Source organism: Equus asinus, chromosome 16, assembly GCF_041296235.1.
Source record: "Equus asinus isolate D_3611 breed Donkey chromosome 16, EquAss-T2T_v2, whole genome shotgun sequence".
Classification (NCBI taxonomy): Eukaryota; Metazoa; Chordata; class Mammalia; order Perissodactyla; family Equidae; genus Equus; species Equus asinus.
In genome coordinates, this window is record NC_091805.1 from 26,669,621 (window position 1) to 26,735,000 (window position 65,380).

Genomic DNA, 65,380 nt, shown 5'->3' on the forward strand with positions numbered 1-65,380 from the left:
CAATATTTACAAATGCATACCTCCTTTGACCTAGAAATTCTGCTTTGAAAGATTTATCCTAGGGGCTGGTCCCATGGCCGAGTGGTTAAGTTCACGTGCTCTGCTTCAGCAGCCCAGGGTTTCGCCAGTTCAAATCCTGGGCGCAGACATGGCACCGCTCATCAAGCCATGCTGAGGCAGCATCCCACATGCCACAACTAGAAGGACCCACAACTAAAAATACACAACTATGTACCAGGGGGCTTTGGGAGAAAAAGGAAAAATAAAATCTTTTAAAAAAAATTATCCTAAAGATCTATCAGCATATATGTGAAAATTATACAGATTTCAGCAACACTTGTAAAAGCAAAAGATTGGAAACAACCCACATATTGCATGTCCAATAACGGATGGGTTAAATAAACTATGGTACATTTATATAAAAGAATAGTAAGTAACTATAAAAAGGAATGAGGATGTATACAAATACTGCCATGGAAAAAAATAATATGTAGAACAGTATATAGAACAGCTATCTTTTATATAAAGAGAAAAATAAGAATATAATTTGCATTTGCTTTCATATGCATAAATAAATTCTGGAGGATGTATATCTGGTGGGGATATATATCCATTTACATACACATACAGATAGATAGATGATTGATAAATAGATGATAGATAGAATCTTTTACAGCTCATATCCTGTGGTTGTTTCTCTGATGCTACCTAGTCATAGCCAGACCTCCAGTCTTAAATTCAATCAGAATTAAAGTTGTATTATTCCAACATACAAGGTGTAAAAACTCCTATAGATCTGCAACAGTAAACTGGCTATTGCTAAACCCATAATAACCCAAATTCACCATATGCATACTTCTCATGCATTTTCTCCCTTTTCCTATTCTTCAAAGTATTGTAGCAGCCCAGCCTATACTTGATGGATACTAGTTACACATACTAAGTAGTTATATACTTGATGGAACAGGAGTGGAAAGGGACCTCTGACCATTACCTCCTTGTATGCTCAACAAATAGTCTCTAAACTAACATCTATGGAACTTTACAGTCAGAAAATGTTTTTAAGACACTGCAATTGTCTAAATTCACTTCAGAGAACGTGGCAACTTGAACTCTTGTGTTTATCTCTGCCCTCCCTTGCACCCTTCTAAAATGACAAAAGAGGAATAAAAAGCTATAAACTCACAAGGACAAAGAGAAGAGAAAAGGAGACAAAAACAGGAGCGAGATCTTTCTATCTCGCTTGAATATGAACAGGTGGTCACTCATTTCGCAAAGCAGGAAAACATGAAGCCTGAACCTGTAGAGGAAAAACTAACAAAATGCAACTTTGTTCATCCACCGGAATCCCAGGAAAGCAAAGAAGTTCAAGGGACCAGGAAAGTTGGATGGATAGTCTATATAAAGCTTTGTTATCCAAAGTCTGTGGACCAGCCACACAGGCATCTCTGAAAGCTCAGTAGAATTGAGAACTCCAGGCCCCACCTTAGACCCACTGAATCAGCGCCTGTACTTTAACGAGATTCCCAGGTGATTCACAAACACATTAAAGTTTGAGAGGCATTGATATAAACAGTGGTTTGATTCCCAGAACTCCTCCCACATCCCACAGAGCCAAGAAACTGGTCCCTCCTACCCCAGCAGATGACAAGAGGTTTTCTCCTTGGCAAGGTTGAACTTGAGAGCTCCCAAAATCAGGGACACTGGCATAGCTGAAGACAAGAGTGAGGTGATGAAGAACAGGGCTTCTACTGAAATCTACATAAGGAAAAGCAAAGCCCACAGTGCATGTATCCTGTTCAGCTCTCCAAGGTCTAGCAACAGGCTTCCATTCCCAGGAGAACATCAGGAATTTCCCCTTAAGAGAAAACAACTAGCCCAAGAGAGAGAACCTACACATACTGACTTTTGCAGATTCTCAACAAAGAGTCAGTCCATCCCTTTATCATCTCTGCAGTAAAAAGAGAGCAAGGCACACAAATCTGACCCAAATCAGAGAAGACGGGCAGTTATTTAAATACAATGTGAATTCTGTCTCTCATATTAATCTCTGGCCCAGCTCCTATAGTAAAAATGACAAATGCTCCAACCCCTTGGTAATGGCTGTCTATGACAATTGGGCAGGAAAGGAAGATGTAATTTATTTGCAATGTATTCCACAAGTGTGTGAGGGGATGTGGTCACACAAGTGATAATATTGTACTAACAGCCTACACTTGAGAAATCGAGATTTGTACTTTCCCTGTACCATCTCATTCAGTCCTCATAATTGAGTTAAGTACTATTATTAACTGTTTCCACAGATGAGGAATTTGAGAGTTAGAGGGATTAAACAGACTGCCAGATAAAAGAGCACATTGAACCTACACCTACCGCTTTTGCTCCCTCCAGAAACATCACTCATTTTGTTTAAGTGAGGTCAGGTAAACAAGAAAGGTGGCGATATTTTTGGAAACTGCTTAATCAATTGAGAGTGGTAAATGACTTAGCAGACCCAAGAACACTGAATCTTAAAGTGGAAGTGAGGAAAACAGCAAACCAACATAATTCATAAAGCAGAATCCTTGCAATGATCTGGAATTGGAATTCCAGGTGCTTCTGGAAGCGAGGGTGAAGGGGCGAGAGTGACAAAAAATAAGGAGGATTGTGGCTGAAACTTTTGTTTAAGATGTAATCAGATCCCCCCATGACCCCCTCCACTCGTGTCCTTCTCTCATCTAAGGATAAAGACAAGCTTCATCAGCAGGAAGGAGGATTGGTAAGAGGGCCATTGACCTGGGGTCACCAGGTACAAATGAAGGGCATGAGTGCTATACTGAAAGCAGACTTACCTCCTTGGCTCCAGAACATGGGCAGTCAAGCTCTTGCCCTTTAGGCAGGAGACTGTAGGAGTCTTTGCAACCCCTCTCAAGTCTGAATAATCCAAGAGGAAAGTCCTAAAGACGCTGACACGAGAGGTTCTCCAGTAAACAGACCTCTCCACAGGGAAGTCACAGCAACAAGCCGTGCTCCTGGGCTTAGAGCTGCCAATCCACTCTAAATGACAGGCAATTATTCCTTACAAGATTGGCAAAGCTCCGAATATATGGTAGTACTCAATTCTGGCTAGAATATAGGGAAACAGACTCCCTCATACACAACTGGTGAGAATGTAAATTGCTATAACTTCTTTGCAATGCAATTTGACCACACATTTCACAGCAAGTTAACTACCAGGAATTTACCCCTCAGCAATTTCACTAACAATTTACTTGCAAAAATAAGCCAAGCTATATGTGCAAAGATCTTCACTGAAGCATTGTTTATCATAAAAACTGGAGGAAAAAAACCCTTAAATAACCATCAATAAGAAAAATGGTTTAAAGAAATTAGGTCCATTCATGAAATGGAATACTATGCAACCATTAAAAAGAATGAAATGAAATGAAATAATGTGCAGAAGAAAAAAAATAATGTGCAGAGGAGTAAATATAATATCCTATAATATCCTATCATTTCTATTTAAAATATATATTTATACATGCTCACACCTATTTATATACACACACACACATCTATGCATGTGCTTGGAAAGAAAACATTGGGTGCGTTTCTGGAAGTTGTTAACAATAGCTACAACTGGAGACAGAAATTGTGGGTCTGGGATGGGAGGAAGACGTGTTTTATTGTATACATGTGATTGATTTTTTTACCATACACACGTATTTTTTCATTAAAAAAACAAACAAAATAGTGAAAAGATATTTGAAAAAGTTGTATATCTTTGGGGCTGGCCCCATGGCCAAGTGGTTAAGTTCGCGTGCTCCGCTGCAGGCAGCCCAGTGTTTCGTTGGTTCGAATCCTGGGCGCGGACATGGCACTGCTCATCAGACCACGCTGAGGCAGCGTCTCACATGCCACAACTAGAAGGACCCACAACGAAGAATATACAACTATGTACCGGGGTCTTTGGGGAGAAAAAGGAAAAAATAAAATCTTTAAAAAAAAAAAAGTTGTATATCTTTATTTGAAGCATTAGCTACTATTAGAAATAAAATATTCCCAAATCTATATCCTTGACCTAGAATTCTCTCTTGACCCTGGGACATATAAAATTAAAATTCAACAAGTGTAAAACAAAGCTCCTGATCTGGATATCTCACCCACGACTACTGCCGCCATCAAACATGTTTCTGTTCCTACATTTCTTAATTTGACCATTTGACCACCTTTCATCCAGTCTCTCAAATCAGAAACCTGAAAGTTATACAAGACTCATCTTTCCCCTCACCCCCTACATCCAATCACCAAATGCTATCAGTTCTATCTCCTAAATTGCTCACAAATCTATACCCAACCAACCATCCTCTCTGCCTTAACTAACATGGCTATCTACCTTCCCCAGATTATATTCACATCCTTCTTACTAACCCCGCATCCAGTTCCACACGTATTGAATCCACATTGCACACAATCGCCAAAGTGATCTCTCAAAGCCCCAATTTGATCAGCCATTCCCCTGCTTAAAATTGTTCAACAGTTCTTTGTCTTCTTACCACATAATTGTTATCTAGCCCCTGCCTGCCTCGTCTCCCACCTCTCCACTCTATCTTTCCCTTCCCTCTGAAGCACAAACCTGCCTCTCCAAACACTTGCAGGCTCCCGACTTCATCATGCACAGCCCATGTTGTTCCCTCTTCCAGAAGTGTTTTTCCCCACCTCTACCTACTCCCATTATTCCTCAGTGTTGGTTTACTTGGTTCCTCTACTCTGATTATGAACCTCTTTATATTACCTCTTTTATTTTCCTATCCTCAAATTCTAACACAGTCCCAGGTATATAATAGGCTCTCAGTAAATATTTGTTGAATAAATTACAAAGCTAGGTATCACTCTAATGCAGGTAATGATAATTTCTCCAGCTTAAATGTCTTCCTTGAAAACAGCGATTCTTGTCAATCCATCTTTCGATGCTTGTCAACGCGACTCTCCTAATTCACATCTTAAAGATACCTTTGGTGAATAATGTTCTTACGCTGTGCCTTAAAAATTAAAGCAGCCACACTACATCGAGAGGCACTACCAATGAGATGTGACAAAAGTAGTATAAATGCCTCAAGTCAGAAAGTAATGGCTTTCAACCAATTAAAGTTAATATAAATAAACTGTAAAATATTAAAGAATACATTACAATCCACCTGTCGTTAGTCCTTTAAAATTGCAGCAATGTCGATAAGGGAAAAACTCCAATTCTTTTAACCTAAGATAGATTAGAGATCATAGTAAATAATGTTTGCTAGAACAATGGAATCTGGAAAAGAAAATTCAAACTATAAAAAGCCCTTACGTTGAATGTAGAACATTCAAACCTCAACCATTTTCCTGTTGCCTAAATGTCCTGTACTTGCAGAAACATTCTCCATCACCTTGACAGTTTTCTTTTGTATACAAATTTTATTTACCTGAATTATTAATGCTGCCTTTGTTTGTGCCCATAACTTAATTTTCCTGTCTTCAGTCACCTGTCATAAATGTTTTGATTCACATTTCAGGGGGTGATGAACAAAATATTTCTTTGGGAAACTGAGCAGTGTCACCGATGTTTTTGTACTGCTAAGAGATTATTCTGTTTTCCCAGTTTTAAAAAAATGAGCATTTCTCCTTTGTTATAAACTGTCAGTCACTGAAATTATACTTTAAACTGAATTGAATGGATAAAAGATAGACTTTAAAGTATGGATTTTATGTCAGACAACAAAATATAGTACATAGGGACTCCAGTGAGCAAGGAATCTGTGATATGAAATATGTGCCTTCAGGAAAAATTCCTCGGGCCGATGATAACAAATAGCAATTAGTAATATTCATGAGAGTGTTATTTTAGTCGTACAGCTAAAATGTTCATGTTTTTACTAGCATCACCCTATACGGCACACAATGTTCACGCTCAAAACCTGTTTGATTTAGATTCAGAAGTTTTGTTGAAATGAAGTGGATAGAAATACTCAAGGACTGAGATTATAACAAGACAAACTATTCAACTTTCATTGAAAAGGGGGGCAGTGATTAACAGTCTTTCAGATCTTTTTTAAAATGTACCTGTAGTTTTCTCTGTTTCATTTTACAATAAGCTAAACTGTAGTTACTGAAAAGAAGGAGAAAGCCAGACTGTCTTTTTCAAAAGTTCCTTGCAACTCTTTAAGGAAGACGATGCCTCACCAACTCCCAGTGAAATCACAAAGATTCAGTTGAGATTAGAAGACTATATGTACAAACACCCTATGATTTCAAACAGACAAGCTCATTGGGAAGAAAAAAACTTTTCTGTCTTTGATTTCTTTTAGAATGATAAAATGAAAGGGACAGTAATACATATTTTAAGCCCCGTGAATTCACAATGGGGCTTTAGAATAAAGAGGTAAAAACCTTTGAACTAACAAAGGTCCATCACTGTGCACTTTTTTCTTCACAAGTGTCTTGTAAAGGAAATTATGCTAGATGGAGAGACCAGCTGACTTTTGCACTACATCCTTAGTAACAGAACCCATTTCCAGACTGTATCAATCCAGCCAGAATGGACCACATCATTGACTCCTCTTGGACCTCTCCTCTTATCACATAGAGCTGTTTTTAGTCCAATGCCCTGTGAAAGCCTTCACTCACTGGTTTACATCTGAGCGTCTCTTTGTACTAGCCCAAAGCCTGAAGTCTCAGACTGCATTAAATTGATTAAAGTAGTCCCAGAGACTACCTCGGCTTTTACTCTGCCCTTAGATTAAAGACAAAAACGCCTCCTTTTCCAGAGGGTGTTTTAGTTTGGGTTGGGAAGGTACTTTAGATGAGGTGTTGGGTTTTCTGGATTTTTCTTTTTTTGCTGGTTTCATTTTATTTTCTCTGTAATTTTCAAAGAGGTCAACAAAAATACAAAGGCTCTGAGAAAAAAGAGGAGGCTTTTATTACAAATGATTTCTAATAACTCCTTTGTTCCAAAAAGACAGCAGTTACAGCTGTGAAAGTTAGGAAGCCATCGCTATGTCCAGATGAAGCATTCGTCTGGGAAAAGAGCCTTATGGAAGTGTCGGTAAGTTCCCCAAATGTAAGTGAATGGAAAAGGCTTCTCAAATTCAAAATCTAAAGAAAAAACTGGAGGCCAGAATATCAAATAGTCTATATGTGAACTAATCATAAAACCCCTGAAAGAATCAAGGAAATCAAATGGGACACAACACAATTTGAGGGTCTATTTTCTACCATACTAAGAAAAAGTAAAGCATAGTGGTTAAGAATATGGGTACAGGAGCTGGCCCGGTGGCGCAGCGGATTTGTGCCCAAGTTACACTTCGGTGGCCTGGGGTTTACCGGTTCGGATCCCAGGTGCGGACATGGCACCACTTGGCAAGCCATGCTGTGGTAGGCATCCCACATATAAGGTAAAGGAAGATGGGCATGGATGTTAGCTCAGGGCCAGTCTTCCTCAGCAAAAAGAGGAGGATGGTGGCAGATGTTAGCTCAGGGCTAATCTTCCTCCAAAAAAAAAAGAATATGGGTACAGGAGTTGAACCCCTGGGTTATTTGATCAGCTTCACCAATTATGTGACCTTGTTAAAGTTAACAAAAGCTCAGTTTTCTTATCTGGAAAAATGAGGATAATAATAGTATCCAACTCATTGGGCTATTAAAAAAAGACCTTAAAAGTCATCTTAAGTATTTATCATAATACCTGGCTTATAGTACAATTTAAATACATATTAACAATTATAGTTATTCTATATGAAATATTTTCTGCAGTTCAACAAAGGAAATTTAGAAATAGCATATGGTATGATTTGAGACATTAGGCTTAGCTCCAAAAGATCCAAAAGATTTAGTTTTGGCTCTGCCATTTACTTGCGTGTGACTACAGGCAAGTTTGGAAGCTTCAATATCTTCATCTGTAAAATGAGGGAGTTACTCTAGATTAGAGATTTCTGTATCCAAACGCCTTCTCAGCACCACTACTCTACACGCTCAAAACTGGATTACTGCTATTTCCCCAAATCCTGGTCCACTTGGCCGAAAGAGAACTTTTAATTCTCTTTCCCAACTCCACATCTCAATAAACTTATCCTTTTCAGTAAATAGCAATGCCATTCATCTAGTCCCTCAAGACAAAAAAACTTGAAATCATCCTTGGTACCTCTCTGTTTTCCATTTCCCATACCAAATCCAACAGCAAGTCCAACTGGCATCTACCCACACTATAGATCCAGGGTTTGACTACTTCACACACAGCCACAGCTGTCTTTCTAGTCCAAATCACCATCATCTCTGGCTGGATTACTGCACTAGCCTCCTTCCCTTGGACTGTACCTTTTACAATTATGAAATATCCCTCTTATCTCTAATAATAGTTCTTACCTTAAAGGTCTACTTTGTCTCATAACAGCAAGGCTGTAACAGCTTTCATTTAGTTAGTGTTTTAAAGCTTATCTTTTCCTGCCCTTTTACTTTTAACCTTTTTATGTCCTCGAATATTTGCATCCTTTATTCTTTGTAAGCAGCATATAGTTGGGTTTTGTATTTTTACCCAGTCTTACAATCTCAGTCTTTTACATGGAGTATTTAGTCTGTTTACTTGTAATGTAATTACTGATATAGTAGATTTATCACTATGATTTTACCATTTGTTTTCTATTTTACTCTGTTTTATATTCTTTTTATTCTCCTTCCTTTTCTTTGTTGAATTAATCAATATATTTCTTCATCTTTTCCTCTGTTAGTTGTTACACTATTCTTTTCATTCTTCTCATACAGATTACATAGATTATATCACGCATACTTGAGTTATTACATTCTAGTATAAATGATTACTTTTCTCACTTCCCAATGCTGCTAGAACCTTAGAACAGCTTAATTCTATTTAATCCTCTCTTGCTTTTTGCATTATCTTTGTCGTGCATTTACTTATACATCAATTTAAGACTCCAAAAGACATTACTATTATTGTTCTATACAGTCTATATTCATTTATATTTGCCTACATATTTGCGCTTTCTGGCATTCTTCACTCCCTCTTGAATTTACATGCTTATATCTGAAGAACTCCCTTAACTACAGTCATGCATCACTTGATGGGGGTACGTTCTGAGAAATGTGATGTTAGGTAATTTCATTGTTCTGGGAACATCATAGATGTACTTACACAAACACAGATGGTATAGCCTACTACACACCTAGGCTATATGGAACTAATCTTATGGGGCCACCATTGTATATGTGGTCTGTTTTTGACTCAAACATTCTCATGTGGCACATGATTATATTTCATTTAGTACTGGCATGGTGGCAACAAATTCCCTCCATTTTTTTTGTCTGAAAATGTCTTTATTTCACCTTAATTTTTGAAATATATTTTCACTGGGTGTTGAATTCTAGCTTGGCAGTTTTCTTTCAGCATGCTAAAGATGCTATACCATTGCCTTCTGACTTCCATGGTCTCAACTGAGAAGTCAAATGTAAGTCTTATTGATGTTCCTTTGGAAGTAATGTCCTTCTCTGGCTGAACTTAAGACTTCCTCTACTTATTAGTTTTTCAGCAGTTTTATATATGAGATACCAAGTGTTGCTTTCATTGTGTTTATCCTACTTAAATCTGTGGATTGATTACTTTAATCATTTTGGAAAATTGATAGCCATTAACTCTTTGAACATTACTTATCCTCTATTCTCTCCTCCTCTCCTTCTGGAACTTCACTTACATGTCCTTTTCGGAATGTTCCACATTGCTCTGATCTGTTTTTGCATCATTTTTCTCTCTATGCTTCTTCTTGGGTATTTTTTATTGGCCTGTTTTCCAATTCCAAAAAAAAACACCATAGAGTCTCCAGATCACATTATCTTCTACCAGAAAGGCTTTCCTCTCTCTGATGATAGCGAGAACAGTTATTAGGGGAACTAATCTTCTCAAGCCAATCAGGGATTGAGCTGGGTTGGAGCTGTGATGAAATTTTGGTAAAATTAAATCTGGTTCTGCTTCACCCTGTTCCTAGGGAATGGCTTCCCAGGACTTTTAATTATAACCTTGGTAGGACTTTGATTTCATAAATCTGAAAGACTGAGGGAGATCCAGTTCTGCCCTTCAGAAGTTTACACCTTAGCTCTTTAGCTTCCTACTGCACACAGCTTCAGATGTGGCAAATGTTTTCAAAGGAAGATCAACTATCTGCCTGAGACTCAAGTCTGCAATTTTGTTATTCTAGCCCCAAAAAAAGTCAAAATTTCTGCTGGTTTCTCTGTTTCCCAGGAATAGTCTTCTGCCAAAGATCAGCCCTGGATTTTCATCCTCTAAATGCACCCACATTTAGTAAGCGTCCCAGATAAAAAGCTCCAGTAGATCAATTCACCACTCTTACAGCGATTTCTTCCCTTGCCTACTTTGTTTTTAGGCCTCCTCCCTTGGAGGAGTCGTTCTTTTCTAAGCATCACACAACTATAAGATATTTTCCTCTGGTTTTCAGAAGCTTCCAACCCAGTTCCTTAATCTCCATGAAGCCTCAAAATTTAGTAAATCTCTGACAGGGAAAACTAACCATGCATCTGAGATCCCTCCAGTCTTGAATTTTGTCACTCTGGCACCACACACCACTAGAACATTTATTTTCTCCAGGAATAGCTTTCAGCCTGGGCCAAATTCTGATCCCTAGGCCATGCTCAGAATTATCAAATGCCCTCAGGGGAAAAATGGCTCCTGATCATCATCTTCCCCTCCAAAATTATAATCCCTCTTGTCTTTATTGCTCCCATAGGTCTCTGGTGCTTTTAAAATTATGAGTTTTGAGAGGGTCAGCCCTGTGGAAAAGTAGTTAAGCTCATACACTCTGCTTCAGAGGCCCAGGGTTTTGCTGTTTCGGATCCTGGGTGCAGACGTGGCACTGCTCATCAAGCCACACTGAGGCAGCATCCCACATAGCACAACCAGAAGGACTTACACCTAGAATATACAACTATGTATTGGGGTGGGGGGTGGTTTGGGGAGAAGAAGAAGAAAAAAAAAAGAAGATTGGCAACAGGTGTTAGCTCAGGTGCCAATCTTTTTTTTAAAAAAAAGCTGTGGAAGTGGTGATAAGGGAACAAAAATCAATTTTAAAAAAGTTATAAGTTTTGAAATCTATCCAGCTTTTTCTAATTGTTTTCAGCAGAAGCATTGTCTTGCCACAATCTACTTCATCATGCCCAGAAGTGGAAATCTACATAAATCTCCTAACAGGCTTTGCTGCTTTCATTTACAGCCACGCTGTAGGCTGTTTGCCACGCAAAAGCCGGGATGATCCTTTTACATCATAATTCAGATCATATCACTTCCACTGTACTTATAATAAAATCTAAACTCCTTATCATGCTTTCAAGGACCTGCATGTTCTTGCCCTCATACCTCTCTGACCTCATCTCTTAGCTTTCTCCTCCTTGTGCACTGTGCTTCACGACAGTGAACAGAACTTGACTACGAGTTATACATTGTGGGTAGGTGTTCCAGGCCCACTAGTTATTCCTCTAGCATACTCATCAGAAACCTGTTCTTGTCCCCTGTCCCACTCTACCCCAGAATATAAGCTCTATAAGACCAGAGACCTTGTCTACCACGTTCAACCACTTTATTCCCAGCACCTAGAATAGGCCCAGCCATGTCTTAGGTGCTAGATAAATATTTACTTAATAAATGGATTAATAAAATTGAAGGTGCTTTTGTTGAAATGTAGCTGGGGTTCTGCCTAATAACCTCCTCTTTGCTGCCTATGATAGCCTAGATAATTGAGAATTGACTACATACTTTTGAATGAAACTTTAGTTAAACTCTTATAGGAATCCTGAAACACATCCAAAGCAACTTGGGGTTTCAAGTTTTACAGTTTGGAAACTAAATGGATCACTAAGACTTTTTCCAGTTCTAATATTCTAGACAAAAATAACATAGGAGAAAAGCTGAAGCTGAATATCCTAACAGGCTGTTTCACTGATGCTTTTTTTGGCAAGAAAAATACACATCCTTAGATGCCATAATAATCAAGAAGCTGAATATTAAAGGCAGAAAGAATAACAACCAGGTAGTTACTCTGTAGCTTCAACTTATTTTCTAGTGAAACCTTTTCACTTCAGTGCCAGAGTTTGGGAACCCAAGAAAAATTAGTTTTTGGCTTCCCTCTGAACAAAAGGTACACTCTTCTCCAGAATGCATTAGAGTCTTCACAACTAGATTTGCTTTTGGTAATTTCACATGTGCAGCTTAAATTTTTGCAGTTTGTGTTCATTAAGCTCTTAGGCACAGTTATACAATTTTCATTTGTAGATGAGAAGGAAAAAAATAAAATAAAGTGTTCCCACTGACCTATGCTCTATTTTCCCTGAAGATGAAAAAGGACTTCATGCTCATGGAACTCCCCAGAGTAATGACTACATAAGGTCCAAACAACTCTAGTGCCCGAAAGAAGTGCATTTCATCAAAAGAGGTACTCAGTAATCACTCACAGAGACCGGGTAGCGTCTTCCCACCTCTATAAAAAGCATCAATTTGTTCTCTCTCTCTGAGCAACTTCCTATCATTCCTCAAGACAAGATTTCCCTGAAGCACTAGCTTAGAATGCACAAGGGTTGTTAGGTATACCTTTGGTTCCCATCCCTTTTCACTGCATTACATATCTTTCATGATTCCATTGACCCAAGCCAGCCATGGTTTGGTTTTATTTGCTTAAATAAAATAACATAAAAAATTAAGTCACTACAAAGACAAAAACTAATCAAGCTAAAACTTAAAATGAGGAATAATTACCTTAGACTAAGGAAAAGTAGTTTTGGGGCAACCTAAATCCATGGTCAGAATGCAAGTTCCTTTATGGGTGAGATAATGCAAATTATCGGTCCCCATCACTCATTATTATTACCCTCTTGCTTCCCTATATTATGAGACCTGCCTCTGTAGACACTTGAGTTTACAACTTCGGCCAGAAGCAAAAGCAAATATTTTTTATTTATTCATCTAAATGACGTAAGTTTAAATTCACTTTGCGGAGGTAAGTTGTTCAGCTCCTGATATCCATACAAATCCTCAGTAATTAGGCTCTACAATCAGGTGGACCTGGGTAGCTGTCTAACACTGGAAAACTTATTGGGACCTGCCTGTGTATCAATTTTCATATCTGGGAAATTAGACTAATATTACCCATTTTGTAAATTTGCAAGTGCAGATTAAATGAGATGACATTTAACATAATGTTTGGTGTATGCTAGGCATTTTTAATGTAATTTCATGTTAATTGCTGAAATGACATCCTCTCCCTGACCCTGAAGCAGAAACCTTGTCAGTTATTTCTGGAATCATAAATATTTGTTCAAACTTATTAGATTATAAAGCATAAAGCATGAAGGCAGGAACCATGTCTACCTTTCATTACTCTCTCCCCAACACTGGCACATAGTAGGAATTTTAACTTGCTAGTAGAATAAAGAAATGAATGAAATTACTTTCATGCTGCACTGGGAACTGGGAAAAGAGCAAGATCCTTCTCCCTCCCTAATCCAAACATACTTTTCCAACATGAATCAGGGGACACAATTAAGATAGAATTCTATGCCAAATGAAAGACAAATGAAGGATGCACTTGAACGGTACAAATAAAATTAAACATTTGCCTTGGGTTGACATAGATTTCTTGGGCAATTAAACTGCATAATATCATAATGCATTAAATCCAAAAACAAGGAGGGTCCAACCACCTCCACCACTAAATAGATGCATAAGGAGACTATTAATAGAAGTACTAACTCAGGGCACGTGATCCAAAAACCCGATATGAAAGAGCTGCCAACTGTCACTTTTCAAGTTGCCCCAGGAAGAATTTTAGGGTGATAGATGATTGGAAGATATATTTAAAGATAGGCAAGTTTTGGAGACTAAGGATGTCCCACAGGCAGTAACAAAAGAGTGGGCCAAGGATGGAGTTCAATGGCTCTTGAACACTATCTCCTGTTTAGAATACAGCAAGAACAAAAAGCTGATGCACCCAAAAGACTAACTTATTCAATCGTCCTCTGTTAGCGGAATTACACTGAGACTTTGGCAGGGCTGTCTCAATGGGGGAAACAAGGTAGTTGACACCCCTAATTAGCCAACTTGAATCTAAAATGTAAACTCAAGTGAGATTTGTTTTTCCTAATCCTTTCTCTATGACAGCCTATCAGTGTCATTCACCCTCCCACTTAATTTCCTTTGAAAACATGCAAGACTGGTACAATATACTTTAGTGATCCAGGTTCCTCATTTTTATATTAGTACAACCCGAAAATGTGATGCTACCTCTATGTGTGTAATGTAGCACAAAGGTATGCTCACTGAGGCATACAACCAGAATGTGTCAGTTCAGAAGGGAAAAAAATCTCCCATCTCTGGCAAAATATTTAACACTAAACACTATAGCTATTCCAATGCAAGACTTACTAACTGATATTCCCTGGGTGGGGGGTGGGGGGGAAGTGGCTTCATGTTGCAATAAATACTTTCTTGCACAAGGTAGGGTTCGATCTACCCTCTTTTTAAAGGATAATGAATTCTTTTAGCTGTTCAAAAACTAGGCAATTTGTGATCATATATTCCCTAATATTGAAAGTTCCAGTGGCTTCACTTGAATCACCTAGATCTTATGCTGTTGAAAAAAAAATGTATTAGACACTGCTACTTTGATACATAAATGCTTTGTTTTCAAAGGAAGAAAAGAGATTTTTCTATTTCTACCAGTGAAAAGGCTACGAGCAAAGCTGCCATTCGTTGACTCCTGTTACTTGAGTAGGTGCCTGCAAAGGGCCAGGTGGTGTTTATGCAGATGACTGAGCAAGTTACAATGTGTTCTTCCTTTTGGATAAAACATTAGTGTATCAGATGTGACAAATCAGATGTTCATCTTCCGCACTTCTGCATTATTTTACATTGAGAATTAGATGATGTGCTGGCTTAGCTTTTTGCTTTTGTTTTTTTCTTGAGAATAAGTTCATAAATAAAGTTCTCTCTAAGCTCTGCATAATCATAGTCTCACAGAATAGCTAACTGGCTAGGTAATATGATAATTACAACTATATCTATCTTGCATTGTACAAGAGAAAAAGCACGTGTTCTGGGTAACAAAAAGCACACCATTCATGCACTCTAAAAGAGCTATTTAACATATTATCCATTCATATACTCTTGTTGTCAAGGTAAAACATGGTCTTCCCATCTTAACATCTTGAGATGAGGCACCTGATGCTTCAATATCCAACTAGGAAATTAGCATTTTCTGAACACCAAAATGCAAGCCTCAAAACCGTTCTCCACCACCCACAAAACAAATGTCTACTTCCAACCCAAAGGGATGCCTTATGCAGCTTATATAATATTTTTAAATCAGACTTTCAAAGAATTCCAAAATAATTTTTAAATATACAGAAAACAGGGGCTGGCGCTGTAGCCAAGTGGCTAAGTTCGCACTCCACTTTAGCGGCCCAGGGTTTTGCTGGTTCGGATCCTGGGCATGGACATGACACCTCCCGTTAGGCCACGCTGAGATGGTGTCCCAAATGCCACAACTATAAGGACCCTCAACAAGAATATACTACTATGTACTGGGGGGATTTGGGGAGAAAATCAGAAAGAAAAAAAAAGAAGATTGGTAACAGTTGTTAGCTCAGGAGCCAATCTTTAAAAAAAAACTATATATATATATATGTGTGTGTGTATATATACAGAAAACATTCCCACCTACAGAATTTGCAGTAGTGTTGGCCCCACTCAGCATTATCATGCTTTCAGCCACTCCAACTCCCTGAGCTACTCTCCACAGTTCTACTATTTGTCAAAGAAAAGATAGTCCAAGGTTCCCCATGCACACAGATTTCTAATAAGAACAACTGAAAACTTAAGCTGCTTTGTGTAGTTGGCATCTTCCTTTTGAGAGCTGCTGTTATGCATTAGAACAGCACTCTGCCACTAGTGAGAAACTAATAGAGTAAGGCAAGTGAATAGCTTAAGGGCTCTTAAAACTTCTATTAGTGCTCTTAATTCATGCATCCATTCAACAAATAATTATTGAGTTTCTATCATACGCAGTTCAAGATAAGACCTTTTCCCACCAGGGGAGACCTAAGTATACTAATGTAATTTCAGAGGGAGGTGGAATGCGAGGAGACTTTATGGATAAAAGATACTGTTTTTGCTGAGCCCTGGAGGGTGGTTAGGCTCTAAATGGGAAGAGGAGGTGGATAGGACATGGGATAGGAGGAAGGGGTCATAATTCCAGACCTCTTCAGTGTATTACTACTGTGTGGCCACTTTTAATAACAATTTTATTATTTAAAGTAGAGACTAATATAGTTCATGTATTTTATAAAATATATTTGATATATTTTAATATTTTTGACAGGTCATTATTAAAATGTTAGTATTTTAACACATTTTGATACATTTAATGTATTTTTTACTAATACCTATTGATGTAATTATTATCAAATAATAATAATTAATGTATTTTAGTTATAATACCTATTATATTAGCTCACATTTACAAAGCATTTTTCTTTGTGCCATGCACTATTCTAAGTTATACAGTAACTCAGTTAACTCTCATGACAATTGTGTGAAGTAAGTACTATTAGTGTTCCCATTTTACAAATAGAAAGGTAAGAGAAATTGAGTAACTTGCTCAAAGTCATCACAAGAATATGGAAGAGCTGAGTTTCGCCAAAGTAGCCTGGCTTTAGAGCCCATGTTTATAATGACTATGCTCTACTACTACAAGATTAAAGACTACAGGATCAAATGACATAGTAAATTACAAATGTAGAAGGTCCTATTGCTAATTTTTTACTTCTTTTTTTCATCCCCCATTTTCTCATCCCCTGCCACATACAATCACTTCAAAGTCCTCTCTGCTACCTCTCTGGATCTCTAACCCACTCTCACTCTCCCTTCCACTGCCGCTGACTCTACACACGCTTCGTCTCCTATCACAATTATTGCCAGGGCTTCCCTTTTCCAATTCATTCTCCCATCAGCAGTTATGGAGCATAACAACTTGTGGAGCATGCTATCAATAATTTGCTCCTGACCATAGTTAAAGTTACAGAGTTTATAAAACACTTTACCAGCAAGGGAATTGAGTAAAAATGATATAATTTGCCTGTAGTCGCATAGCCAGTATGACCAAGAGACTGAATTTAAACCCAGGTCTATCTGACTCCCAAATCAATACTCTACCCACTAGACCACACTGCTATTGCTTTTTGAACTTCAACCGTAAATTCATCACTGAGATAGACACACTATATGCATTAAATTTAATTCTAATAGAGCCTTCCATGGAAGCTCTTCCCATAAAAATCTCCTTTACGTCTTCCTTACAGCACTTTTTATGAGTATGTTTTGAATATCATTGTTATTCCTGTACCAATGTTATCTTCCCCTACTCTCTACAATACCAGTTTCTGTAAGTCAAGAAGGATAACATTCACCTTGATATCACCTCAGAATCTAGTAAAGTGTGTTACACATGCCAGTCACTCAAAAACTGATTCCTGCATAAGTAAACCTGTAGTGCTCTTGGATCATTCAGAAGCTGTTTTAGAATCATCATCATGCATACCACTCAATATTACAGCATTGATAACATAAGCGAGAAAATAGAGGACATTGGAATAACTAACTGCCTCAGGTTATATTATTAGTTTTCCACTGCTGTTTAACAAATTACCACAAAATTAGCTGCTTAAAATCACCTACATTTATTAATCTCATAGTTTCTGTGAGCAGGAGTCCAGGCACAGCTTAACTGGTTCCTCTGCTCAGGACCTACAAGGCTGCTGCAATCTAAGGGTCAGCCACGCTATGTACCTTTCTGGAGCTCACATGGTTGTTGGCAGAATTCTGCTCCTGGCTTTTGCAGGGCTGAGGTCCTCCCTCGCTTGGTAGCTATCAGCTGAGGACCACTCTTAGATCCTAGAGACCCTACAGTTATTTGCCACGTGTCCCTCTCACACTGTAACAGCTTACTTCTTCAAGTACTGAAGGAGAATCTCTCTCTTCAGGCTTCTAGAACTGAGTCCTATATGAGCAAGGGAGTGATTATCCCATCACCTTTGCCTTATAATGTAACCCAATTAAAGGAGTACCTATCTCATCAGAGATGCAGGTCCCATTCATGCTCAAAAGGAGGGAATTATACAGGGCATGTGCACCAGGGAATCTTGAGGGACATCTTAGAATTCTGCCTACCACAGTGTGTTCCCAGGAGCAGATCTTAGGATAAGGATTGATATGAGAACTATTTATTTATTAAGAAGTTTTCCAAGAAAAAAAAAACAGTAAAAAAAAATGGGGAAGTGGGTAGGGAAGTTAAGGAAGCCAAGCAAGGATGCCAATATCCAGAAAAGTCCCATGGGGGACGATTTTATCGCGATTCCACAAGGGAGCCATGCAGACAGTTTAGGTTATACCTAAGGGTTGTCCAGATCAGGAGTGAGAGAGCTGAACTATTCTGTTCCTCTCTCTGTTGGCCATTGGTACCAGGGCTGCCTTTGAGGATGTAAATTCCCAGACTCTTCAGGCATCCAAGGCAAACTAGACACCCACAGCCTAAGAAAAGCTTTCTGACAAAGGAGTGCAGGTGTTGGCTCTTAGGAGTGAAAAAATCTGGGAATTAACATGAACAAAATGGTAAAGGGATCTGAGGAAATAGTAGTGGGACATTAACATCATCTGCTACATGAACTTTTGATAAAAGCTTTTAAATATCACAGTGAAAATTACATCATTTTGTTGTAAAAATAATTACATGAATGTAATTAATCATTTACTGAAATTATGTGGAAATCTGATTTTGGCAACACAAGTTAATATGGACACACACATACACACACTATAACCATAGAAATGCTGAGTAAATCTGGAAAGGAAGAAGTCGGGAGAAAGCAATTCTTTAAACCTCTGTATGAAGCCTTGAACACGCATTAGCTTTGAACGCACACTCAGTCTGAACATGCATGAAATCTGCCAGAATCAGCACAAAAGGCTTTGAGAACTGAAATACAATGTAGACTACCACAGAAGGTGCATAAACTGTGAAAACCAGAACAGAACTGTAAAATCTTTGAAAACTAAACTGACATTAGAACTAAGCCCACAGAAACCAGGTCAGGACTTGAAGTCTAAATCTAATAGTGTTGATTGCTTGCTTAAAAAAACAATCCAGGGGCCAGCCTGGTGGTGTAGCAGTTAAGTTTGTGCACTCCACTTCAGTGGCCTGAGGTTCACTGATTCAGATCCCGGGTGCAGACCTACGCACTGCTTATCAACATGCTGCGACAGGCATCCCACATGTAAAGTAGAGGAAAAGGGGCACAGGTGTTAGCTCAGGGCTAATCTTCCTCAAAAAAAAATCCATTCTCCAAATATTTTAACTGAGACCAGAATCTCATAACATAGAATTCAAAATGGCCAAGATACAATCCAAAATTACTCAACATACAAAGAATCAGGAAAATCTAAACAACTGAAAGGAAAGAGCAATCAACAGACACCAACACTGAGATGACCCCAATTATTGGAATTATCAAACAAAAAAAGCTATGGCAGCTATTATAACCATGCCACATGAAGTAAGGGCAAACCATCTAGAAACAAATGGAATAATAGACATTTTCAGCAAAGAAATAGAAGCTACAGTATAAGAACTAAAATGAAAATTCCATAATATGATAACAGAAATTTTAAAATTCACCAGAAGGACTCAGTAGTCGAATGGAGATGAAAGAAAAAAGAGTCAGTGAATCTGAACATAGATAGTAGAAATTATCCAAACTGAATAACAGAAAAAAAGTGAAAAAATAAGCAAAGCCTCAGAGACCATTGGAACAATATCAAATGGTCTAACATTTATCTCATTGGAGGCCCAGAAGGAGAAGAAAAAGAGAATACTACAGAAAACTATTTAAATAATGCTTGAAAATGCCACAAATTTGGTGAAAGACATAAATTTACAGATCTAAGAACTTCAGTGAACCAAACAGGATAAACTTAAAGAAAACCACACCTAAATATATCATAATGAAAATGCTGAAAACCAGAAATAAATTTCCTAAATCTTGAAAGTAGCCAGGGAAAAATTACATTACATATTGCAGGTGGGAGAGGAGAAAGGAGGATTTTAATTACTGCAGCTTTCTTATCAGAAACTATGGTGTCCAGAAGACAGTGGAATGATATTTTTTGAAATACATATTCTTTTAATTTATTTTTCATATTCCTTTTATGCAAATTAGAGTGCAGTACTAATTTTTATCTATGCTTTCTATAAATTTAATTCTAGGATATTAAAGGGACTTTACAGAATCCTTGTTACAAGGGACATTGGGTCTGATAAGGCTGAAAGCCACACATTTAAAAAGAAGTGGGGATGTGTGGGTTGGCCCCTTTTGGGCCCTCTTTTCAGACCCAGCTGTTGGCTAGAAGGGTACTTTAAAGGATATTCTCCATCAGTGCTATCTGTGACTGGTGGACGTATTTAGTTCTGGAGTGAGGTCTTTGAAAGCCCACTGTGGCATACATCAAAACCATGTCTCGAATGCAGGTCTACCTGTGAGGCCCCTGTATCTCTTTTTCAATTGCTTTGATACCTGCCTATTGAAATCTAGGCCATTTCAATCACGTCCTGTCTTCACCTGGCTGAGAGCACTGCAAGCATCCGTGGAATCTACTACGTCCCCACTCTTCTTGATATCTCTGTGCACGGGTTCCTGCCACAGGCAGGGCCAAAGCCAGTGCCTCCCCCAAGGCTCCTCATGTCAGCCCCAGCTAGGTCCCCTGGGAAGCCAGGATCTCCTTCCTCTTGCCCCCAGCTGCCACTGCCAGACAATGGCCACAGCCATGGGACACTCCATTGCTCCCACCCAGGCAGTACTTAGTGTGGCCAGAATTGTCATACTCCCCAAGTGAGCACACGGGGTGGGGGCCTCTGGCCACACCCCCTGACAGGGCCTCAGCACCTAAACAAAATTTTTGAAGTGTCGAAAGAAAAGAACTGTCAACCTAATCCTGTATCAAAAATATCCATCAGAGTGAAGATAAAATAAAGACATTTTTACTTTTTAATTTAATTTTTATTGTATTTATTTTTCCTCTTCTTCTCCCCAAAGCCCCCCAATACGTAGTTGTAAGTTCTAGTTGTGGGTCCTTCTAGTCCTTCCATGTGGGACACTACCTCAGCATGGCTTGATGAGTGGTGCTAGCTCTGTGCCAGGATACGAACTGGCGAAACCCTGGGGCACCGAAACCCTGGGCCACCAAAATGGACCACATGAACTTAACCACTTGGCCACAGGGCAAGCCCCTCAAATAAAGACATTTTTAGATGAAAGAAAACTAAGAAAAATTGTCACCAGCAGACATGCTTTCCAAAAAATGCTAAAGAAAGCTCTTCAAGTAGAATGAAAGCAATAATAGAAGGAAACTGGAAAGGTCAGGAAGGAAGGAAGAACAACAGAAATGGCAAATATCTGGGTAAGTAAAATAGACTATTTTTGTTGTAAAAATAATTACATGAATGTAATTAATCATTTACTGAAATTACGTGGAAATCTGGTTTTGGCAACATGATAAGCTAAGTTAATATGGAGCCACACACACACACATATACACGCTGTAACCACAGACATGCTGAATAAACCTGGAAAGGAGGAAGTTGGGAGAAAGCAATTCTTTAAACCTCTGTATGAAGTCTTGAACTCACACTCAATCTGAACATGCGTGAAATCTGCCAGAATCAGCACAAAAGGCTTTGAGAACTGAAATACAGTGTAGACCATCATGTTGGCCACGTGAATCTTAAATTTGTTATAATATGTATGACTACTGAAAGCAAAAATTATAACACTGATGGTATTTTCAATGTAGGCAGACATAATACATATGATAACTATATCAAAAACTGGAGGGGCTGGCCCTGTTGCTGAGTGGTTAAGTTTGTGCGCTCCACTTTGGCAGCCCAGGGTATTACCAGTTTGCATCCTGAACGTGGACATGGGACTGCTCATCAAGCCATGCTGAGGTGGCATCCCACATGCCACAACTAGAAGTGCCCACAACTAAAAATATACAATTATGTACCAGGGGGCTTTGGGGAGAAGAAAGAAAAATTAAATCTTAAAAAGAAAAAAAAACTGGAAAGGGTAAAGGAAGCTAAGCTTTCTTAATTTTATCTGAAATGGTAAAATATTAATTCTAAATAGATTGTGTAAAGCTTGATACGCATGTTGTAATCCCTAAAGCAACCACTAAAAAAAAACTGTACAAAGAAATATACTGAAATGCACTACAGATCAATGAGAATGGAATTCTAAATATTCAAACAAATCAAAAGAAGACAAGGAGCCAAAAAAAAGGGGAGAAAAGCAAAAGGAATGAACAGAAAACTAATACATACAATAGTAGACCTAAATCCAACCATGGCAACAATTATACTAAATGTCTTTAGTCTAAATAACCAATTAAAAGACAGAGATTGTCAGATTTGATTTTTTTTTCAAAAAATACTCAACTATATGCTGTCTAAAAGAAATCAATCTAAACCTAAGGATTAAAAAAAAAGTTAAAAATAACACCACAATGGGGCTGGCCCAGTGGCATAATGGTTAAGTTTGCATGCTCTGCTTCAGCGGGTTTGCGGGTTCAGATCCCAGGCACAGACCTACACACCACTCATCAAGCCATGCTGTGGTGGCGTCCCACAGAAAAGAGAGGAAGATTGGCACAGATGTTGAAAATAACACCAGGAAAACACTAATTCTAAAAATGCTGGCACGGATATATTAACATAAGACAAAGCAGATGTTAGAACAAGAAAAATTACCTGAGAAAAAGAGGGAATTTACATACTGATAAAAGACTCAATTCATCAAGAAGACTTAACAATTCTAAATACGCATGCGCCTACCAGAGCAGTGATATCCTCTCTCTCATTCCTGGTGTTGGTAATTTGTGTCTTCTTTCTTTATCTTGATCAGTCTGGCTAGAATCTTATGTGTGTTTTAATTTTTTTTTTTTTGAAAGAACTGCTTTTGGATTCATTGATTTTCTCCTTTGTTTTTCTGTTCTCAATGTAATTGATTTTTTTCTCTTTATTTCCTTCCTTCTGCTTTCTTCGCGTTTAGTTTTCTCTTCTTTTTCTAGTTTCTTAAGGTGGAAACTTAGATCATTGATTTAAAAACTTTCCTCTTTTCTGATATCTGCCTTTAATAGCATAAACTTCCTCCTAAGCACTACTTTAGTCATATCCCACAAATTTCAATATGTCATTTTTCCATATTAATTCAGTTCAAAATATTTTCTAATTTCTCTTGAGACTTTTCTTTGACCAATAGTTTATTAAGTGGTGTGTTATTTCACTTCCAAATATTTGGGGATTTTCCAAATATCCTTCTGTTACTGTCTTCTAATTTAATTCTATTACGGCCACAGAACAGAATTTGAATAAGTTCAATTCTTTAGAATTTAAAAATGTGGTCTACCTTGGTGAATATTCCAATAGGCACTTGAAAATAATGGGTATTCTATTGTTGTTGGGTGGTTTTCTATAAATGTCAATTAGGTCAGTCAGGTTGGTCGGTAGTATTCAAACTTCCTATATCTTTGCTGCTTTTCTGTCTGCTTAGTCTATTGATTTCTGAGAGAGGAGTGTTCCAGTATCCATCTATGGACACCAAGAGACCAATCCATACAAGAAAATATTCATAAATTGGACTGCATCGAAATTAAAATACGTTGTTCTAAGAAGGAAATCATAAAGAAAGTGAGAAGACAAGACATAGATTGGGGAAAATTTTTTTAATCACATATCTGATGAAAGATTTGTTTCCAGAATACATAAAGAACACACAAAACTCAGCAATAGGAAAACAATCAACCTAATTTTTTTAAATGGGAAAAGGATACAAACAGATACTTCACCAAAGAAAACATATGAATGTCAAATAAACACAAAAAGATGTTCAACATCATTACACATTATGGAATGGCACATGGAAACCACAAGATACCATCACACACACATTAGAATGGCTTTTAAAAAAAAACAGACAATACCAAGTGCTGATGAGCACGCAGAGCAACTGGCATTTGCATACATTACTGATAGGAAAGCAATGTGACACAGCCATTTGAGAAAACAGTTTGGTTTTATTAAAAAATAAACCCACATTTAACATACAATCCAGAAATCCTACTTCCAGGTATTCGTCCTACACAAATAAAAACTTATGTTCACGCAAGAACTGGTACATGAATGTTTATAGCAGCACAACTGCCAGACTTAGGATTCAGCAGAAAAAAGCTGTCTTACCCAAAGTTACACCTCCTCCTGGGAGAAAGACTGTATTCAATGACCAGCCAATGTGGGATACAAAGACCTGGTCTGCTTGCTTCAATTGAGACAACTTTGCACGGCCACCCCAGCTTCGGGATCAGTTGAAACGTCTGTTGTGACTGCAACACAGTTCAGCTTCTCCCAACTTTACCCAATTCTGCTTCCCTCATCCTACATAGGTTTGTCTCCGGAGACCATCCCATGAAAAACCTCCACATGTAAATCTCAGAATCTCAGAGCCTGTTTCCTGGGGAACTCAATCTGTGATATAGTAAAATTAAGTTTACCTCTAGAGAGGGAGAGAGGAGAACGGGATTTGGGGCAAAATTAGGAGAAAGTTAATAGGCTTAATCCGGGTATCTGTTATTTTTTTCTTGTATGTTTGAAATATTTTACAATTTTTATAAATATATGCATGCCTTCAGCAGCCACTGTGATACATATCATGCTAATTTAACAGAAACAGCTTTACCAGGTATGTAGTAATTTCTAGAAAATTAATAATATGTAATATAGGTAATAATCTGGCCCAAGGAAAAAATCTTGAAATATTGAAATGTCAAGTGAAATAATCTACATGTACTTAGTTTATTTTTTTCTAAAGTTCACTTGAAAAAATATTTTTAAAGTTTAGGAAAAATCACTTAATTCTGTAAATAAAAACAAATAGAATTAAAAAGTATTTTCTATTCTCACAAGACCAAAACGATAGAGACTTTCTAACATGACAGAGTTTCTTTTCATTGGGTTTTTATAGCAATTTGAAAGAATAATGGTATCAAAAAAGAAGTTTATATTGCATTTTCCATATATTATTTCATTTTATCAATAAAACTTCTTTAGTTATGAATCCCCATGTTGCATGGCCACAACATGAAACTGAGTCTTAATTTTATTCTTTTGACTAGTTTACATAATAGCACCTGGAATCATTCCAATTACAGGATGGCAAGGCAAGAAACTGGTAGGGGAAACTGTTATCATACAACTTGACAGAACTGAAGAAGTTGTTGGCCACGTGAATCATCAGGGAACAGATTCACCCTCTGCCTCCTCGCTCTACTCACAGATTCTAAAACTAGTTGAGGAGACTTGAAAGAGCCTGCTCGGTGAGAAAATTCTTTTTCTCTCTCTGATGTGTGCACACACACACACACTGGCTGCTTCAAGTTCACGAGCCCGCAGCAGAGTGGGTCTGGAGAAGGGAGCTGATCCCTAAAAGGCTATGTATAAAAGTTTTCCAAAAAAAACTGCCCACAGGACTGAACTTCCAGGAGCGCAGATATATAGAGCAAAGGGAAGATTAACCAAAACTCTGTGTTTGCAGAATAGATTAAACATCAAAAAGAAAAGAAGAGACCAAAAAAATTTTTTTTCCTTACAGTAAAACTTTTTGTTTAGTTCTTATTTTTAATGCTTCCCCACAGAGAATAGAATATGAAACTAAGGAGCCCAATCTTATCTCAGAGAACATTAAAGGGCAAAAGAAAGAGAACTGAAGAGTTATTCAACGTACAAAAGATTGAAGAGCTTTGGTGTATTTTTCCTTCTGGAGGACGACTTAAACTACAGGAGCCTGAGGGAAAGAGTAAAAAGTCTTGGCTAAAGGCTAAGACTGGTAAGAAAGACTTGGACTAGAAAAGAGGAATGGCTCTGCCGTGGCTGCCAGAGGCAGTTTCAAGGGTTGCCATCTGCTTGCTAGGATTGGAGCTATTTCAGGGATTGTTTCTAAGCCTATGTTCAAAAAACAAGGCAATGTCACCAGATGAGATTCAGATCATCCCAGGAAACCAGAACGTTTGGGTCTGCCAGCACTGGGTAAATGACCATAATGTAAAGCATACTCTGTCTGGATCTGTGCCTCTTACTAAGGAAACAAATTCCGAGGCTCTTACTTTCAAGGACTTTCTTATCCTATACAGGATAAAAGATGTCTAAATGGGGTAACATATGATTTTTAAAAACCATAAACTTATGTCTACAATTAACTACTGTTGTCCAACATGTAAGAGTTAAGTACTTGAGGGAGATACGAGAAAACAAGTATGAAGTGAGGGTAATTCTGCTCAGACAATGACCAGAATCAGGTAAAGAACAACAAATGGGTAAATATTTCCCAAAAGAAGGAAGTTTTACACATTTATGTTGTAAGTGGTAGGTGTCATGGTTCCATGGAGAAGAATAAGAGGAAAGTGTAACAGACAAAAATATTATCACTTTCTGGGGCTGGCCCCGTGGCCGAGTGATTCAGTTCCCACGCTCCGCTGCGGAGGCCCAGGGTTTCCCCGGTTCGAATCCGGGGCACGGACACGGCACCGCTCATCAGGCCACGTTGAGGCGGCGTCACACATGCCACAACTAGAAGGACCTGCAACTAAGATATACAACTATGTACCAGGGGAATTTGGGGAGATAAAGCAGAAAAAAAAAGAAAAAGAAAAAGAAGGATCGGCAACAGTTGTTAGCTCTGGTGCCAATCTTTAAAACAACAACAACAAAAAAAATATTATCACTTTCTAGAGTTCCAATGCAGAAATTACAAGAGTGTGCTTGAGATCTGCCTTGCTGAAGCATTTGCTAAGATGTAGCTTTAAAAAGTACAGTCAAAATGGGAAGAAGTTAGAGATTTAGCACATATAATCAGTTTTCATTTGATGAATGAATAAAAGAATTAACTGAAAAGGAGCATGATTGTAGCTTTAGGTGGGATTGAGGAGAATAGGTTAAAACTGTCAAGAACTGTGAAGAGTCTGAGATTTTACCTTACTTACAAACTGACAAATTAGCCCACAGAAGTCAGGAGCTCTTGCATCAGAGACAAAGGTCCTAATTGCCCATGGCACAGCCAGCCATGCAAGCATCATTTTTGCTTCAGTTACCTTACTCTCCAAGTGCCACGGGAGTGATATAGAAGGGCCAGGTGGATCCTGCACACGCAGTAGGTTTGCATCACAGCTGAGGAACACTGAACTTAGGAAACCCAAATCTTTTACAATGAGCAGTAAGCAAACCTGTCCGATCTTTGCTCAAGAGGAAGACACTATTTTATTATCTGGACAGTAAGCACACTTGCATCCTTTAAAAGATCATCCAGAACAAAAAGGCAGTCAGTGTTTCTGCTCACAGGATATTCAAAAAATGCAAAAGATCTATGGAGAATTGTCTCCGTACAAGTGGAGGACAGAAAGGTTCACTGAATAAGTACATGGGAAGAACAACAAGAATTCAGAGGTGAAGGAATATAACACAGCAGTAAATACGGTAAGTGAGAAGAAAAGAATATAGCTTCTTTGCAGAAGAATTAGCAAAATCTACTATGATCTGAGGGTCTGAATCTTTGGGAAAAGGGCTGAAAAGAAAGTAGGAGAGAAAGGATCAAATAAAACCACTCTCTATTAGTTATCTATTGCTGCATAATAAATTACCCCAAAACGTAGAGGCTTACAACAATAAACATCTACTATCTCACATAGCTTCATGGGTCAGGAATCTGGGGGCAGCTTAGCTGGGTGGTTCTAGTTCAGAGGCTCTCATGAGGTTGCAGTCTGGATGTCAGCTTGGGCTACAGTCTTCTGAAGGCTTGACTGGGGCTGGAAGATCTGCTTCCAAGCTGATCATTCATTCTCATGCCTGGCAAATTAGTGCTGGGTGTTGTCAGGAAGCCTCAACTCTTCCCCACGTAGTCATCTCCATAAGGCTGTGTGAGTGTCCTCATAACATGCAAGCTGGCTTCCCAAGAGGGAGTATTCCAAGAGAGAGCAAGGGAGAAGTCATAACGCCTTTTGTGGTCCAGCCTCAGAAGACACACACTGTCGCTCCTGCCATATTCTATTCATTAGAATCAAGTCATTAAGTCCAGCTCACACTCAAGCGGAGGAGAATTAAGCTCTGCATCTTAAAGGGTAGAATATCAAAGACTTGTGGATATATTTTAAAACCACCACACATCCAAGTTTGCGTACCTGACGTGGAGAAGGAGCATATTATTAGCAAGCAATCAATGATGTCACTATTACTGAGACTGTAGCTGAAACAAGAGACAGGCCCTAGAGCAGGGGTCAGGGAGATGAGTTGCTTTGAGATGTTTAAGATAACACACCCAAGTTGCAAAATTTCTAATTTTTTTTGGTTAAAATTTACATTTTCTGCTATTTCTTATCTCCTTATCCTATCACTAGTACCTAGTTCTTTGTACACAGATAATCACAGAATCTTTTTGTTTCATTTTGATTTGACTATAATGCAAGTTGATGTCTCCAGAGCAATTTTTAAAAAGCAAGCACTGATTTCCAGGCAGAGGGAAAAATTGATCCAGATGCTGAGGAGAAAATTGCGCTGATCTCTAACAGAGATCTATTATACTGAGGTTACACTCAGTCCTTCCAGAGTCACAGGGTTCTTGTGGTCGAGCTGAAGAGCCAAAAGCTTCTAATCCATGGCAGAACTCCATTGTCTCCATGGATTTATCATTTCCAAACTTTTGGGCTTACTGTTTAATACTGCCCTGATGATTAGATCTGTATTTATGCAGATTACGCAGGCAGTATATAAGATGAGTGAGACTGTAGTCAAGGATACCAGGCGAGATTCTATTACAATGTCCCAGGTAAGATATAATGAAGGTCTGAACGCAAGCAGTCATACTGTGAATAAAAAAGAGGGGAAAGTTTCAAGAGAGATTTCTGAGATATGATACTCAGAGCTTGGTGACTAATTAGAGGTAGGAGATGAGGGAAAGGGAGAGGTGGAGGAACACTCACATGTTTCTGGTGAGGGCGACCAACTCGTCCCAGATTGCCCAAGACTCTTGCAGTTTTACACTGAAAATATCGTGTCCTGGGAAACCCCTCAGTCCCAGGCAAACAGGTACATTTAGACACCCTATGACAGGGATAGCATTAACTTAAGCGCAGCATACAGAATGCCAGGAGTGACATCAGCATCATGGTGGAGTGAGAGAATACAGGTCACCCTATGAAACGAATAGCATTAACTTAAATAGAGAATACAGGACACCCTGTGATAAGAATAGCATTAACTTATAGACACAATACAGGAGAAGGAACATTTTTACTGTGGAAGATAAATTCTGTGTGGACATGCTAAATTTAGGATAACTACAGAAGATGTAAGGAGAAACAAATTGAAATGCATCTTTAGAGCCCAGTGGAGAGGCTGGGGCTGGATATGGAGAATTGTCAGTCATCACATGAGAACTGATGTCATGCAAGAGGATGAGAATCTCCTAGGGAGGCTACAGAGAGTAAAAAGAAAAGGCAGGATTAAGAGAATAGGGCTCAGGTTTGGAAAAAAAAAGAAAAGTGAGGGGCGTGCATGCTAGTGAAAGAAGAGAACTCATCAAAAGAGACTGAGAGGAAAAACGAGAAAGTAAGACAGAGTGCTTATCCCAGAAACCAAGGAAGGAGGGAATTTTCAGAAGATCCAAAGAAAGGGCAAAAATGTCAAATGCCGCAGAGAGGAGGCCACAGGACCTGGAAATTAGGTCTATTTCCTGTGGTGATGGAAAGGGAGTGACTTAGAAGTCAGTAGTAGGGCTGCTTTAAGGAGAGCACCTGAGCCCAGACCCAACCAACTCACAGAGGGTCAGGCCCTCTGAGTCCCTGGGAGCCGAGGGAGAAAATCCAAGCATCATCACTTCCAGCTGACTCTCTAGTCCGAGGCCCTGAGAAAGCATTCAACCCTTACTGACAGCTTTATGTTTAAACAACTAACATTTATTGAAACTCAAGTATGTGCCAGGTACCTTATATTTATCTCATTTAATCCTCACAGCAATCCAATGAGAAACTATTATGAATAAATCTCATTCTGTTCCTTTTCAATTTCTCTCCATTTTTAGAAAATCTATAATGGCAAAAATTGAATGGTTTCCTATGACATGCCATAGTCTAATAACATGCCCCTAGTCTTTGAGATTGTTCAGTACCTCTGAATCTTGAGTCTCTAGCATCTGCTTTGGTTCCCAAGAATCAAAGGGAATTTTTTTCTAATTTATTAAGATGCCTTTGAATTCTATTATAATTTTCTGAGGTACAATAACCCCACACAGCTCATGCTAGCTACCAGGTTAAGGAAGGCTACACTTTCAATTCTTTCTAGAAGAGTGCCTAAATAGACATTCAAATATCCATAACTCTGCAATATTATACTCATAACCTCTGCAGCTGAGTAGTTTGCTCACCGTTTTGTGTTGGTAACATCTATTTACCTATTAAAGGGTAAACTTCTGGGGGCCAGCAGCCTGTGGCCGAGTGGTTAAGTTCGGGCGCACCACTTTGGCAGCTCAGGGTTCAGATCCTGGGCGCGGACATGGCACCACTCATCAGGCCATGCTGAGGCAGCACCCCACATGCCACAACTAGAAGGACCCACAACCAAAATACGCAACTATGTACTGGGGGGATTGGGGGAGAAAAAGCAGAAAAAGAAAAAAAGTGTAAACTTCTGAGTGTCAGGATACCAAGTACCATACTCTTCCCACCCCTGCAACACTTAATACATTATTAGGCACCAGAGGCATTTATTAATATTGGATGGTTGAGTCCTAATACTCAGAAACAAAATGACCAGGTCATGCGTGCACCCTCTCTGAGATGTTCCCTCTTCATGATGTTCCCTGGCTGGAACACCAGTATTTAACCACATTAGACTGAGCTCTTCTCACTAAGTCAATTCACTAGCCATAGAATTCATTTATACATTGAATGAAAATAGAAAGCACAGAAACAATAATGGCCATATGTGGTAGTGCCCAGAGAACATCAAATGAATAAACACCCATACAATGAATTGCTATCATCTCAAAAGCCTTATGTGAAAGATTAATATAAACTCTATTTTTGCAGTTATATCATCCTCTGTATACATTTTCCCTATGATATTGGTAGTAGCAATAATACCATATTCCCAACTCACTGAAAGCTAAAACACAGAGATGGAACATATATAAGCAACTAATAAAACAGGCTCCATTTTTCCCTCTCTGCATTACTCAAATTGAAAAAACTCCAGAGTTATCGATTCTTCTGTAAGACATGCAGGTCCAGGCTTGTATAACCACAATTTCTGCTAACTGGCCACAGGCTAGGATTTTCACACCTTTTTTGTACTAAATGGTTAAAACTGATCACTCCACCAGAAGCTGTCACTGAGACATCTTCATTTAAAAATCTTAATAATATATGCAGCAATAGGATTGAATTTTTAAAATATTTTTCTATTTTTTTGCATTTCAGTAAACCCTTGCAAATGCCTCCCATTCGCCTTTTGTACAATTACACACGCATAAATGCCTGTTAAGATGACTGAACTTTTTTTTATTCAATTTGTCACATATAATCAGTACATCTCTAGCCTGGACAACTCTGGATAATTACCTGAATTTTTTCTAAGTGCTTTAGATTGCTCATCCAACTTGGTAAAAAGCGGTCTACTAAAAAAACTGAGGGGAAGGGGAAGGAGGTGGGGGAGGGAGGGAGGGAAACACCAAGCTTTGCTAATAAATAGTTCTCAGAAATATCAGCTCCCAATTTACTACTTGTACACAATGGGCCAGTTGGAACTTGTATGGTGATCCAATTTGCCACAGCTCTTGTTTTTAGTCTTTGTGGAGCCGCTGTGTGAGCGCAGTGGGGGCCTCTCCCGAGCATCCCCTGAGTCACTCAGTGGGCTTTTGTTTCCTGCTGGTCAAAAATATCAGGTGGCTTTGAGAGTCTAATTATCAATGAAAAATTAAATTCAATACAGAAATGTAGCCACAAGCACCCCCCTCCTCACCCCTTCTGCGCCCTCCCCACCCCAGCCATGCAATGGGGTATCAAGTTATTCCTCAGGATTCCAAAGAGATAGCAAGAAAAAAAGGCACAGACCTGGGAAGCAAGCAGAAAAGAACTGATCTTTACCTACACAGCTTTCTCCTTTTTTTAGTGGAGGACTGTTCTAATTACCAAGGACATTCTGGAAATTAGCAAACAGTAGGGAGTTTCCTCTTAGCATCGTTAGGCCACATTTATCTCAGTGCTGCTTCATAAAATTTCCTGGCCTAGTAAATCAGAAATTGAATAAAAAGAGAAACAAAAGAAGACATACTTTATTGCCAATAACTTCAATCTACTTGATAATCCAAATATACCCCTTTCTAAGGCAGTGAAGGTGTTCTTACTGTTGTTAAAGTATATTCTTATCTCTTTCAAATTTATTCCAGACAGTTTGGGAAACATGAATTTGAAAATGCTTGTAACTGCCACTTAATTCAGGGTTTCAAAGGTCAAGGTAGATACAGGTCCCTCACTTCACCCTCTAAATCACAGAAAAGAATTTGAATCCATCAGATCCAGGTACCATATAGCTTTAGTTTTCCACACATACGTTCTCTTGTCTTTTGAACAAAAGATGTGCGGGACCGGCTCCGTGGCCAAGTGGTTAAGTTCACACACTCCGCTTTGGGGGCCCAGGGTTTTGCCAGTTCGAATCCTGGGCACAGACCCAGAACTGCTCACCAAGCCATGCTGAGGCGGCGTCCCACATGGAAGAACTAGAAGGACTACAACTAGAATTTACAACTATGTACGGGGGGTGGGGGGCGGCCTTCGGGGAGAAGAAGAGGAAAAACTAAATAAAATAAAAATTTAACAATTTTAGAAAGACATGCTTTATTGATAAGTGATCGATTAAGCTTATGGTGAAGGAAAATCCTACCATCTCAAAATCAGACAACACACTTTTCTCTATGAGTTCAAAGGCATAAAAAGCCTTGAATATATACTTAGGTAGCAGATTAGACTAGAAATTCCTCCAGAACTCCAAAATTCTTAGGACACCAATTATGTAATTGTCTGAGTCTGTTTTAAGGATCACAAAGACCCAATAGACAAATTATAGCTCACTTTGTCCAAGAGCAGTCTCTCTTGACTAGAGGAACACCGAAGAGGGAGATAATATTAAAAGTAAATTTATAACATGTGGATATATGAATTTTTATTTTGAATGTTTTAAATAAAACTCACCAATTTTGCAAATATGAGTACAGTCATGCATCACTCAACAACAGGGATAATTCTGAGAGACGCGTTGTTAGGTGATCTCGTCGTTGTGTAATCATAGAGTGTACTTACACAAACCTAGATGGTACAGCATACTACACAGCTAGGCTACGTGATACTAATCTTATGGGACCACCCTTGTACATGTGGTCCCTCATTGACTGAGATGTCATTATGCGGTAAATGACTGTATTCAAAAACATAAATGGTAAATCCACTTTGCTCTTTTAAGAGTCTAATATTACTTTGAAAAGAGAGACATTTGCTGTATATTGAGGAATATGTTATTATTATTACTCATTTAAAACATTTGAAATGATCATATATTACATAAGTAAAGAATAGGCTATCTTTGACCAGGACATTATTAATAGAGAAGCACAGCTGTTTGACATTCTTCAGCTTTTACACATTTATGTGAATTTTACTAATTATTTTATCTTAATACTTAGGACACAAGATACATGTGCATAGCAGTACCCCATCCGAAATAGTTACTGAATATGGGTCATTCTTTACAAATGGACACAAGGCAAAATTCTAGCAATTAAAAATGATAACACTGAGATGTAGTGTAAGCTGGATAAAGATTATTTTTTCAATATACTTCAAACTTATAACAACCAAAGACATATCAAAGATTGTGTTTCTGTATTGATACATCTTTGTTGAAATTAGCTAAACTAAACGGCACAAATGTCTTTTTCTCATCTCATTCACTCTCGTAGACTTTACTGAATAAAATCAACTTTATCATTAAAATGTAGTTGCCAGCACAAAATACCATCCTTTTCCTTTTAATGAATTCTATATTGTCTAGTGGAGTTTTTTAAAGTAAAAACGTTATTTTATCTAAAATTAATAGCATAATATTACACATATATATTAGTATAAAGAGTACACTTTCACATTAAGATAAATGTTTAGCAACATTAAAGGGGATCTCTAACTGAGATATAAGGTAGGGGTAAAGATTCTATGCAAATGTATTTCAGGTTTTCTGGTCTTCTTGACACAAACCCAAAACCTTCTTAAAAAGATGCTGTACATGCTATTTAAAGTTGCATCATACATTTTATATTATAAATTATTAAAGGACTTAATGGACAATGCATTAGAAAGAAAACAGGCAAATTACAGAATAATTTAACGTTGCAAAGAAACAGAGCAACTTGCAGGACATTAAACACTCTATTTTGACATGGAATGCCTGAAGCTAAAGCAATTAAAGCTGCAAAATATTGCTGGCTGACATGATGTGTATGTAAATTTGTCATTCATTGGCAAAGGTTTGCACCAATCACTGGGAATGTTCACAGTAAAACAATCCATGTACCATAAAATGCTTTTTGTGAAGTCCTCTAAAAGTAGTTTTGTATCAGTTAGATATCTGATCATTATCCACTGTAAATTTTTGGTTTAATAAAAGATTCTTCCTTTTATAAAATGATCTTAAGATTGAGGATTAGTTCTTGACATATTACTTATATCTGTGTTTATTTCTTAAAGGGGAAATATTATTTTTAACACACCTCACCACAGGAAAAGAAAATACAAGCTAGAACTTGACATTATAGTTAATTTGGTTATGTTTTCCCTAGGTCCCCAAAAGAAAGACGACATTTGAGTATTGTATCAAACTCTACCCTCTAGATACAGTATCTAACAGGGCTACACTGAATTCTAGCCAGTGACCTGATTTATCCCAGCTTAGAAATTGTGGTATTCTCCCACAGGAGGTAAGAGGAAAAAAGCACAGTAATCCCCTAAATGCACTGTTGCTATGGAAGAGAAGGGGATGCCTGCTGAGATTGAAAATCACAAAATATTTGGGCAGTCAAGAAAATGTAGGCCCATCCTCTACTGCCAAAGCCTGAAGACTCTCTTTGCCAGGACTCCCTGGTCACTTGGCATTGCAGAGAAACGCTGGACAGAACCCTAGCAGAAGATGTAAGGAAACCAGACACATTTTAATACGCATCTATCACAGCTCTCCAATTATCCTTTCAAATTAGACAAACCAACAATAAACTGGGAGCCAAGAGGACATTTTAATAAATACCAAAAAATAACTTCATAACAGTCAGAATAAATAGTCAAAACAGTTGGTCAATGCCAAGTCTTACATTTCTTAGACATTTCACCCAATAAGTTTAATTAAACTTTCCCAAAGTCTATGAAAGGGAGAACATCTTTCTCTCCCTTTTGCTCCCTCTCTTTCTCAATCTCTCTCTCTCTCCCTCTCTCTCTCTATATAAATACATATTTTTTTTAACAAGAGTCAGCTCATAAGATTTCACAGCTCCAATTCTCCTTTTTAAGACTCTATATTCCAATCTTTCTTGGCTGCTGCAGAAAAGAAACAGAAGATTAATCTCCAGCTTTATGTTTTGGAGAAAATCTTCACAAGACACAGGCCCCATTTGGTAAACAAGAAGCAGTACAGAGACTCTGACCTGCCAAACATTTAATATTATGCACATTAACATTGTGTTGATAATCCAAATGAATCATCCTTAAACACCATGTCTAAATTAAACGTATTAGAAATTTAAATCTATATATGCAGATACTAAAAAGAAAAAAATCCCTATTCTACAGTTTGATGATCCTGACAACTTCCTATGTAATGTGCAAGATAAGAATATTAGCTTGTGGGAGCTCAATCAACATTTATTAAGCATCTCTGATAGGCATTGGGGGAATTTTTTAAATGTGTCTTGTATATCCTCAAAAGGTTTATAATCTAAGGAGAAAAACAGACACATAACCAAATAAAATACACAGACAAATAGCAAAAATACTAACTAGAGGTATAATGGATAAACGAAGAGAGTAGAAAGAGTAAAAGGAAAAGGAAAAAAATTAAACAAAACAGAGAAAAGGCACTGATGTACAGAATGAAAAGTGGTAGAATGACTCCAAAAACTGATTGAAGGGCCACTGAGTGTCTTCATGCAGTAATCTATCTAGCCACGCTCTCTTACTGTCCACAATTACCAATTTCACAATGGTTTTAGAAGTGCATACCTCTCACAGAGGAATCCGGGATGCACACGCAAATAAACGTTTTAGGATCTGCTTCATTCCTAGAGTTATAACTCAGAAAAAGGACAGATAGTCTTGAAGTTTATATGCCAGCAAGACAATTTCTAAGTTGAAAGGAGGTTCACACATTTCAAAGTTTCACAAAAAATAAATATGAATCACAGCAATGCTACACAGTGAGAACAGATTTCAGAGCCCTAAGAAAAGAACTGAAATAATTCTAAATCATCTACACCTTTGGACAGTAATAATCATTGGCCTTTTCTTAATCTGGAAGTTAAAAAAATATTCTAATGTTCTTTCTCCTAAGCCTTAATACAGCAGGAGGAAGTTGGAATGTGGTTTTCTTTGTTATAAACACGTTGTATCTGTGAAGTGCAATATTAATCCCATTTGTACCATAAAAAGTATGATCCACTTGAGCCTTGCTCTCTTGGGAATTATGAATCATTGTAGAACTCCGGGGATAGTTATCATGTCTCTTAAAGTTCCTACTTTGTTTCTTCAATTTTCTCCCTCAACTTGCTATTGAAAGTATCTAGGAAATTTGAAGTCCCCATATGAAATATCTTTATATATTCTTTCTATATACTCTCCACTCTTTCCATAAAATATGCAGCATAAGAGGACCAGAAGATCACCAAATAAAATGATACTAGTTCTATTTTATCCCTTGGAAGAAAAGCCTACTTATTACAGTCTTATTCCTTTGGTAAGTAGATAGAACACCCAATTAATAGGGTTTAACCATCAGATAGAATTTGTTTTTAGAATAATGAAAATGTGTTGTCATTACACTGTTATTCTCTTGTGTGTTTTTTTGAGATGTGATTCATTATAACTTATTTTAGCTGTTCTGTTTTCTAATTCTTCATATTTTCACATCTTTTCCAACAAAATAATAATACATAAATAATACCTGACGAGATTTTACAGATTTTTCTCTATTGGTATGCTTTTGTTCTCCAAGCATCTTAAAATACCGGTGAGGTAAAATACAAGGAGATTCTGGACATGAGCCTTCTTACACGAAAAAGGATCAGTTTTCTCTCTTGTCCTGCCACACACACTGCATATTCCAGTTAACAATGCACTAAGCAATACAGAACCCAAATATCATGCCAAATACTTCTAGTGAGAAATAGTTGCTAAATGGAGCTTCATTTTGTAAGTCACTATTTTCATTAACGGTGTCTTCCAAAAGCCTGTTTCAATAGTACTGCTATTAACCATGAAATTTAGCTGCTTCTGTTTACTCTTTGAATTATACCTATTAAAATGCCAACTCAATTTATTTTCCCAGTTGTCACTACCCTGTTAAGAATATTGTTAATAAGCTAAAGGTTTCTCTATTCCTTTTCTTAGCTTATATAGCTGCCTAAATTTACTCACCAATGCAATTTAGAATATAGGCTCCAATGGAAAAGTAGAGTCAATTCCTGACTTTGGCCTTCACTCCTATCCCTATTAAAGGGGCTCATTTTTAGAAAAAGAGTTAGGAGAAGAGTATTCCACGCATTTCTCTATTTGCTACACATTATCAACAACAACAACAAGAACGTGTGGTGAGTCACATAGCTATTTCAGAGCTACGCAAAGCGGATGAGTTTAATTAAAAAGTAGTCCAGTAGTACAATTAATTCAAAAATAAGCTGAAGTCATATAACTGGTACAATTTTACCACATGCTTTCTTCTTGACATTTATAAAACGCTAGCCAAAAGCCAACTGAAAATTAAAGTTATATTTTTAAAAATTTGTACTATATCACCCCTGTAGTCAATAATGGTAACAAACATTCATTGTTCCCCTAGGACTCTCAAGTTAATGTGCCAGGTTCTTGAAATACAATGAAAGATCAGACATGGTTCCTCTCTTCAAGAGACATGGGTCAACTTGCAAACATCACTTGGATATGCTATTTTTAATTAATCAATGACTTCATGTTAATTATATAAACTTTTTTTAGTCCCTACTTTACACAAGGCACTGATCTACTGATCAAGGACAAAAGATATATATAACATACATGGAGGATAATATTATATGTTAATTCACTATTTATGATCAGGAAGCATGTACAGATTAATATTCTTGACAACAATCCAGAATTTAGAAACCAGTACTTAGAAAGAGAAAGAGATGTGATGTCACTTTCCTTAATAAGTAGACTTTCAATGTTTCGTTTCATCATTCTCTGACGAATCCACAGAGGAATATTTCTCATCTTGCTAAAGAAAACTACCATTAAGGACTTTCAAACATAAAGACCAATGCCTCTCCTCCTAGAATGAGATTAGAAAGAAAACCTCAGGGTAAAGCTATCAGCTGAAAGATTAGTTGAGATAAATGTTTATGTGCATACTGCGTATTCATGGTAAGTTGAAAGCTTTTCTTATTGAGGAAGCATTCAAAGTTTTACAACACTGGTGTTAAGTTGTAGGAGATTCCTAAAATGTTGCCACAGTTAACTGCAACAGACACAACTCAGCCAATTTTTTTAAAAATCTGAAATTCATAAGGTAGTGGGATCAGATTCTCACCCACATAACAGATAATGGATTCTCTTATACAGATTCACTTTCACACAGCTATAGAAAGACTGATCTCTGTAGACTGCCAGCCAATCACAGCACTTCATTCCAGGAAATATAGAACGAAGAGGGTCACTAATATAGTTGCCAAAAGCCAAAAGTCAAGTTTTCCATAGATATGGCCAAGTCACCATGTAAGCAGCAGGAGTATATGTCTTTCCTAAAACTGACATCACAAACGTATGGAGTTAAGATACCTCACAAATTCAAGTCCTTCAAAAACCCCCAGTATACATAGTGCCCCATAGTGCATATATTCTTAGAACAATCTTGAGAAACTCCAACATTCACTCCACTACAGTCTTAGACTACAGTCACTCTAAGAGGCTCCTAGTGAAAGATAACATTTGTGCATAAAAATAAGTGAAAAAAGAAGATATATGTCATATTTCCAGATTTCATCTAAATAACTGTAAGTCGTTCTCTCTTTTGAGTGATGAGGAACTACACGGTCATGGAATTCTTTCTGCCTATGCCGTAAGTTGAGCCACAGAAAAGCGGGGGAAAGAGTCAATAATTTGGTGGTGAGGGACAAGACGGAACATTATTTTTCTAGACCAAAATTGTTCTAAGTTTGTTTCTAAGGCCTTCTCTGTGTTGCTTTGAAGAACATTACTTGACTCTCAATATAGGCCAAACACAGAACAAGCATTTTTATTATATCAGGGCCTGACTATATAACAATATGAAATATGATCCAAATTTAAGTTAAACTTTCTTTTAAAATATGAAATTTTCCATTTAAGGAGATATATTAAAGACATATTTTTGTGTCTTTTCCAAACTTCTTATTTTTATCAAGAGTATCAAACCAGTGCATTAAGAATGATTAGGAATCTTACACACTATCTAGAAAAATTCTATAATGAATAAAATCTCTAATCTCCAAAACCAAATATTTTTTACAATGCACATTTCTTAGTCTTTCTAACACAAGCATCTGGAGCCAGAAGACCTACTATAGAGGGATAGGGGGTTTTTGTTTGTTTTGTTTTGTTTTTAACATCATAGCATCATTTCCCTTTGACTTGTAAAGCCTAAGGTGTTATCTTTTTGTGATGCTTATACTGGGAAATAAAGAAACATTTACATTATGGGCTCTGTGATATAATGAAAGATATGTACTCTATATTACAAAACAGAAGAACCACAATTTGATCTTCCCCGTGACTGAAACCATGTTAGAGAGTGGGCCTCACAATGGGTTTTTATTATGTTTTGTTCCATAAAGCATTTCTAGTCACCATAGTGATAAACTGATATTTCAACCTTACCCATTTAACTCCAAACAGAGTTTTCAAATCAGAATTCCATGCAGAAATCAGCCCCAAAGCATTATAGGATCTTTAAACATTTAAAAGTGCTATGAAATTTTCTTAGACATTGAAATCTTTTATATACATTAGGGCCTTGTATCGCTATTTATACAGGATAATAAGGGCAAGTACAGAAACACAAATCAGTGCAAATTTGTCTCTATAGGTAAAGAGATGCTTCTGTTTGCATATGGATATTCATGAAAATTAGGGGAAAAAAGTCAAAACTAAATAAATGTTTAATATGTCAGCACCTGTCACATTTTGTGTGTGTGCTTTACTACCGACTAGCACTAGTACTGCTATTCTAACCAACTTCATTAAAGAATAAAAGAAAAGTAATAAGTCATTTCACACTCTGTCTGACCATTATACAATAATAGCAAGATTTCATGCAAGGGTACAACATTATGCCCATCTGCAATCACAGTCTCTTTGCAAAAATCTCAATTCACACTTCACATGCAGCTAACCTTGTTACCATCCCTTCCTAAATCCATCAGTGTTGCAGCTGCACGTCTTCACAGCCCAACATCTTAAAATTCATCACTTTGGCACCTTAGCTTCACTATAGGTCAAGATAAAGAATCCAACCAAGAATAATTAAAGGGCACCCAGATGTTTAGTTTACTTATCTCAAGCCTTTCCTTTAACATATGTGAATTGCCTATGTGTACTATTTCTTTCATACTTTTGAGATATGTGCAATGTGATTATTTTAAGGGTATGAGACCTGGAACAATACATTTCAGACTTTTTTTTTACAAGTATAGTTCTTTGTAGTTGAAATTTGAACAAGAGGCGTGATAATGAGTAGGTTGAGGGAAGGAAAGGTGTTATCTCATTAAGGTAATTACTAAGACATCCCCACTATTATATCGGTTTGAAAATGTGGCAATTAAAGCGCCCTACATGGGCTCCTGGAGACAAGAGAACAAGACAGTTCTCTTGGAACTTCCATGTTACGGTTAATGTGTGTCATGTAAATGAAAGGGTAGACTACTGCTATTTCATTCCCTTCCTCAACCCCCACCCTCATCCTCAAATTTCTTTGTGGTTATGGCGCTTTTTTTTCTCCTTTAACCTGAATTTAGTTCTGATGAAAGGTGCCGGATTGACAGCCCTAGAAGCTAAAGCCTTCTATTTACCCACAGAACAGTTGGAGCACAGAAAACAGTAGGGCAAGGAGGCAGGCAACATGCTACCAACCTAAAGCAGAAGAGACCTAACCTCTCTCCCTCTTAGTCAGGCAAGTCTCCTTCTCCGGTGAGGAGGCTGCCAAATTTATACCCAACGTCAGGGAAGCTCAAAATACACATTAAAAAAATTGTAAGTGATGTTCTTAGCTTACTTCACCACAACATCCACAGGCTAACTCCCGTAGCTCCTCATGCACTAAGGCTGAAATTGCACTATCCACTGAAACCACTACCTTCGGCCAGTAATTTATTTCCCTTCTTGGGCTGGTCATCTTGCTCTTGCATTGCTTTAAGTCCCCTAAACAAGATAAATAATAGGGTGACACACAAAATAACATATAGAATCCATTCTCCCAAATCTTGTTTTCATGCTCACTGAAGCATTATTTATCTCAAATGAAGGAAAACAATCTATGTGTCCAGCAATGGAAGAATGGTTGACTCATTAGGACACATTTATGAGAGAGAATATTACGTTGAAATATTATACTTACAAAGAGTCTTAAATAATACAGAGAAATACTTGTGCTACATGAGAAAAGCATATATGATATCCCAGATGAAATACAATCACAACTACACAAAAACTCACAGCAAAAATCTAGAAATAATAAATCAAACATTAGAAGTGGTTTTCTTTGAGCGATAGAAGATTAACTTCTTTTTTTCTCTCCAGTATTTTATAAATTTTCTACAGTGGGCATGCATTACTTTTACAATAGGAAAGTTATTTTAATAATTTTTACAAAAAGTCTGTTTCTTTCGTAGTAGGATTTGACCACATAAATTTAATTCCATTAAAACTGAAAGTCAAGAATCATCCGAAATGCTTAATCTTGTAGTATCTCTTTCCTTCCCCTTCTCTATCTTCACAGAAAAAAATGGGAGAGGGGACAGGAGTTGAAAGAAAAAACACACCAGCCGTGGCCGAGTGGTTAAGTTCTCGCCCTGCTTCTGCCGCCCAGAGTTTCACTGGTTCGGATCCTGGGCACAGACCCAGCACCACTCATCAGGCCATGCCGAGGCCGAGTTCCACATAGCAGAACTAGAAGGATCTACAACCACCTACTGGAGGGCTTTGGGGAGAAGAAGAAAAAGAAAAAAAAAAGTGGCAACAGATGTTAGCTCAAGCTGCCAATTTAAAAAAAAAAAAACACTAAGTAAATATGTTTTAGAAAAAACTAAAGCTTAGAATAGGTATTAAACCAGACGACTTTTGAGATACTTTCCAATCCTGGGTTTGGATCAGGATCAGTTCTGCTTAAAATCCAGCTACTGACTAACATGGATGTTGGAAAACAACCTTTTGCCAAATTTCTGGGCAGAACCAAGTAAGAGTCATGGTCCCCTTAAGGACTAGATCATCTATGGGAGGAAAAGAAAAACCTGTAAAACATGTTTCCAAATAAAGGGGATACTGCCTGAAACGCCACCGACGTGGCAGCGCCACTGTTAATAAGTGTTTTGAATAGTTGTTTTTTATAAATCCTGTTCTAAAATATTAATTATAGAAAGATCCAGTAAATTTACAAGCTTAATTCAACTCTTCAGTATTGACGTCCCTCAGCAGGAATGCTTAGCCCATCACCATTCCCCCCATAAAAACATCGCAGACATAAAATAGCAAAGTAAAACTCAAGAGGATAAAAACAAGGTGAGAATGGAGAGGGGACCGGACTCGGCAGACCTCGGCCTTACAAGTCGCCAGGCAGGCCAGAGCCTTCCTCTAGTGAATTCACACACCTGACGCTTCTCACCAGATGCCTGGCCATCGTATCTATTACCAGTTCCTGAAATGAGGGCGGTCATTATTGCTTTACTAAATGAGGTGGAAAGGTCTTAACGTTTATATAAATTCTAATCGAATTCTACTCTAATAAATATGTTCATGGGAGGACTTTGGGCATGTGAAAATAATCGTGCCTTCTGCAGGGATAATTAGGCCACGAGACGCCGGTAACCTGTGTGGAGCTGCATGATATCCCTTAGGCACCGGCAGGGCCAAAGGGTTTTAACCCAAAATGATAACTAGAGAGGGGCAGAGGAAAGGAGTAATAAAAAGCTGTACCTGGTCTCTGCAACCAGGCGCGCCTGGGAAAACTCGGTCCCCGGGCTGAGCGAATTGGAGGCCCACGCAGCCCAAGCCTCAGCGACGGCACAGCCCCCTTTTTTCCTGCGCTCTGATTGGGCAGGGCTGAGGTGGGCGGGCAGAGGGCTGCCACGTGACACGAATGGGTGGAGCTGTTTCCGGAGGCAAAGAACAGGCTCTTGGTGACCTAGAGAACTTCGAAGGGGAGCCAAAAATATGGATTGCCAGAAATTTCTAAAGCAATCCAGAGAAGAAGAATGACAAACTGAAGCACTCCGTGCCGGCACTTACTCATTTGTGCTTTATGTGACTTTCTGGGCAAATCTATCGACGCATAGCAGTGAAAGATTATGTGACAATTATGCATTTATTCGCATGAATATGTTTAATGTAATACCACAGTGTGTTCACTTCAGGCTGCTGAGGAAGTACATGTCCCTTTGAAATTCCGTTAACTTAATGGAAAATACTTGATAAGCTTCCATTAATAGAACAGTTTGTGGAAAATGGGGCAGATGAATAATAATGTGAGGTTTTAGAGTGATTGTGGCTCTCATACACCCTATTTCCAATGGGTAACTCTGTCTTGGTTGGTCTGCAGATTCCCAGCTTGGGGAGGTAAGAGTTGGTGCAAGAGGAAGTTGGGCAATCAGCTACCAAACATTACTTGCATCTTTCAGAAATTAACATGCCAATTTCCTCAAACGACAGATATTAAGAAAATCAAAGCTTCAAATGAGATCATTGGAAAATCATGTAATAGCAGTTCATTCAAAGGGAAACCTGACAAGTGAAAAAGAGACCTACTGTGGTCTCTTCGCATGGAAGACTCCCACATCTGGAAACTATACCAAACAGTTTGGCTTCCCTGCAGTAGGAAGAGAGTAGCTCCATCTTCCATATCCTTTTCCTAACACTCTATCAGCCAGTTGGTTGTAGAATATAGACTATTTTTCCCCCAATGGGCACTCTAATTTTGTAGCATAAGAGTGGGGAGGGGGGAAACAATGCACCACCAACGCCTAATTCCTTTCTCCTAAGGCGGCAAGGTAAATACGTATTGCTCTGTAGAATGCTTTCCCTCCCATTTCATGTAATGATGCACGCCCTGGAACACCTCTTCCTCCAGCCCCCAGAGCCTTTGGGGGCTCCGCAATAGTGCCTGAACCTACAAATGTGGGTAATCCATGTCGCTACAAGTCTCTATCAGCTCCTAATTTCCACCTCTCTCCAACTATACTGGGAAAGAGGAAGAGGGAGGAGGTTTAATCGACAAAGCCGAGTTGGCTTCCAGGAACTGAGTGAAAATCTGAAGGAGGTAGTCATTTGCAGCTATGACGCCTTTTGGGGGGAGGGGGGTATGAAGCGGGATACAGATATGAGCTCCTACCTGGGCAAAGATTATTTTATCATCTTCATAGGAAAAGGAGAAGGCTTTATATATTCCTTCCATTGCCCGCTGAGACGTGAGAGAAGTGCCCTGCTCTGTAGGCCCAGCCCAAGCACTGTTCGTGAAAGCATTTGGACTCCTGTGTCTGGTCTATAAGGTCCCTATTCTGATGCACGCATTCCTTCCTGAAACACGTCTGTAAGCGGGCGCAGGCACTTGTGGCCGCAGGGCTGTCCCCGCGGCGGGAGGAGCCGAGGCCGGCGGGGGCGGGCGCCGCAGGAGACCCCGCGCGGAGCCGGTGCGCTGCGGCCGGGCCTGGGAGCCGCCGCGCCAACCGCGGGCTGCGAGGCGTGTGCGAAGGGAGTGGGCGGGAGGCCGGCCGCATGGAGGGCCTCTTCACTAAAGAATCACATCAGGCAGCCGGAGATAGGGGTAGGTGGGGGCGGGAATCCATCAGCTCCACAAAGCAGCACAACCCTTTTATCGTAAATCAAGTTCAATCTCGCGCTCACGAAGGTCCTCTTCTTTCAGTGGGGCTCCCGCGGGGGCGACCCGCCGTCCTGGATCAGAGAGTAGCGGAGGTGGAGAGTCCCAAACCGGCGGGGAGGGGGCACAGGGTGGGAGCAGCGGTGGGAATCGGGGCCTCGGCTCAGCTCGACCTGCAGGGTGGCTGCCTCGGGGGCGCTTCTCCTGGGCTTGCATCGGCCGAGGCGGCGGTTCGCCGGGCACAGTCGGAGCTGCGCGACCGGAGGAAGTAAAAAGTGCCATTTAGAGCAGTTTCACTGGCGACCTCGCTGCGGCCGCGGCTCAAGGGCTTCCAAGCAGCAGACCTGAGGCCCCGCTCCTCCCCAGGCGGCTTCCACTAAGAACTTATTAAATAGGGACGGTTTAGAGTTGATCTGTCGCTGAGCGCTACTTACCCCGAGATCTTTTGGTTTTTGAATTACTTTATTGATCTGAAGATTTTGTTCTTTGGAATGTGACCCTGTTTGGACTGAGAGCTAATCAGGAAACGCTGCCGGGGAGGGCGCTTTGTAATCACCTCGCGGCCCACCCCCGCGGGCGCCGCCGACCCTTCCCCGGCGCGCCCCTTGCGGTCGCCTAGGCTTTGCAGGGAACCCGCCAGCCCCCGGCGCTACGCGGCCCCGCGCGCCCTGGGAGCTGTCTGTGGTGCTGGGAGAGAGAAACCAGAAAAGGAAGGCCTGGGGGGAGAGATCAGGAGAGGTAGAAAGGAGAGAAACTGAGAATGCGAGCTTGACCAAGACGGCCACCCAGCAACACTCAGACTGACAGAGATCTTCACAATTCAGCCGGAAGGAGGGGAGGAAAAAAGTCCCTTCTGGGTCATCTCATCTCCCTGAGACAGCTGACCTGGTTTTCCAATGCAAGAGACCAGTGGCACCTCCCTTTCTCTGAAAGCACACACCCCCAACCCCACACACTTACCCCTACTCAGCCCTTAGGGCGTCCAGCCTGCCAGCAGTAAGAAAGGAGGGGCACTGGGCCCCGATCATACACCCCAACTCCAGAAAAAGAGGCAAGTGGTAGAGAGGAAGGCTGGAACTGGCTTAGGAAGTGGGACTGGACAAAGACCTAGTGGGAGACTCAAGGAGCCTAGAAACACTGTTCCAGGGTCCATGGTGTAAACCTTGGAGAAGCCCCCCGTCACCCTTCTAGCCAAGAGCCGAGACACAGCGCAAGCCAGCTTTCCCTCGCCAAGGATTCAGAGCTGTGGCCAAGGATTCAGAGCTGTGGAGGAAACATCGATGCCCTCGGAGGCTCGGCCCTGGCCCTGACCATGCCCACCAGTGGTGAAGTCAGTCTCTTTCCAAGCAGGTTGACTTCAAGACATGCCTGGCTTTTTAGAAAACCAAGCTGCTCTCCTCCAGTATAGGTTTGTTACCACGTGGCTTAACAGGAACTAAAGTTTCCCTAGCCCTGGGGAGAGCTTTTCCAAATATTTTTAGAAAGTTAAAAATATAACAAAACAAACTACTCACAAGCTGCCTGTGTAAAGAGGGGAGGTGGGACTCCGCAGACTCCTGGGGAAGGGCTGCCTAGGCAGGAGTCAGATGGCAGGGAGGGAGGCAGAGGGAAGTCTTGGTTTGAGGGTAAGCGGTTTTATTTGCAACAGAGGAAATCAGCTGTCTAATTTGCCACCGTGTGGGCTTTCATTTTAAGGGGTGGAGCAAAAATAAACTGATACAAGGTGGTAGGTATATTTGCTGGAGGCGTGGAGGCGAGCAGCAATCATTACTTTGCAACTCATTGAAAATTGCTCGCTTGGGCTAGAACGGGTGGCTGCTAGCCTCGAAGTTAACATCTCACTTCGTACTCGCTGCAGATTTCTGCTAGGTGTGCGGGGTCCTAGAGCTGATCTTAGAGTGGGCAGATCTAAAGGGCCCTTGTGGGTGTTTAAACGTCTCTCTGAAACTAGCTCGTTTTCCTGTGTTTCTGTAGCCAGCAAAGATTGCCACTGAAAGTCCCTGTTTTGCCGGTCCCCAACTTAATCAAAGGAGCAATCCAAACAGAGCCTAGCGGTGGGGTGCCCTTCAGACACCAGCTGAAGATGGGGAGAGAAAGGAAAGGAGGCTCTCAGGGCCAACCATCCTCAGGGCCTCCATCACTAACTCCAGATGGCCCCTGGGAGAAGACCTTTGCCTGTTATCTTGTTTCTTGCTTTTCAGAAAACCTGGAGTTGCACTTCTCACCTCTTAGCCAACCCCCCAACTTTGTTGGGCAGGCACAGAAGGAGAGAAGGAACCCCTTTGAAGGAAAGGATTGGGTTTGCATTTGACTTTTAAGCAGTAGTTGGGGGATGTTTGAATAGAAGAGCACCTGCTGAGGTGCCCTTTGCGGGACTGCTGCCGGGGGGGGGGAAGAAAGAATCCAGCACTCAACTTTCTTCCTGGGACGACAGCTCCCCACTTCTCAAAATCCAATTTGAGGATTTCTATGCAACAGGAAGTAACCAAAAGAAATTTAGAAGAGGAATTGACACTTTCAGCTGGCTGGTTTAGGGGGTGAAAGAAAACATGACCTTGATGAAAAGCAAATTTGGGAAGACTCTAGTGGATCTAGAGTAATTGCTAGCAGCAGTGGAACCTGAGGTTAATTAGGAAAACTTGGTGTCTGTGGACACAGTGCTTCCCCTGCATTGTCCATCTGTGGAGTCCAAGTTTGGCCTTGAGAGCAAAGGGGCAGCAGGAAGGCTTCTAGGCAGAGTGGCTGGTGAGCTGCTGGCGGGCAGCTGGTAGCAGATGGGTGCTATGGCCTTGTTTGCGTTTGTAGGTTTATGTGTTTTTCCCAGCTGGACCTGAAGTCAGTCTTTGTAAGGGACCTCCAGTGTGAACTCCAGTGACTTCCCAGGTCCCCCTTGTGCCCGAAGCCGACCAGCCCCTGAGCCAGTGCAGACAGAAGCTGTGGCACCCCCAAGCCTTGGAAAGTGCCCTTTTAGGTCCAGGCAGACCATTTTTGAACGATTTAAACTTGATTGTAAAACCCAACAGCAGCAAAGATGGAACAAGGAGAGTCCGCTGAGTGCCCAGACATTGGGCATTCCCACTGGACGCAGTGGTGCCCCGTTTCTAGGCCAGCCCAGCTGTCTAAGTTTACCCCAGCTCAGCGGGAAGAAAATGAGAAGGGCCAGTCCGGACTCTTTTGTTAGAACCAAACAAGACCAAGACCATTTTTAAAGCAAATTGATGAGCTGGAGAGAAATCTGCAAACCACTCCCTAATTAGCCAAGGTCTGATCTAGGCGCCCGAGGCACTTTCCTCCTGGATTTCACCTCTTCCCTTCTTCCTTCCCACCCCTCCCCAACAACACACTCCCACAGCTCTCCACATTTTTTTAAATGTCTTTAACTCTACTAAGGTTGAAACATTAAAGAAAGTTGGAGGGCAGGTCTGGCTGTGTTTTAGCTGGGTGTTGTGGCCCTTTGACACTGCAGGAGGGCAAGAGTGAGGATAGAGATATCAGGATACCAGATGGGGACCGACTCTGGCTCCACAGGAAGTGACCCCCGGCTGGAGAATGGGGGAGCAGCCTTCGAACTGTGCCCCCATTCAGTTGTTCCCTCTTACAGTCTTGGCAGGGGGCGTCTGCGGCTGAAGTCGACTCTGGCGAGGTGCTATGAGTATTTACACACCCATTCACCCACACTCACACCCACTCCAGAGCAGGCAGCGGGCCTCCTCTACCCTCTGGGCAGTGCCTCTCATTTTGTGGTCCCAAACGATCCAGAGACGCGGATAAAAAGCTTGGCACACCAGTCTCGGCCAGAGTTGCACTCCCGCTCCAGGCGTCCCAGCACAGCCAACTCTCTAGGACCAGAGGCTGGGCGCGGGGTTGGGGGCTGCATGCCCGCCGGGAATGAGAGGGCGAGGATCAACGCCGCCACGAGGGTTCGTTAGCCCGGCCCCTCGGAGTCCCCGGGCGCCCTAATTGCGCGCGCTGCAGCCTCTCGCTCGCAGGCTGTCCCGCCGCGCGGGCGCCCGGCCTCGGGCTGCGGAACAGCTGCGAGACCCGCCGAACGCCCGCCCGCCGCCGCCCAGCGCTCGGGACCCTCGCCGCCCGGGAGGAGCCCCAGGAGAAGGAGGAGGGGCGGACAGACTCGGTTCAGCTGGGGCTGCCAGGCAGGCCGGGACGGCAGGGGACGTCGGCCGCCCACTTAGCCAGCACCGAAAGCCTGCAAGTAAGAGACTTTCTCCCGCGGCCTCGCGGGCTGCTCTGAAATCATCCACTTAAAAAGAAAGGAATTCACACATATCAAATAACGGCTTGAAAAAGGCCAGCGTGGAAAATGGAGCTGTTTTTATACAAGTCAACCCAACGTCTTTACAGATTTTGTAAATTCCTAATATTCCTGGAGGGATTTCTTTTTTTTCCTAAACCAAATCACATTTCATCATAGTACATTCCTGCTTTAGTAAAATCAGCTCCTTGGGATTTCATCGCTTGTTAAAAAAAGATAAACTTTATTTTTGTAATTTTCAATCACAAAAAAATCTATATTTTTGTCTAAGCATTTATTTTACTGAATCAAAAAGACATGAAAAGAAAAATCATGTTTTACTAACGTATATAAGTGACTCTTTTTCGGACAACATATAATAAATATGATATATCACTTATCACTCAGTCTTTCAAATGTACATTTTTTTTCGTATTATGGAGCATGCCACTTTTCCAAAAGAAAAAAGGTCGTGAGACATCAGTGCAAAGTTCTCAGTGACCCTCCTCTTTTCTCTGGGGCAGATGAACCGTCCACGCAGCGCCCTCTCCTCTGAATTTGAGGCCGTCTGTCCATCGACAGCTCTATCCGCCCGGGCGGCTTCCTCTTCACGCCCTTCTTTCTTCCCTCCTTACCCCTCCCCCCCCCTCCCTCCTGCTTGTCCCCAAAGTCATTTTTAAAAAGAACTTGAGGTTTTGTTTTTGTTGATGTTTTCACTTACTGGTCGCACTTTGTGTGGCGTCAGCGCTTTCGCCAGTCACACTGCTGTGGGGGAGCTTTCCAGCCCTGTCTCTGGGGGTGGGGAGATGCACAGCGGAGGGCTGGCTCCTCTTTGGGGGCCCCCCGCCTACTGGTGAGCATCTTCCTCTCTCACTCCTCTGCTTCCTGGTCTGCTGCAAGGGAGGCCCGATGGCCTGGCGCGGGGAGAGCAGAGACAGCTGTCCGGGTCGGGGAGGGGACAGGAGAGGGACTGCAGCGCTGTGGCTCATTCTTCACCGGGGGTGCGGGTTGCCTGGGATGGGGTTGGACAAGGGATTGAGGGCCGGCTGTCCCCCGGGCCCCAGGCCGTGGATGAGTACGCGGGGCACCAGGGGCCGCTGCAGTTGGGGATGGGGCGCAGGAGGAGTCCGGTACATGCTGCTGTACATGGCGGCGGCGGCCGCCGCGGCGGTCGTGCTGTCCATGCTGCCCAGCAGGCTTGGGTGGTAGAAATAAGGCGACGGAAACATCCTCTGCAGTGCCGAGTAGTTCCCCGCCTCGGCCAGCAGCTCCAGGCCCACCGCAGTCTGCCGCTTCCATTTGGTCCTGAAAAACAGCGAGCGTGCACGCACCCCGCAGCTGTGGGCACGGTCCCGGCACCAAGGCCCCATCTCTTGCCCTCTCCCGCTTCTCTTCCTCCAGGGACAGGAAGACAGAGAGAGCTCTGAGAACCGGGAATGAACCGCATCTCCTGGCCCCTACCCGACCCTCTTGCTCACAGAATGACCCAAATGCAAGTCAGTTTCGTAAATTACACCCTCAGTGTCTGAGATATTCATAAATGCAAGCTTTACTGCCTTTTCCTGACCCTCTGCTCTGCCGTTGCCCCGTTATAGTTTGGCTACTTCCTGAAACTTTCCCGGAGGCCAACAGAGACCACTCTTTCTATAGGCGGTCTTCTCTCTCCTCCTTTCATTCCCTTCCCCAAGTGGCCCCCCAGCAATCCCAGAGTGTGCACTCTCTGCCCCTCCCCCTTTCCTCTGGGCAAGCGAGAAGAAACCGTAAACAAAGGGACACGGAGACTCCTGGGCCTCGGACCCCTGCCCCTCTCAGTCCCCAGGGCTGTGGGGACACGTCTCTCTCATCAGCCTGACAGGACCTTACAGCAGGGGGGGAGGGAGGGCTTAGGGCAAGGAAGGCGACAAGGTTTCAAAACGGAATTCGTTTGAGGGAGGGCTCTCCCAAGGGGACAGTACCTCGGGGCCATTCCAGGAGGCAAAAAATGCATTTCAAGATATTTTCTCCTCTGGGAGAGAGTAACAATTAAAATCTGTGATCAGCTTTTCTCGGTCCCCTCCCTCCCTCGCCGCACCACTACACTGCGAGGAAGAGGTGAGCAGGCCTTTGCTCAAATGTCTCATGAAGGAACTCAGGGCTGGTGGGCCATCCATACCCAGCAGCTCCAGCCAAATTAATAAACATGTCGCCCATTCTAAATTGGCTACAAATGACACTAATGTTTTCCGACAGAATTAGGGTGGCTGAAACCGTATGTAATGAGACAGAAAATTATGGTAAAGATGACAACTGGATGGGCATTTCCAACTGCACTTATGGACGATTAGAACACAAACGAGAGAAAAGGAGGGGGAGAGAAAATTGCAACAAGGGAGACAACCGCCAGGCTTGGAAACAGCGTAACCTGGGCCTCAGCTTTTGCAGGGTTCGCTCTACAGTGCAGGGGCCTGCAAGCGCTGCCAGGCCCTTTCCCCATTTCCTTTCAAAGTAAGCAGCGGTTCCTGGGGGGTTCTGAGGCGGCCAGTACAGGGGACAGACCCTCAGTCTGGACGCCTGGCCAGCTGCCTGATTCTGCTGCCTGCGGCTGCCAGCCCTACCTCTCCTGGCCAGCTCAGAAGCCAAGGCAAGGACATTGAAGCTGAGGCGAGTGGAGCAGTTCTTCGGACCAAAATAGCCAGGAAGTGTGGCCAGCTACAGACATTCCGAACCAGCCTGGGGCAGCCCCAAAGGGTGCACCACGAAAGCTCTGTGGCCCTGAGTGTCAGCTGCAAAGATGTCTCAGTTTGAGAAGGTGTGGCTTGATTGATTTGGGGGCAAAGTGGGGGGAATTCTAGCCACTCAGGTTTGAGAGGCAAAGTAGCATATGTTACGACATATTTAAAGGTGCAAAATTCTCCAAACTCCAGCTGCCCATCAGACAGCTCTCACCTGGGGAATGTGGCTAATCCCTGCTCCAGCCTGAAAACCCCCAGCGCCCACTCAGACGTTCTAAGTCCCTAGAGGCTCCCGAGGCCAGGAGGGAAGAAGACTGGTATGGGTCATGATCTGGACGGCTAGATGCCTTAGGTCCGCCACACAGACTCTCTTACCTGCGGTTCTGGTACCACGTCTTGACCTGGGTGTCTGTGAGGTTGAGCGCAGCTGCCAGGTCCATGCGGTCCTGCACGCTCAGGTACTTCTGCCGCTCAAAGCTACGCTCCAGCTGATTGAGTTGGTGGTCAGAGAAAGCCGTCCTGGCTTTGCGAGGCTTTTTGGCTCTTACAGGGGGACTCTCTCGGCTACTTGTAATCTCCCGATCTCCTTCCTCCTTTGTTCCTACGATAGAAACCCAGACACAGCCATAAAGGTAGCCTGGAATGGGAAACAGTAGAGCATCTTCCTGGCACACACTTCCACGTTCCTGAGCCAGCGCTGGTCTAGGGGGTGGGGGGTGGGGGGTGGGGGGGCCACACTCTGCCACCCTCCTACACACATACTTGGACCTTAGCCACGATGGTGGACGAGGACCAGTTTCTGGCTGGAGATTGTGGAGCCTTTTGCGGATCTCCTAAAAGGGTTTTAAATGGGTGTCTGATCTTCCCATCTTTGGAAGTAAAAAAGAAAAAAGTACTTGACAATAAAGGATCCTTTTGTTATTGTTTCCTTGATTGGAAGTAGAGCCTGTCCCTTTCCTTTATTGTTTTCACTACAACTTCATTTTAATTTTTTTTTATTTGGTAGTTTTCAAAAGATCTTTCCACTTTGTTTTTTGAGGAGAGGGCACCTTTTTCATTTTACTTTTTCTGTTTCCTGAAAGTTACAGGCATTTGTCTTCCTTGTTCAGTCGCACTTGGGAAATGGAATCGTGCTCTTTGCAGCTGCTTGCATCAGGTCTTTGAAAGCTTCAGAAAGACTATGTCACCCAGACACCGAGCTGAGCTCAAAATCACTGAGCCCATCCAGGTGACAGCTTGGAAATTTCCGAATTCTATTTGTCAACTTTGGTTTTTTCCTGAAATGCTGGGAAATCGATATGTCAATCCCTCTCTGTTTGTACCCGTTTTTGCTGCGCTCCTTGATCTTCGCTGCAGGAAGAACAATAATCTCTCTAATTGACCCACTGGGGAGGTTGGTGCACAAAAAATCGCCAGACCAGACTGTACATCTGTTTTGGGCACTATTATGCTAATGCCATTATAGTAAAATGAGGATCCAGTATCCCACCTTCCAGACAGTCTGTACACATCCTTCCTCGAGATGGCAAAGATTAATAATAATAATTATTATTATTATAAACTTATCACTAAAGAAAAAAATAACTCTTCTGGTATGTTAAAACTCTTTTGCCACGCAAAGACCAGACACTCACCTATGAAACTGCCTGAGGAGAAATGGAAAAAGGGGCTTAAAAGACAATTTCAATTGCCATTTTCTGATTTTACAAAAATAGATAAATTCAATTCCATAAAATTTTACTTCCATATATGCTACCTCCCAATTACCAGGAAGGAGCCAAAAATCCTACTAAAATGTAGATATTCAGTAGGGGCCAAGGGGTAAGAAGTGTGTTTTAAAAAACTGAAAAACTGATTATAAATTTTTCCCGTGTGGGCTTCCCCATATTTATCACGATCTAATAAAAAAAAAACAGTTGCTCTGTTAATCAACTTGGAAATTTTTCTTTCATTAAATCTGATTAATTCCTGTGACAGTGTTTAGGAAAATTTGGTGTTTGGAGGAGGGAATGAAATAATTTGCGTTAAAAATAAACACCACGTTGTGATCACACCCCTAGACACCAGCTAGTCAAGCCTGTTTCTCTCTCCCACCTCCCTCCATTCCGACTCCCAAGGTCTCGGCTAGAAAAATCTCAAATATTTCCCTTCCATCAACGAAAGTATTTCCCGTCAGATCCCCTCCGCTGCTTCTCCCTTCCTAATAAATTAAAATTAAGTAAAACAAAGAAAGGAGCTAGACGCCGGTGAAGGTTGAGAGGTAGAAATGTAACAATAAACAGAACTTCAGACCAGTCCCCAAATCGCACGCCCAGGCCTCCCTCCCGCTTGCAGGTTTTGACTGAGGCACGATCGCCTTAGAAGCTCCGGGAAACACTCCCCGTCAGAGATTCGGGAAACTGAAAGGAAGGCAGGGAACCCGGAGAAGGAAGAGCCAGACCGCGGAGGGAGCCAGCCGGGGCGGCGAGACTCACCGTGGCATTTGATGTCGCTCTGGGAATCTTCCCTCTTGTCGAGTTTGCTTTTGCTGTCCTCCTGCTCGAGCTTTGGCCTGAAGCTCTCGTGTGCCGCGTTGCTCTCCTGCTTCGGGGTGTGATGGGGAGAGGAGACGCTGGTGCTGTAGGGCGCACACGCCGCCAGAGGTTTGCTGTCGCCCAAGATGTCCTTAATTAAAAAAGAAGAGGTGGAAGTCCTGGGGGCCGAGGCGGCCGAGCCCAGCTGCTGGGCCGGTGGCTGCTGTGGCGGCGGCGGTGGCGGCGGCTGCTGCTGGGGCGAAGGCTGCAAACTTTGCGTGGGGGCCGCAGCCGGCGGCGGCTGCTGGCTGTGGTGGAGGTGGTGGTGATGCTGGGGCCCGTCTGCCACCAGATGCGGCTCAGGGGATTCCATGGTGACCGAGATGGGAGAAGAAGGCGCCGTTCCTACGGTATCAATCTCCGAACAGGGGGACGGAGTGGCCTGACTCCTAAAATCCGCGGTCCTGGCCTCGCCGAGCGGGCGGAAATCTCCATTCATCATGCCGGGGCTGCCCGAACTGGCACTGGACAAAATCGTGTCTATTCCAAAACTCGACCCGCTGGCCCCTTCCATTGTTGTCATTTCTACATGAGGTCCACGCCACTCCGCCGCTCAGCAGCCGCCCCGACCAAGCAAAAGAAGCTATCGATCTAAGACAGAATAAACACTAAACAATGTCGCCCCTTAAAAGGAAAAAAAAAAAACAAGTGGGGCGGGAGGGAAGGAAGGCTAACTGGGAGGTGGCAATCAGGGGACACTTTCGACACAACTTTTTTTTTCCTTATGCAAAAAGTAGCAGCGAGGAGAAAGAAAGGCAGGGGGCAAAGTTATAAAAATTTTGGAGGAAGCACGCGGCGTGCGCTCCGGGAATGATGGCGCACGTGGGGCTGCGGTGGCGGCGCAGGGGACCCGACGACGGCGCGGGCGGCAGGAGAGACCCGGACGCCGCCGCCGCCGCCCGGGTCTGCCCACAGCCTGGCACCAGGCGGCAGCGGCAGCGGCGGCGGCGGACGCGGCAGGTGCAGCGACCGCGAAGCCCGGGCGGCCGCGCGCGCTCGGAGCTCCCCGGCGGCTCCCGAGGTGGCCGCCGCGCGCGACTCGGCCGCCCCGGAGCCGAGTTTCTGAACTTTCTTGGAAAGTTGTGGAGCAAACACCGCCGCACTGGCCGCGGCCACCCCGGGAGGAGGAGGGAAAGAAGGAGCAGGCGCAGGCGGAGAAGGCGGCGGAGACGCAGCGCCGAGCGACTCCGGTCGTTGCCGGGCGCGTTCGCTTGTAATCCGGCTGCCGGCGGGCGGCGCCGACCCCCTCCCGTGACGTCACGGCCACTGCCTCCGCTCCCCGCGCCGCGCCGGGCCCGCGCCCCCGCCGCCCAGGCCGCGCGCCGGGCCCCGCGCCCCCATTGGCCGCGCCCGCGCGAGCGAGCGACGCCGACGTGCCGGGAGCCAATGGGCGCGCGGCTCGCGAGCCCGTCAGCGAGCGCGGCTCGGGCCCCGCTGCTCTTTTGAGAACCCGCGCATCCCTTTGCCTGCAGCCCAAAGCTGAACGCCCAGTGCTACAGTGGTGGCGGTGTCCACAATCACGCGTGAGGGCAAAGGGGGAGAGGGCAAGAGAGACGGCAACCAAGGGGGTAAAGGAAAAAAGAAAGACAAAAGCGAGAGCATAGTAGCGATTTGCCCGTTTTCTTAAAAAGTCCGAGGAGGGAAGGGAAAGAGGAGAGAAGAGAAAAGGAATCTGACCGGCTTACCTTTAGATTCCAGCGCGGCCGCCCTCCCAGCATCCCCAAACGCGCTTGACTAGTCCGAGGACACTGAGAGCAGAGGAAGGGTTTCCCCGAAGATCCCACGGCAAAGTGTGTAACTCCAGCAGCCGGAGCTCCGGGTGGGCGGGCGGACTCCGAGCTCTGATTTCTCCCCCAAAGAACCCAGGCGCCTGGGCTCTGGCCCAGCTGGGTAGCCGGTCCCTGAGGAGGACGGAGCGGGATCTGCGTCCACCCGGCACTCTCAGGAGGGATGGGGGCAAGGGGCCTGCTGCTCAAAACCGGGGACCCAGCCTGGTCACCAGGCAGGGCCGGTGCTGGAAGAAGTGCCCGGCCAGACACTTTCTCCTGGGCAGAGGAAGTGATGCCCGCAGGCGTTCCCTAGTGGCGAGGGCAGCCGCGGTTCTCCGCAATGTCGGGCTGGCACTGGGCGCGGGAACCCGGGTGGCAGGTCCGTAGCGCGTATTCCTGCCTCGCTGCCAGCCAGTTCTCAATCTCTCTCTATCTCTGTCTCTCTCTTCCTCCCTCCCTCTCTCCGGCCGCTCCTTTGGAAAGGAAATAGTCACTGTGGATCCACTTGGGACCTGGAGCATAGCATGACTGTGACGCCTCGTCGGAGGGTATCAACTTGCATTATTTTCTCTAGGACGTCTCCAACCTGTCTCTTGTTGAATGTCAGAGTAATGGGAAGTGCCAGTGACAAGACGGCATATTACTCCTGATTAAGTGCCGTGTCAACCTAATTAGCAGAGTAATTATAAGGTGCTAATGAATGATTCAAAGTTCTTTGAGTTACATTTTACTCCAAATTACCATTTTAAGAACCCTATGAATCTGAGTGGCTGGCATCGCTTCCGTGACTGGGTGCAGAATGATGGTAGAAAATGGCCTTTGAAGTCTCCAAGGGTTGGGCAGAAATCTGGCGTTTAGTTGCGGTTCTGAGTGTCTCTTTCTGGGGAATAGCTTTTTTCTGTTGAGGACGGGGTGGAGGGCCGGGGATAGGGGGTGTCAGGGAGGCAAATGACCTCTTGGGACAAGATATTGCCTTTCTGTCGGAATTGCCTTGTGTGAGCCCTCGGTCAGGAAGGGGGTGAGTGCGAGACATTCTCCCTGCTTTTTCCTAGGGAGTTCGATGTGTTTGACCCAGAAAAAGCCCGCGCTATTTCGAGGGTGGTTTGAGCCGTGTCTTATCATCTGCCTGCCGTTTTTTCACGGCTGTGTCCCTGAGGAGAAGAGTGGGGAGAGAAAGACCGAGGCGAGGCGATGCACAATCTGGGCAGCTCTCGCCTTTCCCAGGCGAGAGGAGCTTGGCGGCGGAGCCGGGGCTGGTGAGCCGCGGCGGGGACGCGGGGCGAGCTGCAGGCAGAGGCGGCCCCCGGCCTGAGGGGGTGCAGGAAGCCCCTCTCTGGAGCAGGTGGTGGGCCCGCCGGGTGGGATCGAGTCGCTCGGGGCCGGGAAGCCGCGGAGGGCCTAGATGATGCCTGGAGCCGGGGTGGATCGGGCGCCTTTGGAGCGGGAACTGCGCACTGGCCAGGCAGACACTGCTGCGAGCGGGATTTTGGAAGTAAGGGCCGGGACTTATGAAGGCAGGTATCTTATCGAAGGCCGCAAAGTCCTGCCCGAGAGGCCGAGCCTCAGCGCATCCTCGCGGCCTCTGCATCCCGCGCCCCTGGCATAGTTGGCTTCTGTGGGAAGGGCACTGGGGTTGCCCAGACTACAAGCGGGCGCGACACATTCTTCTCCATTCAAATATCATTTAGGATTCTTCTCCTTCAGACATCACCCACCAACTTCCCGAATGAGGTGCATTTCCTCCCAAACCTGGGGCTCTAACCCGCGCTTCCCTCGCTGACTATTCTGGGTGGGGAGTGGAGGAAAACAAATTTAAGATCCAGAACTGACGGCACTGCACAAATCAGTTATTCTCAACGTTGATAAATAATTCATTTAAGCCTGTTTTTGTTTTGTTCCGACGCCTTAAATGATTTAAGAGCTGAAAAGGCTGATCGCACAGCTTATGCTGGGCAGTTCAACAGGATTTTTTTGCTTAGAATAATTCGCAACTTTAGCAGGAGAGTCAGAAATATGACCCTACGAAAGAATGAAATCTAAAAAGAAAAGGAGAAAGGAAGGTGGAAGTGTTAGGGAAAAGGGAGTGTTGCTTTATAAAAACTCTAAAGCAAAGAAAACAGAAGCCCAGTAGGCCTCACCTTGTGAAGTCTCAGATCATGTTTTCTTAAGAAATGGCTGAGATCACACGAGATTTCTTTGGGTGGGATGTTAGGAGATCTGCTTTTGGGAGCAACAACTGTGATGGGGAAAATAAGACCTTGACTTTTATTTAGGCTCCTATCTTTGGGTCCCTACCAGAGAGGAAATGCTAGCAGTGGCCTGAAGATCCAAAAGAGGGTCTCAAAGGCCAGATCGAAAACTTAATGAGAAACAAATTCTTCAGAGCAAAGGTTTGTTTCTTAATTTTTCTCAGTTCTTTTTTCTCCAGATACATTCCTCTTTTGCTATTACTTTTTTTTCTGAGGGTATCTATAATATATACCCCCAAGGTCATGCACTTTCTAGCAGAGCAAACATAATTAATTTTTCATTTTAAAAAATCAAAATTCAGAAATAGAGCAGGGTGCAGATTAATCCCATTTTCAATTCCCATGTATAGGAAAGGAAATGCATTAACTGGATTTGATCTCAGATTTTGCCAATGGATTTAAAACACAAGTAAATATAGTCCCTAAACTGACATAAGTTTGAAAATGGTCTTCCACTTTCAGGCCTTAAAAAAAAAAAAAAGGACTAGGGAAAAAGAAAATACTTTTTGGAAAATTTTGGAATTTTTGCATAGAAAGCAGTTATTTGCGAACTGTGGCTAAGAGAAAACAGGCTTTTCCTTAGCGCCTCTGAAGGACACCTTCGTCCTGACCACCCTAAAGATGCTCCCTCCCCACCACAAAGAAAGATTCCAACACGCATGTATTTTAACAAGTTTTGTTCCTTAATGCACTCTCGGGGCCCACCTTTACAACCAAGATTTGGGATCGTGTTTAAACTGGACCATCAGGTTTTTTAAAAACAGAACTGAACTTTGAAGCAATGCACCTATAGATGAACTTGGAACTGGCGTTTTTCCTATCATATTTCGTTTGAACGCTTCCAAGGGTTCACATGACGACAATGCCAACTGACCAGAATGCGGTGCAAAGGCTCTTCCCTCCACTGGGCGGCGCCAAGAGCCCCGAACCCAGAGAGCCGGCTATTGTTTCTTTCTATAAAAGACCCAAGATACGCAAATAAAGCTCTCCCCCGTCTAAGGCTGACCCCCTGACAAGTGTGACCTTTCGCCATTTCAAAGTTACAAAAACGTAGGAAGTTTTCTTTCCTTCTTTTCAGTCTATCGATATATTTCCAACTGCTTAGGGACTTGATGTGTATTTGGTTAGAAAAATAATACATTAAAGAGAAAGATATGAAAACACTGAAATTGAGTCCCTTAAATAGACTGAAACCAGGAGAGTGGAAACTTGGAGCAGAGGGAGAAAGGTAAAGCAGAAGGAAAAGAATAAGGTAACTGAAAACTGTTTTAGCAGAACAACATGTTAAAATGATAGACTATGTAATTACTACTTGTCTTAGGGCAGTAAGTTTTGAGAGATAGCTCTGGCCTCTTAATAAAATTTGTGAGAGCTATGAGCTTCACCACAACTTTAAAGATGGGCAGTTTATAAAGGACCTAGTGAAGCTGGCTCTCCCTTGGGGACTAGATGTGTGCTGTACAGAAGCAATCACAGGAAGGCAAGTTGAGATGTAGAGGAAAGAACGCTGCAAGAGGGAGTCTCAGCCTCATTTTGCCACTTTCCAATGTTTGTGAGCAAAGCACTTAACCTTTCTGATCCTCAACTTCCTTCTCTATTAAAGGAGAAAATAGTCCTTGCCTAGAATAGGGTGATTATGATGACTGAGGAAGGGCTTCTATGTAAAAGCCCTTTACAAAATATGAGGCAAGAGTTTGACCAAAAAAGAAAAAATGCAAAGGTGGCAATTATTTCTACCTATAGGTGACATAGAGTAGCCATATTTTTTTCACTTTTTCCTTCTTGCACTCATTTTGTTCATTCTCTCAGTCAATAAGCATTACTGAATGTGCCTCCTGTGCTAGCTGCTTGAGACTGAGAATTAACCCACCCAGAGAGTTGACAGGAGCTTGAACATGCTGGAAATGGTCATAAGGCCATCATGCCAACATGAACCTGCTACAGTGGGGATGCAAAAGAGAGAGTGGGGAGTCCTGCCTTGGGAGGAGTTGGGGGAACAGAAAGATTCCTGAAGGAAATGAAGCGTGTGTGCAGTCGTGAAAGAAAAGGAGTGCATCCCAAGTGGAGGGCTATATAGAGGGATTTATGTGGTAGCTAAGAGTAATAATGGAACCAAAGTGTCCACAAATTGTCCAAACTTTTAATCGGACTTTGAGGCTGGGCTGCAATCTGTGGGCATATATTGGCTCTAGGGATCTCTCCTGAGTGCTGTGGGAAGGTACAAAAGACACTTGGAGCAAGCATCTCGGAGGGAACAGGAACTAACTGCACTGTCCACGGACCGCAGCACCAGAATTTTACAGCAGCCCTGATTGATCCCAAGAGATGGTCCAGCTGCCTCAGTCCAGGACGGTAACTGTCCTTCCCGGCTCCTACACCCACTTCCTTCCTTCTTTCTAGAATTCCCAATTTGGAGGGATAAAGAAGTTTCCCTTAGAGTCAGGGGTGGAAATAGAGAAGATGACAAAGTGGAGGCACTTGGAGGAGGATCCGAGGGCGAACATGGGGAGATATTTTATTTCACCGCTCCTAAACTGAATCATGGTCCATTGAAGACCAGCTGCTGGAAAAGTGAAAGGGCCCAGGTGTGACGCCGCCACGTCTTGCTATAAAAAGAACTGAAGCTTCTAAGTTTCAGGAAGGGAGTTGATTCTTCTATCAACTCCTGGTTAAGAGGGAGTGGAGAGGCCGAGGCAGAGGAGAAACGAAAGCCTCAGAGCGCTGGACGAAGATGCCACTCAGGGAAGGGGAAATTCATTTGCGATGTTAATTAACAAGCGGCTAATTAAAACGGCACTTTGAGCGCTAATCAATCGCCTTATTAAGTTAGAGCCATCACTGGAACAAATTGAAAGCTCCCCGCCCCGGCTCCCGCCTCTGGTGCGGGCGGGGCTGGGTTCCCAGACACCATGCGGGGGTTGGAGGCGGTCTCCGTCGGCTCTGGCAGCCTCTCCGGGGTCTACAGAATCCTCCAAGTCCAGGTTCACCACGGTCGAACAGCCCGCGCCTGCCCCGAGGCCTGCTGAACTGGACACGCGTCTAGGAGGCGATTTCTAATCTAGATGCACGGGGCGGGAGAGAAGGGGTTTTGAGGGAGAACAACTGGTTCAACTAACTTGCACGTTGGCTGCGGGGGAAAAAGCGCCCCCAAAAGCGCGGGAGTGGGAACTATGGGCCGCAAACAGGGGGAGGAAGCAATTCAGCCCAGGAGGGGGCGCTCTCCGGCCTGGACCACGCATCTTCATTTCCCGGGGCAGACCCGGTCGCCTCACTTTGAAAACTCTACTTGGGCCTTTGCCTAAGTCCAGCCCAGCAAACAGGCAAGACCTGGTCTATCTTCAGGCAGCAAGGACAGGACAGCCAGCTCCTGTGCTCCATCTCCTGGGGCTCCATAAAAATGGGGTGGGGTGTGCGAGGAGGCAAGAGGGAGTGGATGTGCTGATCACCTGGGACGCTGGCGCACCATTGCCAGCCACTACGTGCTCCCCACCTAACCCATTCATGCTTCCCCATGCCTTAGCCCTCCGAACTCGCTAAGATAATTAAGATTTCGAATCTCTGTTTTGAGGAGGCTTCCACATTTCCTAATTGTTTAAATGTCTGCTTTTCACCAAATTCTCAAGGGAGAAGTATTTGGCAATAAGAGGGGGCTGTGAATTGAAATGCTAATTAGGTGGGTCCTTCCCCTGCAATTCCACCTGCCTGGCGGCCCTGATAAGGCAGAATACACCCGAAGTGCACACCGCAACATTCCTGGAATGCAGGGCAGAAGCGCAGTAAAGAGGGACCCCAGCGGACTTCCTATCTGATTGGTTTTTTGTTGCCTGATACAGAGAAAAAGAGGACCCCATCGGAAGGAGGTCTTTTTCGTGTTGGGTCATACGTGGTTTGTGTGTCTGCTGCGACACACCTATGTCCTGAGCTGGCCTATGACTCGCCTTCTGGACGTGTGTCGGATGCGTCTGCTGGTGGGCATGAGCGTGCTTGTGGTGTCCCAGGAGAACCGAAGGAACGGCTCCCACGTGCAAAGTTCAAAAGCATTAATATTTTCATCATATTATCATTATTCAATATAATAATATTTGCTCTGTTAGCGGCACTAATTAAGCCACATTAAAACCTTAGTGTCTCCCTAATGGTGCGTAACGTGCCCACACTCACATTTTTCTCTCTGAGGGTGGGCGGCTGTTGGCTGGCAGGGGAGAGGAGACAGGGAAGCAGTGGGATGCATTAGGGTGTGACGCCCCTCCACACACACACACACACACACACAGCTAGGTATCTGCCGGGTGGCGTCCACAGACTCTGCTCGATCGATGGGACCCTCCGCTGTGCGCTGAGCCCTGCGCCCAGCACCCTGCAACCTCCTCCCGCGCCCCGGCACTTTGAACTCGGCCGACTGATTTTGCTATCCTTCCCCCTTTTGTATGTGTGCCTTCAATTGGCTAGGTTTTTAAGGTTTGGGAGGGCCATTGTGAAAGAATTAAAATAGTCTTAACTAGAGCCCCTTGGCCGAGAACTGGAGGTTCCGCCTCCAAGCTCGGCGCTTTTAGGATTCCCTTCCCAGTGGGAATTTCTTTCCGAGGTTCGCAGGTGGGAGTGTAAAAGAAGCGCCCGCAGAGCAGGTCCAGTCTGGGTTTTTTTCCTGTTCCTGGTGCCAGCAGTCTGCCCCAACGTCCTGCAGCCCTCGGCGAGGTGGATGTTAAGCTCCGAGAGAGTGCCCCACCCGCGGGCGCCGCGGCGAGATCACTCTGAATATGTAATATATTTGTAACGCGCGCCGAGGTGTGATATGTATTCGGGAATGAGGGGTGGGGGAGGTTGAGGCCGGATTGGATAGGGGAGGCACGGAGCTCACATTGTACTGCACAGTCTAACAATCTGAACATTCCTTTATTAAAAGCTGCTGCGTGACATTTACACTGAGCCACCAGCCTCTGCCTCTAATCCGGGCTAAAATGTATTGCACCGCCAAATCGTGGGTTCGGTGTGCGGGGACGCTGCTGTCCCCGGCCGGGTCAGGTCCCTCGGCTGCAGTCGAGGAAGGCCCCTACACGCCCCCCTCCCCCCCCCACCCCCCCACCCCCACCCCCCACCCCCCGCCGCCCCAGGCAGGTAGGCGAGGTACTGCCTCCCTGACCTTGGCGCCCAGGTGTGACAGGCATCCGGCCTCTCGCTCCACCCCCTGCCAGCCGCCGGGCTCAGCGAAGCTCCAGTGACCCGATCCACGCCTCTAGTCTTTCCCTCCCCCACAAAAAAGTAAACTCTCTACCCTCCCGGCCCCCCCCCCCCCATAGTCCGATCGTTTAGAGCCGCTGTTTTCCTTTTGTCAGATTCCCCCTCCCCGATCAGTCTGAGTACACGATCAGAACTGCTCAGAGAGCAGGAAGCACATTGATTTCAGCTTGTTCTGCCCACAGACAGGCCCTGACAAGGTTGTTAGAACAGTCGGAGAGGTCTATACAATCACTTAATTACCAAAACTGTCAGTCAGGCGGGACTCGGGTCCGCGTCCCGGGCTGCGCCGGGCATTCCAGCAGTGGGCCGCGCGCGTGATTGATCGGTGCTGATAGCATCGCAAAATAATTACGGCGAATTTTCTGATGTGTGATTTTATCCCAAGTTCATGCTTCAGAGAGGTAATCGGAGGATGAGAAGGGTCAGTGCCATTTCGGATTACCTGGAGTCGGCGAGAAAGGGTAAAATAGAAGAGGGAGCGACTCAGAGAAAAGGGGAGAGAAGGGGGTGCAGAGAGAGAAAGAAGAAGAAGAAAGAGCGAGTTAAGGATTGCTGGAGGCCCTGAAAGCAATTCGTCAAACTGTGCAAGTGATTCCTTCAGAGCCAGCATATGGCAGATTGATTTTGTCCAACGTCGGTTTAGCCACATTTAAAATGATCCAGCGGTTATTACAGCGATTGGCTTAGGAGCTGACAGGCAGTTGTAGGCGCAAGGAGTATAGATCCTGTTTACCGGAGACGTGTTCGTAACTGCTGTCAAATACAGTTAAGTAAATATCATTAGGAAAGATCTCCGTTAAGAGAAATGCCAATCCAATAAATATGGTTTTCCTCCCCGCCCTCCACATGGCTGCCTGCGCCTCCGTCAGAGGTTCTTCTTCGTCCTCCTCTGCCGCTGCGGTCAGACGCCGCGGGCAGGCCGGGGGTTCCCGCCGCCCTGGGGGCCGGGCCGAGCCTGGGGCAGAGCGGGACAGGCCGGTGGGCGGGACAGGGAGGCCCCGGGAGCGCGGCCTCTGCCC

The 65,380-nt window shown here is 42.8% G+C and overlaps 1 protein-coding gene across 1 annotated transcript; it reads right to left on the reverse strand.

The window, feature by feature from the left end:
* Positions 1-50,042: 50,042 nt before the first annotated feature.
* Positions 50,043-56,291, reverse strand: BARHL2 (BarH like homeobox 2). Its single transcript, XM_014841897.3, has 3 exons — positions 55,007-56,291; positions 52,908-53,133; positions 50,043-51,126 (listed from the first exon to the last, which is right to left on the reverse strand). The coding sequence occupies exons 1-3, from the start codon at positions 55,626-55,628 to the stop codon at positions 50,814-50,816; spliced, it is 1,161 nt and encodes a 386-aa protein (XP_014697383.1). The 5' UTR covers positions 55,629-56,291; the 3' UTR covers positions 50,043-50,813.
* Positions 56,292-65,380: the final 9,089 nt, after the last annotated feature.

Coding starts and splice junctions, on each gene's coding strand:
- BARHL2 (XM_014841897.3), bottom strand. CDS start 55,628: ATGACAACAATGGAAGGGGCCAGCGGGTCGAGTTTTGGAATAGACACG. Junction 53,134..55,006: donor GAGCGACATCAAATGCCACG/GTGAGTCTCGCC, acceptor TTTCTATCGTAG/GAACAAAGGAGGAAGGAGAT. Junction 51,127..52,907: donor ACGTGGTACCAGAACCGCAG/GTAAGAGAGTCT, acceptor GCTGTTTTTCAG/GACCAAATGGAAGCGGCAGA.